This window comes from Homalodisca vitripennis, chromosome 4, assembly GCF_021130785.1.
Source record: "Homalodisca vitripennis isolate AUS2020 chromosome 4, UT_GWSS_2.1, whole genome shotgun sequence".
Classification (NCBI taxonomy): domain Eukaryota; kingdom Metazoa; phylum Arthropoda; class Insecta; order Hemiptera; family Cicadellidae; genus Homalodisca; species Homalodisca vitripennis.
In genome coordinates, this window is record NC_060210.1 from 35,787,838 (window position 1) to 35,859,926 (window position 72,089).

Below are 72,089 nucleotides of genomic sequence, written 5' to 3' on the forward strand. Positions count from 1 at the left end.
TACTCGCATATGCAAAACATTGTATTACTAGTGGATCCGTTATTCCAATTTGTGATATCAAACTGTCCATACATAGTTGGAATGAGAAAAAAAGCATTATGTTATACGGTTAAAAACTATATTTTAGGGATAGGATGACAGGAAAGTCATCTTTGAGTTATATGAAACCAGTACTAAATTTTACAAAAGCCTTAAATCTCTGTGCATAACATTATTACACAAACTATGTTATAAGCAAAGAGTTATTCATTTTTGTAGTTGTCTTAGTTCGAGAAAACCCAGGTACTTCACAGGAACCTACGGTTTAATTCTTATGGAAGAGACCCTTCTTATTATTTTCTTGCAGCACTGACTTTATACAATGTTTTGCATTTTAGCCTTCGAACTCTTGCATCAAAACTGTGAGTTACTTACAATACCAAACATTCTATACAGCGTCATTATATTGAGATTCCGGAAAATATACTTCCGTCTATGGGTAGATGATGTTTTTATAGTATAAAGTTCATATTGTATCATCTAAAAATGCTTAAAGCTAAAAAGCACCACCATGATGGAGAAATCTGAAAAAGAATTTTGAGGTGTTATTTTGTTTGTAAGACCTGAACTATTATTGCAGTAAGCTGAATTTTAATCTCTTGATGCTGTAATGCTGGATATGATATATCGATTTTTGCTGTTAAGTGCTTGTTTCGAGGTTAACATTTTTAAATACAAGTATTCAAAGGTACAACAATTCTGTTTTCCCTTTTGCTTTAGATTAAAACACAGAGACTCTGAATTCCTATATATCAATGTTACTTAAACAGTCTCAGAACGTTTGTCTCGTGGATAAATGAACCTTTAAGACAATTAGTATTACTCTCCTGTTTCGATCACTGAACCAGTTCCGTAGGACAACGTTTATCACACCTACCAAGTCTAGTAGTTCTTTAAGCGTTCCTTACTTTCCGAATCTTTGACGTATAGTTAACTAAGCTCTTGTTAGTTATTATACTGATACTGTTACTCTAACACGTAGAACAGTTTCCTTGACTGTGCAACCGGAACCAATTTCTTTCGGAAAAAACTAAAACTATTCTTTAGTTATAGGTATAAAGATTACCGCTCAGGTTTTCTATAGTAGTGTGGTAACTAATGTAATCACTGTGGTATAGGTTATAGAGTAAGCAATACGATAGTGTTCTGTGTCCGTATCATTGGGAATGCGATGGACAACAGTATTTGTTCCCTATTTAAATTCGAAATAGTCGATTCAAACTATTGGACTAGAAGAACACACATTTTAAGTTCTCCAACTGCTTACTATTATTATTACAAAATATAAATCTAAGTTAACTGTAATGTTAAACTCAAATTTTTACTTTTCATCATACATCGTTTCATAATTTGTGATAGACACGTATGAATTAGTTGGGAACATTCTTTAGACTTGTTGCAAAGAAAAAAAAAGTATTGGTAAACTAATGTTACCAAACGATAAGTTGTAAGCTAAACTTTTGTTACCTAAAATATTCTTTAAAATAGTTCCTTTATCCCAGCATTCCTCAAATCTCATGTGCTTACTTTTGATCGTATTAGCTATATAAGAGATATATCGATTATACCTATGGTATAAATTGAGGGGCGGAAAAATTAGTTCCCGGCCTACAGTTTGGTAGGCCCAAAGTTATTGGCTCAGGTAGTAAATATTTGAACAGTAACAATCCAGGCAGTGATGCAGCCCTAGCGTTAGATCTAAGAACTGAAATAATCCCAACCCCGGCCATGCGAATGATTTATCCACTGCGCAAATAATCCAATAAAAGGAAATATCTACAATTTTGTAACTCCTTTCCTAAACGAGTAGATTCCTAGACAATAGGTCCACATTTATTCGTACATTAAACATTTATTTCTATGAGAAAATTTATGCTGCAAATGATTACTATTAATTAATTGGTTCAAATTTACTTAAATTACGAGTTTACCTATTCAACATTAATATATTAATTTTATTTCTTCTAATTTATTGTTAATATTCTTATCTCACTCATTTTTAAAAGTAATCTTTATAAAATTAAATTTAAATTTACCATGGTAGTTTAAACGTTTAGCTTAACTCCATCTGTAGTTATAGTGTGTAATTTATCAATACTTTGAATTCTTAATTTAAAGGTTTCATATAGTTCAAGTCTGTAAAGGCCGCTAAATTTGATTTTGTAAATAAATAAAAAAATATTTATATTTAATCCAATATATTATATTTTAATATCATAGAGGCTGTTAGTAAATTACTGTGACAAAACATATATCTAGATATCAAATAATAAAAAAATTATGTAAACAAATGATAAAATAATGACCGGTCATCATCCGTTCATTTAGCACCAGAAATAGCTCAAGGTGAGCCATCCATTAGACATTCCAACTCATCAGCTATGATACAGAACCGATCATGATTGTAGAGCGAGCAGGAACAGGATAATTCACGTTAGGCGATAACGAGGACTGTCCGCATTGGTGTAACGGGATAAGATAACTAGTGAATAATAACGTCTATAAAGCTGCGCGATATATCTTACCCGTTAAATCAAATAATTATACTTCCTGATCACGTAGGTAAATTGTATCCATTTTAACATTTCTGCCTTAATCCATATTGGCGTTTTATATAGTACGTACCCACAACTTCTATGTTTGTATGAATATATATATACATACATATATGTGTGTGTGTGTATATGTATATCATGCTTTTAACAAGACACACATGTATATATTTATTTCTGACTTTGTTTTAATATTGTATTCTTTCCTATCTCATTTTACATTTCCTGTGCTTATTCAAGACCACAAAGATTAGTTCCTTTGACAGTCTTTTTTGAACTATTTGTTAATCGAAAATGTGTCTCATTAAGTATTTTTATGATGTATTTCCATACTACATATACATTTTTGCATACTATATCACTTTTGATTCAGGAATTTCAATAGGAAATACAGTGCTTTCTAAGTAAGTTTGCCTAACGATGAAGCCAAAGTTAGCATGGACTAGACAGGGATTATGCAACGGAAATATGCCATACATGTAACTTATTTTCTGAACCATCTCAACCATCTATGCCCTAGATGTAGTTCTAAACGTAGTAAACATTCTCTGAATATAGGCTAAGCCCGTCAGAGCTCATAATTTATTAAATTATATTGCCTCTGTTGGTGTCGCTGCTGTCCCTGGTCTCGATATGTAAGTTGGTATCACAACGAATCGCATAGCCACTTCCTCCTGACATAGTTTACGACTAAATGGTGGATTATCCGTGACTTAATCCAAAAAGATATTATGATAGGAGCAACAGAGAAGGCTTTATGCGTCTGTCACAATCGGTTTGGTAGTGGTGAAATCTCTGGAACAATGGTCAGAGCCAAATAATGGTGTTCAGAAGCCTTATCAAGCGATACAACACAATGCCGATGGTACAGATGACCCGTGCTACGATACCGAAGAGTATAACAAACCTGCTCTATAAAAACTCAGATCCAAAGTTCGACGTGTTCGATTGCTCAGCCATCGGCTTTCAAATGTACCCATTAGGTTTCTTTTGGTAGAGATTACTGAAGAGTATGTAACTGAAATAATAAATAAAAAGTAAAAATCTTCCTCAAGTATTTAGTTGTCAAATAGTTAATATGGTTCAGGCGAATATTTTTTATTATATAGGAATGGTCACTTATCGCGTTAATTTATCATTCTTCCGAATCGGTTATTTCCCTTCATTTTGGAGAAATAATGAGGTCATTCCTAAACAAACTACAAAATTTCCTTTCTGTCTCAAATTTTAAGACAGCCTCTTTCTTATCAGTTCTTTTTAACATAGTAAACACAGGCATTGTCTCTGAAATTTCATAGCACTAGTTTTGCACAACGAAATCCGATGTCTTTCAGGCTGAAGACAAATGTTTAAAAAGCATGAAGGAATAATTTTTTGAACCTCATTTTTAGAACTGTTCATAAAACTATTATGTCCGAGAAATTCAGGAAATGCCCCGCTGAGCCTAAAGTAATGAGGACCCCTCAATTTATCTTTGACCAATCATGTTTACTTTATACATCAGGTATTGAAAAGGTATTCTTTTAATGCAGTTTACTCTCATTTGCCGATGAATCGCTCATATTACCTTATTTTTTTATTAAACATGCTGCTAAAATCATATAAATGAACAATTTGCCATTAAAAACAAGTTGTATAAATAACTCAAGCTGAAACCTTCGAAATGCTCGGTTACGCTCTTGTCTTGTTTGGAAAACTTACATATATAAAAAGAATACTAGATTTCAAACTTCGGAATATAAAAATACTTGATCTTGAAATCGATACTAAGTCGAAATTTATTGATTAGACGAAGTCCATTTTGCGCATATTTGTGTGTTTTGTGTGTTAATATAACATAAAACATATTACTGTAGCGTCAATGTGCAACATTTTAAATTATCGTATCGTTTATTTACGTGTAATTAGTTCTACGTGTCAAGTTTGTAGGTTAACTCACAAAATCTGAACAGTTCCTCAAAGGAAGGATACAAAATATTTGATTTAGATCTTTAATCAAATTTTGTCATTATTCAATTTATTAGTGGTTTTGTCTCAGTTTTGTAGTATGTTCTTTGTAGCTTGAATTCCATCAATTATTGAACGATAATATTATTTCATAAACCTATGTTAGTGTCATGTGTAACGTTATAAGTTTAAAGCAAGTATGTGGTGTTAATGAATTTTGAGGTCAATCCTAACACAAGCTGTCTGTGTTTCTATTAATATTTTAAACATATCTTCCTGTCTTTGTTTTTCCTGTTAACAAATTATGTAAATAATGAGTTGATCAATCTCTCCATGAATTAAATATAAAACCAGTATATAAGGATTAAACTATTTGTAAGGATACTCTAATTTCTCCTTTTTTAATTTTTGGCATTATATTCATTATTGGAGTAATACAAGGCTATTTTAATGAAATAATTTTGTAATGAGTGATAGATCTTATTAAAATCTGTATTCAATCCATGAAATGGATATATATATATATATATTATGAATTCAATATGGTTAACTTTCTTTTACCTTTTCTTCTGCATTTTTCAAACTTTACAATGCCTTTATCATATTCAAGAAGTAATCATAATCTATTCATCCAATACCCAAGCAATCAAAATCCTATTCCACGTATAATGCCAAATTCCAATAACGTTCGGCACAATCGCTGTACTTGACAGGTCTAAATAATTGAATAGCCTGTAACTGTGTTTTGTCATGCACTTTCAAGATGTTGAGTATCTGAGATATTGTACTGTAATATAAATTTAGTTGTGATCGGTAAAAGGCTGACAAGTACATAACATAAAAAGCTCGCATCTTAATCCAATAAAAGTATGAATCAAATTAAACACAGGAATTAATCCATCGGACTTAGTTCTTACAGCATGTAATTAATTATGTATTCAGTTTAAATCCTAATAATATTGTAAATGCTAAAGTGTCTCTGGAACGCCTAAGCTATTCAGTCTACTGTATTAAAATTGTAAATGAACATTTTTAGGGTCCTTAGGATGAACTTAGTCTTTTTATTATTTCTAAAACCCCTGTGGGTTTCCCTTCTCGTCTTTAAAACAGTTAAAAATTCTATCAGGGTCTTCAGAGTTTTTAAATAGTGACATTTTAATTGAAAGACCTTGTTTAATGTATTAAACTATTCTGTAAACAGATTTTTATATGACAGAACGATATTATGTTATTATGTAAAATAATTTATCAATTTTTTCAATTGGTTTACATTTATAAAGTAAAAGCGTTGAGTAAACTTGATAGTAACAGCTCTTATTCAATATCTTGGCAACAAGGCAAACAAATTAATTTATTCTAGATTTAACTTAATGAACAAAATTGTAAATGCGTACATGCAAGGTATTGAACTTTGTATTCTTACACGTTGTAATCTATATTTACAATAGATGATGAAACAAAACGGAGGGTCTGAGCAATGACATGATTAAAAACAAACCATTCGCTCCGTGACTACAATTTGAAGTAACAATCGGTCACAGTGAGTCCGTGATTATGGCAAGTAGAATACAAAACCGATGCACGATACACTAAATGCAGTTTTTACGACAGATAATCGTACAGAGGACGCCGCAATAGTTTGTAAATTACTAATGAAGTATATGATACTCATTAGATATGCAGTTACTGATATAACTCATAGACCAAGGAGATAATATGATAAAGCAAACATGGGTTGGGAAGCAAGGCCACACACACACACACACACACACACACACACACACACACACACACACACACACACACACACACACACACACACACACACACACACACACACACACACACACACACACACACACACACACACACACACACACACACACACACACACACACACACACACACACACACACACACACACACACACACACACACATATATATATATATATATATATATATATATAAAATGGCTATCGTCATAATACTGTTTAGAATCAAACCTAACTAAGTAATTATTAATACAAAGTATAAATTAAGTTCTGATACGCCTAGATTTATTCCAAAGGGATTGAGATATCGATTTACAATCTCCACCTTACTTATTAAAATACTTTTTTGGATTTTCATGAAGAAAGAACAGTTTCCCCTCCCTTTAAAGGGTGGTAGAAGGGAATAACTTTCGATTTTCAAATTGCAACCACTATCTTGTGAGGTTATAATTTGAAAACTTAAAATTACCTCTTCTACCCCTTTCTTAAAAAGGGGGAGCATTTTGCTACTCTCCTAAAAATACACATAAGTATTGTAATAAGTATGGTGAAGGTTGAACATCGCTATCTCAATCCGATGAGGTATGCCATATGAGATAAGGTAATCCACAACAGATATTATCTTAGTCTGAACCGACAAGAGTTCCCACAACAGAATACCTAACGATTTCTTTCGAGTAAATCTGTATTCTACACTACAGAAAGATAAACGTATTTTAGCAGAAATTTTGGGATACCAGAATGAATAAAAAATTAATATATGACTCTGGAAAATGTGGTTGTAAAAATATTTATTGATTATTATGTAGAAGAAGTATTATATCACAGCATTTTTTTAAAGAGTACCTAAAGCAGCACCTAGAGCACCTAAAGACCTATATATCATAAATGCCATAATGTAGAAACTTCCCGAAACCAGAACAACCTTACAAGAAGTAATGTAAGCTATGGTTCCCTTTACACGCTGCTGGTCGGTGGATTACACAATCTTTAATATTATGCACAGATTTTCGCAAAAGTTTTTGACCTAATTGTTTTATCTAGAGGTCTGCTTTGTTTTAAAACATTCAAGTTCAAATACGAGTAAAATATTTCTAAAGTACTCTTTTCTTATTAGAAATAATTAAATGTATTCATTCGACATTTATTCTCTGGTTTATAAGTTGCTCTGACTAGTTGTATTTGCAAAATATTTGTAATTTTCAAATAAAAATTTTTATAAAAGTGAAAATGACATGTAGGCTCTTGTCACGTCACTAAATCTCTCACTGAACTTCTTTTAAGATATCCGTAGGTTCTATAATAGTGTGGTATATGCTTAGATGTTTTGAAAACTATATTACTATTGTTTATAGTATATTTTATAATACTATTGACATTACGCCATTAACCATTGAAAGTATGAGTGACGTGTAGCCATGGGGGAGGGTCTAATTGAAATAAATGTGTATGTAAAAGATCCTAAGCTAATACCAGCTTCAATGTTTTCCTTTATTAATACTCCTTGAGTAAAAATGTTGTGTAAATGAGTTTTTATAAGAATATTATTAACGTTAAAATTGTTCAAATCTTTTTTTCCAGTGTAGAAAATGCATGTCTTGTTGGATTTGGACCATCAGTCATCATTGAACACCACCAACACTTCTTTGGACGTTGACTATCCCAGTCTAGAGGCTGTAGACGTGCCGTTCCAGGTCACTTTGGTGACCCTCTTCTCTCTCACTGCTTGCCTTAGTCTCGGCGGCAACCTTACTGTCATCGCGATCCTTACTTTCGGGAAAAGGTAGGTATAGAACAATATAATTGGCAAGAATATTTACTACACGATACAATAATGTAAAAGGCCATCGACAATATTTCTACTTCCACATTAAATTTATTCAAAAAGCGCTTTCGCCGGTTAAGGCATCATCAGTTTGATATTGTTTACAGAAAAAACATATGTGTGAAATAGAATAAACATATGATAGAATAAAATTTAAAACTAACTGTAAAGACCAAAAACTAATAAATTACAAAAGAATTACGTAGAAAAATATGGTTTGCAATTCATAATTTTGGAATGGATTTCTTTATTCACTAATGGTATAAATATATCACTGAAATTTACGGAAGGCTGGGAAATACAATTATCTTTTAAAACTGTCATACACGCACTTTCAATTTTATTTATTTTACTCCAGGAAGATTCTTTAAACACTACACTAGACGATAAAAAATTTATATGATGATTTTCCTTTACTGCATGTTCAAGTAATTTAGATTTTAAAATTTTTTCTTTTTTATAATTATAAATATGTTCTTTTACACTAATTTCTACAGGTCTTGATGTTTGGCCGATATACGTCTTGTTGCAACCACAGTCAATTTTATATATCACATTCTTGGTTTCCTGTTGTTTGTTATTCGGTTTTAATTTTGTTAAGTACCTTCTTATATTATTTTGTGACTTAAAAACAGGGCAGATGTTAAATAAAAAAATGTCTTTTCCATTAAAACCTACTCACTTCTACCAAGAATACAAAGCAGAATATTTCTACTGTTCAAAGTTATAAATGTGTCCTACAGTACTGATTCAGAGTACTTCTTCAAGTTTAATACCTGCGTATTTAGTATTCTTAGCGTGTACAGTACTGAGAGAAGTAATTGCATCACAAATTTAAATCTTGTAACTGTGGTTATCTTCCATCTGAATAGTACTCACTATCTGGTTAAACTCGCCCTCAGAGTATCCTTTGTGGCTCCTTGTACTGTTCAACTTTGTCCAACTCTAGATTAGAAACTTGGAGCTTAAGTTCAAAGCTAACTGAGAGGCCAAGAACATTGCTTCCTCTTTCATACTTTGTTTATAATTTATAACATTCACCCTACGATTGTGGCATCTAAGTATAAGTAGCACAAGAAGGTAATCTCTTTAACCTTTTAAAAATTGTAAGACGTCGATGACAAATATTTTAACACGTTGGATTTTTAAGGAAAACTTCTAAAAATGACAAATATACATGAGAAAGATACTAAAATAACAAACCTTATCTAAAGTAGCGTAGGAACTAATGATTTATTCTAACATTTAAGAAAAACATAGTTGTAATATATATTATTTAATATATTACCTTAGTTGATATTGTTTATAAATGTTTTATGAATTTTAATTACATGCAACCATGTACATTATTCATAACTTAACTATCATACAAATTTAAATATTAAAAATACGTTTATAGTGAATCACTATACGTGGGACTTTAAATAACAATAATGGTTACTAATAAAGTACTCGTATACATTGGAAAGCCTTTTATAACTTCTGTAATAAGTTTTCTAAGATATTTTACATCTGTTCAATGAAATTATATTAACGCATATCTATTAAAATGGCCTTAAAATTAGTAAAATTTGTATTAGTGATTTTATTTACATTATTATCTTTTTAATTTCAACCAAAAGTGTATAATCTTTTATATACTGTAAGCGAATGAACAGGATTAAAATACATATAGTTCCTATATGTATTATGTTGCATTTACGTTTATAAAAATAAACTGCCTGTCCTATCGACTGGGCGGATACATTTTTAATTATGTAGATTTTGTATAGGTCTGTTCAACGTGATTACTTAGTATGAAACTTGACATTGTTTGCAAAGTGCCCGTAACAGGCAAAAGTACAATCGTTGAAAGTCAAATGAAGATAGAAAAACCTGTTACAGCTTCATTATTTTGTTTGAATCCAATTGCCTAACCAACGTTAAAAGTAGCAACTCATTAAGAGTCGTAGCATTTTGAATTTGTTTTAGTGCATAGCGTTTGTAGAGTTCGATAGGAATATATAAGTCTTCGGAGTCAGATATAATGCTTTAAAAAAGCCAAATATGGAATTTAGATGATCTCGGTGTGATGGTGTGACATTGGGGTTGTTATTTTGTCGATCATAATAAGAGATGAAACGCTGGCTTTATTTAGATTGTGCTAGCGATATTTTCTCGTTTGTGGAATCAAAGATTTCCTTTCCATCGTTTGCATTCAAATTATTTCGTCCAATAAACAGGCGAAGGTAGCTCTGAGGTGCCTCTATATTCTGGTTTAGTGCAGACAATACAGACAATACACATGTGTCTAATCTCCGTCGGAACATTGATAATTGGTGTTTATCCATTCGTGGAAAAAATGTTTTACTCCCATGATGTGAGCTTCTGGAAAATGGCGTTAACGTAGTGTACAATTCATGTTAGTAATGAAATCTAATAAGATGGAGGCATTGTTTCTATTCCAACCGGACATTTTCACTCTTTTTTGAAAGTCAAGTAGCTTATATATTTGCAAAATTATTGAATATTATGACATAACTAGAACGCTCTCTCTGTACTTTGTTATGTTCAAGGGGTATATACCACTTAGCAAAACAAGCTAACAATGAATTATTAACCTGTAGCGTGCGACAGTAGAATATACGATTGTTATAACTTTTATTTCGCTTGCTGCTTGCTATACTGCATAGTGTATCATAATCCGTTTCTTTAAGGAAGCTCCATTTCCTTAGAGTTATAGAAGTAAATCAGTTAGGCTCCGACAATCCCTATTGCTAACCGTAGCTGGATTAGCAATGTAAGGTAGGTGATGAGCGGGAAATTGAAAAATTACATTTTTATTTTCTACTACCCTCGGTCCTAGAAGTGAACTTCACTAAAACATAAAAACAAAAGCCTTTTCATGAATATCATAGACTCATAGGGATTGAAATAGTTGCAAAATCTAGAGAAAATTAGTTTTTTACTCCATTTCCTGATGTTTCAGGAAGATAAACCACACACGGGTCTTGTGCTTGCAACAGAAAAATAGGAAAAGTTAGTGAATATTAATTAATCACATGGGTTCAAGTAGGTTTAGAAAACTGTAAGAACTATATAAATCTTTTTAACTATGAACCCTCTATAGCCTGTTAGTGTGCATGAAAATTGTGTTCTTTTCTGCTGAAAACATAAGGTAAATGTCTGTAAAATGTTATCTTTGTAGAACATTGAAAATTTGAAACAGTAGATATAATTTTCTTGGCGTGTACACCCTATTTTAAAACAGCCCCTTTCGGTGTTTTATCTTCCTGAAAATATTTTTGACTCTTTTTCCGTCGTAGGCACGTGTGTTTCAAATTTCATCTCTATACGATATTGAAAATAGACTGAAAAACAAAGTTGTTCTATGTATGTTACCCTATTTCAACTCCAATGAGTGGTTAACATTCATGAAATTGTTTTATTTGTCTATAGAGAACTCAAACTACGTGTGTATCAAGTATTATATTCGAGAAAAATCGAAGGTTTGGAAAACAAAATATAGATCTTTTAAGATTGCTACTGATTTCAAATCCCATGGAGGGTTAATCTGTATAAAAATAATTAAGTTTTTATATTTAAGTCATAGGAGATAAGTGTTCCAAATTGCAACTATCAGTGATATTGGTTGTAGAATTCGTTACGAGTGAATGAGGGGTTTGCTTTTTTATACCTATATAGAATTCTCTCAGGCCGACATGAACTTCTCTGGTTGAAATAGAATGACCACTAGAGCAGTAGAATCCGAGCAAGATTACGTTAGTACATACAGTTGCTACAGAACCCAGGAAGGTTGAAATAACCGGCATTAAGTGGCATACAACACAATGTGAAGGTGGTATTATCGTGGCAGGATTAATTCCCAAGGATAGAGGAAGTTAATTATTTTAAAGTGGGTGGTTGCGGGAATTTACATAGGCTAAATATATTTTTTTAATGAGTGTCCTCCATTCCAAACATATTTATCATCTATTTCTCCGATTATTTTCGTGTATGCTACCAAAAATATAATAAAGAAGTATAAATACTATATTAAAGGAACTTAAATACTTATTTGGTTCGAATGAAGCTATTGATACAATTAAGCATATTAACATAAATACAAGTTTTAATTGATTATTCTTTAAATTACGTTTTTAATACATATTATTAAACTGAATGTTCTATTCTGTGCAATGCTTAGTGAATTTGTGAATTACTAAACTGTGTGGTTTTATAAGTAGGAACACGTTGAGAATACTTGATGTTCTTTAGATCATACATAAGTTATGAAACACTCGTTTTTTCTGTGACAGATCCTCAGGGGACCTCCGAGCGTTCCTAATAAACTTGGCAGTGTCTGACGTCACGATGGCTGTCTTCTCCATTCCTTTTACTTACACTCTGTGAGTATCATTCATAAATAAGTTATAAATTTATTCATGAAATACATTTTTATACAGTTATGTAATACTCTTAGTTGTCTGAGTTTAATACTCAGAATTCAAGATCAGTTAGGGCTCCTAATAACTGGGTAAAATGGCATGAAATGTATTGCAGTAATAAAGTCGGTTGACTTAATTGAGTTTAGATAATAATAATATATGATTGGTTACATTATAAATGTAGGCTACTTTATTTATTAATACAAATAAAACTGTAACTGTTTTGACTTATTTTTTTTTATAAATGTTTATTATAGTTTAGCATCTGATGTGAAAAAATCTTTTACCATTGTTTATTCCGTTTTTAATGACTTCACATGCTTTTTGATGCTTTTTGATGGATTAAAAGCATTCAAGTAATTACTTACGTATCCTAAACGTATGTTTAAATTATCAAAATGTGATGAATATTAACTATATATCTGTTTAAAATAGAGTTTGGTTCTGTTTCAAAAGGTTATTGTACATTGTACTATCCTATAATACAATTTTGGAATTGTAAAAAAAACGGAGTATTAGATAGACCTGTAATTTAATAAGTATCAAAAATGCAATGTTTACTATCCAACATTATACTGACACACAGTTAGCATATTCTTTTCAAAGTGGTTAGAGTTATATAAATTAAACAATTTTGAAATAAATATGTATTTATTCTCTCTCTCTCTCTCTCTCTCTCTCTCTCTCTCTCTCTCTCTCTCTCTCTCTCTCTCTCTCTCTCTCTCTCCTCTCTCTCTCTCTCTCCCTCTCTCTCCCCCTCTCTCTCTCTCTCTCTCTCTCTCTCACTCCCTCTCTCTCTCTCACTCTCTCTCCACTCTCTCTCTCTCTCTCTCTCTCCTCTCTCTCTCTCTCTCTCTCTCTCTTCTCTCTCTCTCTCTCACTCTCTCACTCTCTCTCTCTCTCTCGGTCGAATGTAGAAGATATAACTGAATATTGAAACTACTGAACATGTGTAGTATAATTTTAAAAGCGGTTATTATGTTGCTATATTCTTAATAAAGTTATTCAATACATGTATCATTGTTTTATTGAGCACCCACTTTTTAACAAAGACAGGAGATAATTTACACAATAATCTCTTGTATTCTTTCATTACCTGTGTCAAGGAATATATTGTCAGACAATAAGCTCAGCTGATTCCCTATACCACCAGATGTTACACGACTGCTACGTTCATAGCAGGACATTGTGTGAATCTCTGCACTTCGGTGTTTTTCTCGATATTTTCTTCTCTAGAGACAATGGCTGGCATATCTCTTCTTCCCACTAACCGCCTTGCACACAGAAACAATTTATCTTCCCTAAAACTAACAATACTCGCCTTTTACCTTATTGATATCATTCATCTTTTATGATTAAACTCCTTCAATAACAACATAACGCTACCAAGAAAAGATTTTAATTTATTGATAAAAATAGTCTCATTTTTTTAGTAAGATATAATTTGATGCGTGCATTTATATAGTACTCGTAATTTATTTTGTTCCGATTAAAATTATGTACTTTAAACAGAGTCGAGTCATAGTGCCCGTACCGCGTTTTATTTAATTAACATATTAAATTATACGCACCAACATATAACGTAAACACAATTGTTTATACATAATTGATTATTCCGTTCCTCAGAAGTTGGGCATACAACCAGAAAGTAGAACATGTGGCTGTAAAACAAGTTGCATATTATTTCAAAGGCCTTAACTAGACAAAAATAAGCATGAAAACACAACAAAATTTGAAAACTCGACAAAGTGACTTCAAATTATACATAAAACTTAATGAATACATTTTATTAAGAAGTGAAAGTAAAATAATGAGGACTTAAAAATATATGTAGGGATGCTTTTGCAGTAATTTTATACATTTATAGTCTGTCTTCAGAGGCTTCTTGTTTGATGAACTAAAATGTAAGTTACTTAAGTTATTTAATACCGTATTATTTTATAATAATATAATTATTTGTTGACTTATATATGTTACATGTTATTTGTTGTTATATTTAATATGTTTCAATGCGTCTTATTAATGTCTTAAATCTCAATAAACTTTTATCACATTACATAAAACACAAGGGAATAAATTTTAACTATAAATATTAACCATGCTACATAACGATACAATCATACTATGTTTTTGCATATTCTTAAACTCTTGGTAAGTATTATTTCTCTCTCCAGGTTCATGCTCGGTCGCTGGATATTCCCGCCCTGGTTCTGTCCCATAGCAATGGCCATGCAACACACCTCTGTTATTGTCTCAGTGTATACACTGATGGCCATAGGGATTGACAGGTACGATTACATTGCCTCAATTGTTAACAATTTTCTTTTTCAAATTTTTTTTCAATGATTAATTATTTATTGTGTAACAAGTTGGTAAAAAGTTTAAGTAACTTTGTGTATGGAAAACAAATTGGAAATTTCATGTATTTTATTAATGACACATGTTGAAAAATGGTTGTAAAATAACTATACAATATTAAATAAATTATCCATGACGTTTTAAATCAAAACCATAGAGGTTTTATGACTAGTAACGCAGAAAAGGTGTCAGGTTATGTTGAAAAATTGAAAAAGTTAATTTCTACGCTTAATAAAGGAGAAAAGACTCATCAACTCCAGATTTTCCAGAGATTATTTTATAAATAGCATTTTTAAAATGGCATTTTATATTCCATTAGATTATTAATCATGCGTAATAAAGTTGGTCAAGTACGCTTTGTCAGCTTCAAACTTTTATCTTGTGTGTATATAGTGAACAAAACAAAGTAGTATATAGTGAAGGATAATTTTAAAAGTAAATCAATATATGAAAACTTTATAAAATAAACAAAATACTGAAGTGTGTATGTGTGTGTGTGTGATGTAAAAATACAGTATAAGATGCTTTTCCTTAGAATAGTAGTTTTTTTACTAGCAGTTACCCACCACTTCATACAGAATTTTTTACGCACGATGCAGAATTATGCAAGAATATTTTAAACAGGAGAAAGCAAAATTCAAAAAGTTTATTCAATTTAACTGACGAAGAATATCTAAAAATACCTTATAACCATCAAAATTATTTTAAGTATTTGAAAATATCACGTGAAAGATATAAGAAGTAGTTCTTATCTGTACATAGTTCAAGATGTTATATTCCTTGCAAAAATATTTGAACATTTAGATCAATTTGCTCAAATTTATCCAGATCATAATTTATAAATCCTATATCTTGGGTTAGTTTGTGGAACTGAAACAATATACTCACAAAATCATTGAAGTAAATTTGAATGAGTGCGATTCAAATTAATATATAAAATTACCCGTGTTTAACCACTAAAACAAGAAATTTATAAGAAAATGAAAAAGATGAAAAAAGTGGTGACATTTTAGAAGCATGTTGTGGACTCGGATAAAAATATATTCATACAAATATTAAAATTCAAATCCAGTTAGATGTAAAGGAGTCAAGTTTAGTGTTGTAAATAAAACAATAAAATTAGAACATTTAAGAATAAAGAATTTGAAGATAAATATCTTTAAGATAAATATACTTTAGAGAAACGACTTGCTATGGTATACAGCACGATAAGCTGTAATCACAATGGTATACAGTAGCTATAAACAAATTAGCATTTTCTTCAAAAGGTGATAAGACAATGGTATTAGTAATAGAATTTGGATTCATTAGGATGCATAGATTTCTCTATATAAATCGCATTGGAAGATTACTCACAGCGTTTTTGGCTGAAAATTAACGAAGGAACTGGAAAAGTTGCATTTCTGTATATTTGAACGATACATCAAAAACGAATTGACGTATAAACCTTAAATTTGCTTGGTGCTTCCCAATATAAGCATAGTATATAGGCGGCATTGAGTTCGTATTTCAGAACTTTTTACCGAAATAAAATTGTGAAGTTTTTAATACTATATAAATCTTATTATATGAATTTAAAATTGTTTTTATAATTGAAACATTTCAAATCCATGCAAAACAATTTTCGAACTCTATTAATCATTTTATAAACATGAGACTTTTTAATGACACATATATTTTTATTTTTAATTAAGTTTATATAAAGTATATGTATAGATTTGTAGGGCAGTAAGAAAACAATTCTCTAGATTAGTTTCTCAGACGTAAAGAGTTAATCTGATTTCTTACAGTATTTCACAAGTATAAAATGGTGATAAAATGCCTGAACCAACGGAAGAGTGAAGGGGCAAGCTTGGTAGAAGAGTGGCTAGATTATTAAGACAGTATGCATGGAGGTTACATTTCAAAGAGAATGTAAAACAAACAATATCCCTTAGGGAATTAGAGTAATGGAATATTAGTCATAGTATTCACATGGTATGGTTGGATGATAACGCTCTAGAAATCAAGGCTTCCAAAATATGTTAAATAGAACATTAAAAAAGTTTATACCATGTAGTTGTGGCAGTAGAGTTGTATTTAGACTGCTAAGATGGTGATTCACAATATCTGAATGCAGAAACTAGTGCATAAGTGATAGAAACTTTTCCACCAGGTAATTGTGGCAGTAGAGTGGTGATTATTCAACGTTGCACCAAAACTTAAACTCAATAACTACGTACTAAATTTTCTAAACAAACTAAAAAACCTTGGTCTTACTATGAGCTCAAGTCTTAAGTATAATGACCAGGTTACGGTAACGTTTAATAGAATATTTGCTGGCATTCTCAGTTTAAAGCGTTTTGTTTTATATCTACCGTTCAGAGTCAAGGTTATGCTGGTTAAAACTCTCATACTGCCACACTTCAACTACTGTGACGCTGTGATCAATGACGTGACTGTTGAGCTTTCGGACAGGTTTCAACGTGCTCAAAACTATTGTATCAGATTTATTTTCAATCTCAGACGTTATAAGTATGTGACTCCATTTTTCAAACAGCTATCGCTTTTGAAACTTCAACAACTTCGCCAACTTCACATTCTTTCAACTCTACATTCAGTTATCAAAAACAAGTCACCTGTTTACCTGTCCGAACATTTCAAATTTATTTCCGATAGAAGTGAGCGACCTACGAGAAGGGGATCCACCTTATTGTAAATTTCTGTTCATCGATCGAACTTCTTCAGTAAGTCGTTCACTGCTCACGCATGTCGCCTCTGGAACTCTCTTCCTGATGATATACGTATTATAGAAGGTAGAGCTCGTTTTGGGGCAAAGGTCAAGGACTTGTTGCTGGCCGGTCTGTAGGGGTGACGGGTGTCGGTGCTCGTGGCGTGCTTGTGGTCAGGCTGTGTGTTTGAGAGAATGAATGTAGTAATAACGAGAAATTCTTTAAAAGTAATCTGTTAATTTAAGTTTTAATTTAACTTTGTTTGAATTTTTCTACATATTAAGCTGACAAATTTTATTTTTAATTATTAAATAGTATGTATATATTTAGGTTAATTTTTTACATATATATATATATATATATATATATATGTATATTATGTGAGGTTGAGTGGTGGAGAGGGCTAAATAGGCCTAACTCCGCCTCTTAAATAAAGGCATATGTTTCATTATTTCATTATAGTGCTATGATGGTATGGTTGGATAATCACGACAACGATGAAACAAATAACATAAGTGATAATAACATTTCCACCAGGGAATGGTGGCAGTCGAGTGTTGCTAGAGGGTTCAAATATAGGTGGAGGATCACGCTCTAAAGAACACGGGAGCGTGGTGGGGAAGCGATGCACAAGCGGTAAAACATTTTCACCGAGAGAACTTGACAATCGATTCAATGGTACTTTTTACATCAGACTCAATATTTTCCGCTTTCAAACAGATTGATATTAAATAATTGTTAGTTCAATTATTAAGATATTGTATTGGAAACAACTTAGATCTTAATATTTTAAAATTATTAATGATATTTTTATTTTCTGTAGAAATTAAACGTCAACTTTTACATTTTTGTTACATTATTTGTAATTAGTTAAGTTAATTAAGAATCGAATGTAGATAGAATAATGAATCTCGTCGTGACCAATAGGAGCTTCGTTTCAATGACTTCAATGACGATATCCATATTTATCGCACACAATTACAAACCAGTATAATTTCCTTTAGTATACAGTTGAAATAATTTACGTTTTAGATGTACTTACTATCCAATGTGATTTTGGTAGTGAATCTCTAATAGTGTTTACAATATCAAATAATAATCTTGCATGTTGTAAGTATTGACGTTACTAACTCAATTTCTCAAATATTTCGTAATAAGCAATTTTTTAATAGAGTTTATTAAATACGGGTATAAACCGACTTCAAAAATAAGCTAATATATAACCTTATTAGTGGGCGCTAAGACCGATCGGCTGATCTTAATTTGTTTGGTGGATAGTGAATAACTGCCTAAGCAACACATCGGCTGATTGAAAAAAAAATAGTTTGTTGTATTTAAAATCCAAAAAAGACACAAATAAATTTTAAGTGCTGGTGGTGGAAAAAAATATTTATTTAAAATAATAGTTTTAATTACTTACAGGTAATGAACGTAACAGGTAACCTTTAAATAAATTTATTTACAAATGTATATACAGCAGAAGAATATATTAATATAGGATTGAAGGGTACGCTAAAGTTTGTGTCAATTTATATCAACTCAACCTGACCACGATGAAGCGCCCTGCAAACCTCCAAGTGAACTTTGAATTTCTTCAAAACTTTTATCGTTGTTAAACGATCCAATAATATTTCTTATTTGTTGCTTTAATTGTCAAATATTTTGTATATATTCAGTATAAGCTTAACTTTTGATGCAAACTCATAAACAAAAATTTTAAGTGATAAGGTCGGTAGAGTGTGGTGATCAAGCCATTCCCCCACATCAACTTATCCACTCTCTAGTCAAAGCCTCTTTAATAAAATCACTAACAGTTCTTCTGCAGTGGGGAGATGCACCTTCGAGTTAAAAATATCAGATTTTTATGTTCAATTTATGTAAAGCTATATTTTTCTAGCATATTAATATAGGCAATAATGTTAATAGTGTTTTCAGGACAGAAGCATTGACCAATAATGAGTTCTCGGGATAGAGCACACCAAAGGTATATTTTACGAATTCACACTGATATTCTACAAACCCATAAGGTTCTATTCCCCCAGATACGAACGTTATTTCCAGATAAGTAAAACACAACCTGGAAATCAATTACTAATTGTTTCCTTCATCACTAAAAAACATGGTTTATAATATTTTGATCAAGTTCATTTTTATATACAATATTATGAGCTAAAGTCATACCTTTTTAATCTGTCATCTTATTTCAAGATATGCAATAGTTGAGGTTTAAGCCATTAAATTTAAGTACTTCTTTCATATCTTTGCGAATCTTGTAAAACAAGCTGCTTGTTGCCTTACTCGTTTCACGAAACACCCCATGATACTTAAGTTGCACTTAAATTAGAGAACTAAACCTTGCTAGCCTCAGTGAACGTTTCTTTAATAATGTACCATGATGACTGTTTACGTGAAAACCGTAGTTAAACACTACTAGATGACAACAATGGTTAATTGAATTATTGAAAGAAAATTTATAAATAGCTTTTATAATTTCATATGTTTAATAAACCATCGATCAAAAATAGAGTGGACACGTAAATATCGTAATATATATTACCATGTCTTTCTTTGCGTCTGGGAGATAAGTTGTGGTTATTCAAAGAAAAATAGAGGAGTATTATCTAGAAGCCTTATAAAGAATAAGAAGCTTGTAGAAGCAACTCTTGTGTAACTTATAATTATTGGGGAGATTTACATCTGTACACACAATCCTGGCTCTTCACTTCAGGGTGAATTTTGAAAATTGCCTCCAATAGGGATGCCACTCGCACCATTATTGTGAACAATCGTATGTTCCTAAGCATATGTGATATAAAGTGTGGACGTTTTTGCTCCCATCTCCCATAGGTAACTAAAATTTTCAATCAGTCCACTAGAGAAGGGCGGCCTCGACGAGATCCAGAGAACAATAATGAATTTTTCTAAATTTAAGGGCTCCACCTCATTTGCAGAATCTGGTAGAGTGAGAATGAGGAAACATACCCACTACAGAAGTATGTAGGCAGGTTATTAGAAAGCATAATATCGTTGAATTTATTTACCACACTCAGACTATAAGACTTTACCAAATCGGTTGTTACAAACATATACATAAAACTAGATATAATAAGGCTGAAAATCACACAGAAATTTAGTAAGTTAGGCTCGTAGCCGTATTAAACAATGATAAAATATATCGGATTTACGTGACTGTTTATGTAAATTTTAAGAATTATATTCTCTAAAAAACCAAACCTGACAGAATTTAAACTATGAGCCTTAGTAATTAGGTTACCAGGTACTAAATCAAAATCAAGTAATCAATCAATACGTTTAGTGTACAAGTGTAATAATTTAAAGGGCTTATAGAGAGTGCAACTTAATATTAATAAGGTAATACAAGTCTTTATTTTCAGACAAAAGCAAATAAGTTATGTTCATAGAAAATAGAACCGTGTATCAGTAAGCTTCACCTATAAATGTCGTAGCCAGCATGCAGAATAAACAATGTATGAAATATATCCTTAATTAAAAGCCTTTTTCCAATTATTTATAAAAACATTGTGATAGTCATTGTAATATTTTATAAGATGAAATATGAGGGATTATGCAACCAACGTACAGTATACGAAAGTATTCAGCATTTTTGAATAGCCATTCAATAAATAGTTACACCATAACACTAATGATTATCCTAGTTTTATTTATGGAAACATTGACCCTTATATAAAGTAAATGAGTAAACAAAGCAATATGAATTTGTACTTTTTAAAAAAGTACTTTAATTTAGACCAATAAATATACAAGCATAAATAATTTACTCTTATTTAAGGAAAAGCTTAAATTAAAAGGTGTCACACTGAAGATGAATATTTGAAACTGATGAATATTGCATGCAGTGATCAAACTCGTTCTCGGGTTTGTAAATAAAATGAGAATTTATAACGTCTCAATTGTAAGAAAACTACATCTCGGCATCTTATTTCGTCTCGTTGATCACTGTCATGTTTTAAAATACTCCTACAGGATCGTTTTCAGAAACTCTGATGTAGAAAATGAACATCCCGCAGTAAATTACAGGTAACTTTAGTAATTCAGAAAATTGGAACTCCGCATTTAACTCTGTCCCGTTACTTCAGGACGGGTTTTATATATTGCTTTTATTAGCGACGTCATTCCGAACTGAAACTTGAAAAACGATTTTTACTAGCTATTTTGGGAAAGTAGTAGTAAGAGTATGAACATTTTGTTCGTACCTTGCTTTTTATGGTTTCTCCATATGGTTTTTATGTGTCTTTTAAAGTGATTTACTAGTCATATACTTATTCAATGCATGCAAAAACTTAAGTGGGACCAATAAGTGGCAGCCTTTTTTTTGTTTTATCAAATCAGATGAGTAGGTTTAGACACATTAGAGTACATATATAATAACAAGAATTTAGAATCAGGTCCTGTTATAAATCATTTAAATATAAAACACTGGTCAAAGTACGGAATTGTTAAAGTATAAATGTTGATAAAAATGTGTATTGCTCTAAAGGGTAATAACAAAAATTGACACAGTTCATACACGACATAAAAAATTACAGAATTAAAACCGAAGTACCAACTAAACATAAAAATTACATTCACAACTTGCGTCTGTAGTAATATAAACACAAATGAAACACGTCTAACCTTACTGTATGGATGCTTAAACGCAGGCAAATGTTAAACAAAATTTCGGGACTAACAAAGTAATTAATGCAATATTTACCCGCTTTTAATGTAATTAAATATAACCATTAAATAAAAACAGCATCAAATGCGATTGTTGCGGGTTTAGTACCAAATTGTGTATCATGCCTGCTACAGCGTGGGAAGCAACTGGGCCAACAATTGAAATGCCAATAGCTTTTTCCCTGTTGGTGGATATGTGATTACAATGAGAAAGAAATAAACACAATTTGTATTTGGAATTTCATGGAAACGTTCTATTCATCAGGATGTTGCAGATTCATTATCATGCAACAGGTTGAGGCATTAATATTCCGATTCTCAAAGTTTAAAAACGACCAGAGAACTGTTAAATACCAAAACTCACTTGCTCTTCTTCAATTTCGTTTAAAAGGGAAAAAAGTATTTAATCCCTGTTTGTGTCGAAAGGTGTTCGTATCCAATGAGGGGTATATATAACTCTTTTATTAATAATTATCAAAGATCATGTATCAAGATAAATTTGTTATGCCTATTCCAATATAACGATTTTTATCAAAAACTGACATCGGAAGAATCAACGAAATGTCTCTCGAGAAAGCATAAGACCGATATCTTTCCAGAACTATACATATGACAAATTACAACTCCGTATCACTTCCCACCATGCAAAAGGTAGTGTAACGGAAAGGGTAAGGGGGTGGCTATGTCATCGTAGCTGATCAGACAATCATTCAGGAAGGACGTTTGATGTCAAGTTCAATAATAAACGAATACGTTTGTGAGATGACGCGAAATATTCGTATGCTGATCTGGACACGAGCAAACTTATGTCAACCTGTACGATGCAAACAACCCATCTAGGATTAACAAGAGACGTAGTGTAACATTCAGCTGTCGAAAGGTTCATTAAAACCTTTTCGTTTACTTTATCAGTCTTAAAATTAATATTATTCTATAAACATTGTTTTAAGTTATTATATAGATAAGTAAAAATTTAAAAGAATGAATTGGATTAAGTGGAATAGTATTGTTTAGAATATGACGTAAATGTGTAATAAATAACCCACACTGTCTCACCTTTGCAAGTGTAATCTTGCTTTGACGTGTTCCTGATTAATCGCGATTGTCTAATCCTCGCTTTCAACAAGACCCTATTGTATATTTTGACAAGCAATGTTAATAAGACATGAGCGATATATTCTCTGAGCAACACAAAAGTTTTCCGATACAATTGCATAGGAAAACATATAATAATTTTAAATAATAAGAAAACATTATTTTATTTTCAAGCAGTCTTAGTATATTAAGCTGTAAAATGTATTTTGATGAAAACCATGCCAAGATAAGAAATTTAAGGAAAGGAAATAAAAAAATATTCTCAACGTATAAATAATGGTAAATATCAAGAATAATGTCAACTTTTGCTCATGCATAAACAAAATTGCCCTGGAAGTGCTAAAAGTATTAATAACTGTAAGTTTGAAATCGATGGATGAATTTCATTTTTCCATACCATTGCATTTCAGAATTCCAGTATGTAGATAAGATTACGCTGTGAGCAGAGTTAATAATGTTGCTATTGCTTTTAGTAACATTTAGAAGAATTATTTTCACCAAAAAACAGTACTTAGCATGACACAAACTCATACAATTATTAACCTCACACCCGGCGTTGCATCATGTAAGATAATAAATTGCATTGTTACTGCTTAATTTTAAGTAACTACTTAACTGATTTACAATTTTTGTTTTTATATAGAACACCCCAATCTGATTCCGAGTTGTTACTGAAAGCTAAATAATTTATGCATTGGCTCTCAAATGTTACTGGCATGTATAATTTGACCAGTTTTTAAGGTATGTTTTCAATTTTTTGTCATATTACTAAGCTAATTTAGAGTACCAATTTTTAAACAAAATAGGGCTGCTCAGAGTGGTCCCACATAAATTTTAATTCTTTAAAGAAGTACTTTAAAATCATGTAGAGAAGTTAGAAGGTGCAAATTGTAGGATGCGGTTTACTAATAAATAAAACAACTTAACATAAATTTCTATAAAATATAACTTTTTGTGTTTGGCTTTTGAATTACAACCCATTTGAGGCAATACATAAAAACCATCCTGTAGTAATAAGGCAAGATTGATTGTGGAGATTTAAATTTTAAAAATCTCTATATGTTATAACAAATATGTTGTGGGAAGTATAGTCTACATCAAGGTTCCAGATAATGGCATTACACGTGAACTTTTAAACATGACATAGAGCTTCAGGCAGGAATTCGATGCTAAGATGTGGTTTTTATTACATGCTCATGACTTAATTCATGTAGAATAGGAAAAATATTATTGTTCATGGTAACTATCGGAGTGACCTATGAATTCGAGGTAAGGAGCTAATCTCAACATTCGCAATGATCAGCTCTTCCCACCATAGCTTCGTTATGTATAGAAATGTTACTTTTTGAGTGCTTAAAGCGCTGATCATTTAGATACTCAGTAAGGAATAAATCAAGTTACATCACCTTGATTAAACGAATGCACCAACTACTACGCTTATCTACACTACGAGTCTGTGCTAAAGTGGAATACAGGTGCTTCATAATGCTCTTGACAGAAACCCCAGCGTGGGATAAGAGGTAACCTGCAAAATGGTAACCAACCGTTTTGGCCATTTGTGTGATCTGGTGTATTATTTATTTGACCTTGACGACTTTAATATTGCCTTATTCTGTTCCATAAAGTGACGCTGAAAAACACCTATAAGCCTTTTCACTTTTCTGATGCAGGTTTAAAGCTGTACTCTGTACGTACAATCATTTACGGCTGGTTGATAGGAAGCCAATACACTGTATCTCCCTATACAGCCTTCTCTCAGTTTATTTGTTACAAACGCAATACTCAATGGCCCTTGATGGTGAAACGCATCAAATCGCTTGCACTTGCAAAGGTTATCTGGGCTCTTTCCCGTATAAAGTTATCAGAAGTTTTGCATATAATTGCATATACAGTAGTTCACCCAGCAGGGATCACTTCTGGCTGGTTTATACCTACCAGTTGAACCCACCACTGGGCACAGCAAAAACCGATGTGCCACTTCAATCTGGGTAACCTTATGGATGTCCAGTAGCGGCACATCACTAACCGCAAATGTTGAGATTCTGGGATTCATGGCCAATTCGATAGGTCTAGCCTACTGTGGAGGATGGCTGTTGGTGGGGTTTGTTCCCTTACCTCAGAGGCTTTTGTTAACCTCAACAAGGGTGTGCTACCCCCTGCCTACTTTGACTGGAGAGGCTGGTTCACAGCTGGCCTCCCTTCTTCCGGGATGACTTTGAGATGTAGTGCCCTAATTCTTCCTCATGGATCTCGATAGGAGACGGCCCCTACTCCCTAACCTTACCCATCCTGAATATCCTATCACTCCTGAAGCAGCGCAAAGGTCCTTACAGGACTAAGTGCAATTTATAAGCTTCTTGTCCTAAGAAAAAAAATATATACAGTAGTTATATTTATGCCGACTATGAACACCGGTCATTTGAATAAATCAGTCAAAAAAGAACTTTCAAGGAGTCATGAGATTATTTCTACCCCTTCAACTGAAATGCCGGTTTACTGTAAACATGTCCAGGAAGAATTTACTGTAAGCTAAACAAACTGAGGGACATTCACAATTCTTTATTAAATCAATGATTTTTCCTTTTATGGAAAAAAATCTGTAATATGAAATCTAATTTAGTTGTACACGTCTGTAATGAGTGTTTTTAAACATAAAACTAATTTACATTTTGCTGATTTTAAAACAGAAATTTTATTAATTATTTCGTGTTACCTACGAAATAATTAATTTCGTAATTTCGTGTGTAATATTTTCTGTGAAAAACAGTAGAGTCACTTCAAACTAAAATTGAGGCTGATCCATTATGTAAGTAAGATTTATATTGATGATGAAATCTGATACTGAGGCCACCAGCTGTCGTGATGAAATATAGCGTAGATATGTGGTCCATTAACACACGATCGCGGTTATTATCCCAAATACATTAAGTCAGGCACCGAACCCTGAGCGTACCCTCTCTTGTCTACAACACTATTCTGATTCAATTACTGGCTCACCTGTATATAATGATAATGACCATATTATGTAATGCACGTACTAGGTACACAGATCAGTTATTCTGTTTTTGTATGTTTAATATTAACATATAAAACATAGTCAGTTATTGAAGTTTTTATATGAAAGGCGAAATAGATCACGGATACTAGAAAATTTAATATGCTCAAAGTCAATAAATTCCATTTAATACAGTTGGGAAATGGATTATTTCTATTTAATAGTTACATTTATTTTGCATAAATAAACTTTTTATTGGCTGAGCATTAGTGAAGTCTGAGTATCTCAAAATTGAACTCAACTATAAACTTGAAAGGCAGCTTAATTCACATATGAATATCACTATTTTATGATGGTGTATGTCACTCCATGATATTTGTCTGAGCGTTGGCGAGTATTATTAGTCTCATGACGACAACGGGAAAATAATAAAACAAATACATTTATAAACAAACTTGCAATACACAAATAAAATATATTAATATATATCTTAACTATCGTTATACATTTTATATAATGCTACAGTGATGCGTATCGAGAAATATTGATTTATAGTAAGATATTTCGAGAAAGATTGTATGTGAAGACTGTAAAAATTAATGAGGCTTCATTTATAGAATGCAAGTTCTGCGATACGTCAATAATTTGTTAACGCCTTTTTGGCATAATTGTCTGTCTGTCTGTATATTTGTAATTGTTAATATAATTGTAATTGTTTATAACTGTGTTAATATAATTAAAACCACATATCACTTTGATCCTCATGACCTAGTGGCTCGTATAATTTAACAAAATATAAACGTGTATTATAGAAAATACACTGTTGCTCATAAAGTATTCCCACATGTAATTTTGATGTACAAATGTATGCTTTTTCTTTTAAAGATACAGAGCCATCTGGTACCCATTCGAGCGTCACAGTCGGAACCTGCGCAACAAAGTCGTGATACTCGGTATATGGCTGATGGCGGGCCTTGTGTCAGCTATACAACTGAAGGTGGTTGAAGCCTACCAGTTTAAGTACGACGGCAGGTGAGACAGAGATATTTATTGGTATTCAAATAGTATGTACGTTGCATGAAATACGTGTACTATAATAATATAGTCGTTGTACTCGTTATATGGCTGATGGCGGACCTTGTGTCACCTATAATACTGAAAGTGGTTAAGGCCTACCAGTTTAAGTACGACGGTAGGTGAGACAAAGATATTTTATATGTATTCATATAGTGTGTACGTTGCATGAGATACGTGTACTATAATAATATAGTCGTGGTACTCGTTATACGGCTGATGGCGGACCTTGTGTCACCTGTAATACTGAACGTGGTTAAGGCCTACCAGTTTAAGTACGACGGCAGGTGAGACAGAGAATTTATTGGTATTCAAGTAGTATGTACGTAGCATGAAATACGTGTACTATAATAATATAGTCGTGGTAAAAATATGGCTGATGGCGGACCTTGTGTCACCTATAATACTGAACGTGGTTAAGGCCTACCAGTTTAAGTACGACGGTAGGTGAGACAAAGATATTTTATATGTATTCAAATAGTGTGTACGTTGCATGAGATACGTGTAATATAATAATATAGTTGTGATACTCAGTATATGGCTGATGACGGGCTTTGTGTCAGCTATACAACTCAAGGCGGTCGAAACCTACCAGTTTAAATACGGCAAAATATAAAGGAAGAAATATTAGTGATGCATACAAGCAGTCTGCAGGATGCTTGGGGTACGAGTAAGACAATAACTTAGTTGTGGTATTGGGTGTATAGCTGAAGGAAGGCTTTGCGTTTGGAATGTAGCTGAAGGTGGTTCAGTCCTAACCGCTTAAGCACGATCTCATGTGAGACAGAAGATAAGTACACAAATGGTATATAAATGTGATACATGTACGTTAGTTACGTAGTGGTGATAAATAAAATAAAATAATAATTTGTTATAATGGTAACAAAACAGTTTTCTGTTCACGTTACAATACATTAAAAAAATACACTGCAAGCGATTATTAAAAATTTTAGCGTTAAACAAATGAGTATTGACAGAGAGTTCACACAATGAGGGGCAGCCTCATCAAGACTGTAGTAAGTCTCTCTGATCAGATGAAACCTCAAACGTGCCTTGAAAAACTGTATTACATAGAGATTTTTTTTAATCTCTTTACGCATAGAGTAAATATATTTGGACCGTACAAATATAGGGACAGTTTAAACAAACATAGTCTGAATTTTTATATCCAGAGCTCAGATTTGTTTCGGGCATTGCAGTTAAGTTTAAAAGTACAAACATAATTTTGGTATCGAAAGACAAATATAAGAGTGTGATAAATAAGTATTGAGTGCAACGTTAAGACGCCACCAGATCGGAAACGCTCCCTGCTACTACCCCTCTCTTACCCAGTTCCCAGAAAATCTTAAGAACCTTCCCTTGCAGAATAACGACTCACGTACACACAAATTCATGTTGGAAACAAAACACCAGAAATATATACCTTACACTACTCTCGATTAAAATTCCAAATAATGCAGTTTTTAGAACTTTTTCGGAGACAAAAAAGGACAGGCAAGAATTGCAAAGAAAATATTGTAGAGTTCATTCATTGCGTAAAGAATTTATGGGACCTTACCACCACAGATCCTGATCTTGAAATACACCTACAGTTTAATTGAGACATTTTGACGGTTTTAATCCAAAAATTTGAGAAAATTATCTTGTTTTATTTAGGACACTTTGCTTTGGTTAAGTTAATAATTTATTTTATGAAACATTTTTACTGAGAATTGTTGGAATTAAGTGGTGGAGCATTGGTGGAGCTTACTAATATTGAATATTGAAGAATTCCTGTTCTTAAAATAGAAACATCTGTTCGATAATTCTTATTCGTATAACAGTTGAGCACATTATACTTGCCCCACCAGAAAAAATAATACCACTGATACCAAACCGTTCCAGTTATTTGTCATATGGCTGATGGTGGGCTCTGTGTCAGCTATTTATCTAAAGGTGGTTGAGGTTTACCGGTTTAAGAATGCAGGTTAAACAGAGATATTTGAGGTATATACAAATACTATGTAAGATCCTTGGGATATGCTTTCGATGATAACACAATTGTGGAAATCGGTATATAGTTGATAATAGGCCTTGTATAATTTGGAAAACATAACATGGTTGAGGCCTATCAGTTTAACCACAAAAGCAGATGAGAAAAAAAGTTACTTAAGATTAATTACGACGGCATGTGAGAGAAAATATAGCAAAGTTGTATGCAAATAGTATTTAGTACATGTACTATAGTAAAATAGTCGTGGCAATCTTTATATAGCTGTTAGTGGGTCTTCTAATAGTTTAAGGGGGGGGTATACGAAATATATATCGTATTTTAATATTATATTTCAATTAATATATATTTCAAGACATATTTTCCACGTATACAATACATAAACATTATTTACAATTATGTTTGCTTAGAGTAAGAATACATTTTATTACTTAAAATTCTTCGGCGAATTAATTTTTTCTAAAATAATCTACAACCGTGTTTGACTTTCAGCGCTGACGACAGGTCAGGAGACATACTAAAGGTCACCTCCTATTGACTGGTTGAAATGGCGTGGTTTGTCCGTCTTGAAAAGAGTGAGGTGGTCACTGATCTGGTCAGGGTGGATTTGCTGGTGGAATGACTTAGCATACGCGGTTACTCTTTCAACACAATGTGTGCGTTGTTTCGATTGCCCCTTTGTATAGTTTTGTGGAATTTATTTTGGTGGTCCGAGACGAGTGACTTTCTTTTGTACCACTTGTCATTAACCGATGCCAGTGACTTTTGTGGAGGAACAGCGGTGACTCCAACTTCCAGTCTACCCATGGACATCGCTCGACTTATGAGAGCTGGCGTGCTTGAAACGAAGCGAGAACGACGTGAGAACGACGTGAGAGAGTTCTGTAACTTCTCCTGAATCACTTGTCTCCTTTAGCGGATAACAAATTATTTTTTGGTCCTTCATACAGGATGTAAATATTTTTACTTTGTTCTATGATCTATCAATAAAATTAGTTAATGAGAGAAACATGGTATACCTGTAAGAAAATAACATATTAGTGGTATTCGGTATATCGCTCGGCGTTCCTTGTGTCAGCTATACAACTGATTTCCGTTGTTGACTACCAGTTTAAATACACCAGAAAATTAGAGTATTTATTTATTTACATACGGTATACACAATTTTACATTTGATATAGGTATTATGAAAATACAAGAGGCTTGATAAAAACAACTTACATAAATAGTTTACATGCATACATGCTAAACTATTGATATTATTGATATGCTATTATTGATATTTAACATGAACGCAAATACTATTTAAGATGTATTGTGCTACATCTTAAATAGTTTTTGTGTGTATTGTATTAAGGCGGCGCCAGACATGCGTCATTCGTCAAGCACCGAGCAGCGACTCGCCGAATCGCGAGCAGTGTGGATGTCTGTTTGTCTATTCGGCAAGCAGCAAACATTAGTGCTCGTTGTTTCCCGTTCCAGTGTCGGTCTTTTGCACACATCAAAGTGGACGAATATTTGGGAAAAGGCAAACTTTGCTTCATCCACACATTCGGCTTTGTGGTTGGGAGATAAGAACTGTTCACGGTTTCCAATTTTGTCATCAGAGCCTCATTGACTATTGGGTAAGACGAATTTTATTTTCTTAAATTGAGGTTAAGTGGTTCTTATTTGGCTGAAAACTAGTGAATGACCAGGCTACTGAATTTATAAACTGAATTCTTTAAATGTTTTAAAAATTCCTACAAATATTAATATTTAATATTTTGTCATGATTAAGTTACAATTTTAAGGGGTTTTCATGTCCTATACAGTTATTGACCGGGGTTCCCCATTAACTCATTAACATTTTAATGAACTTAAGAAAAATAACATAAACAATAATTTTATTCTTATTTTAAGGTATGGAGTGGCCTAATGAGTTGGTGTTGGATTTCTTACAATACTATGAGAATGAACCAGTTATTTGGAACCCTTCTCATCCCAATCACAAAATTAGAAATGAAATATACGATGCATGGAAAAGAATCGAAAGCAAGATGGGTAACAAGTTTTCTGTCACCGAATTGAAAAAGAAAAAAGACTCTCTGATGCTTCATTTAGAACGTGTTTGAAAAAGGTTAAGGAAAGCTGTAAAAGTGGAGCCGGATCTGATGATATATACAAACCCAAATTGTTTGCTTATGAAATCATGGAAAGATTTCTCAAAGATAAGAACCTGCCAAGAGAGACACTTAGTTCAGAGGTAAAATATTTATATTTATTTATTAAAAATCAATGGTACAGGGTACACATGTATTTAACTGTAGTCATTTTGCCAGGGGATTTTTCCATTGTTCATAAAGTATTCAGCAAACTCTTCTCTGTATTCCTTTGCTGCGGTACCTGGCTTCCTAGGCACTTTCTGTAGAGGTAACATAGATGTCATATCAGCGGTATCTTTCCCTCCACGACCCTCCTGTAACCATACCATTATCTTCAGAATCAAAGGTTCCCGCTGGAGTGTACATCGATCGTGATGTCCTGCTTCTTCTTAAAAAATTATGCAGAATAACACAGGTCATAGTAAACTAGTGCCACTTTGTCAGGTTGTAGTAGCATTGGCTTCCTAGTACACGGAAAAACACTAGCCATTATTCCGAACGTATTCTCTACTATTCTTCGGGCTCGTGATAGACGGTAATTAAAAATGCGGGGTTTGCTACCTTGTTCATGGCTACCTGGAAATGGCTTCATGAGTCGCTTACTTAAAGCACATGCATCATCACCAAGAAATACATACGGCATCAGTTTTTGTCTCCCTGGTAGCGGCTCATCGTTAGGTAAATTCAAACTCTTACTTTTTATTTTGTTGTAGAGTACAGTGTTTTTAAAAACTGCACCATCACTCAGTCTTCCTTGACAGCCACAATCAGCGAACATAAAACAATACTCAGCGTCAACCAGCGCCATGAGTACAATACTGAAGTATTTCTTATAATTGAAGAATTCGGATCCACTGTTGATTGGTGACTGAATTGTTACGTGTTTCCCATCAATAGTACCAATGCAGTGTGGGAAATTCCACAGTTCCTCGAAATGCCGACTAATTATTCACCACTCAGTCGCAGTAGCAGGAAGCTGAAAATGTTATTTAAAATTAGTGTCATTGTAATACTTTACATTATACAAAGTTACTACATTTGTGATTTCAGGTGGCTCCACCTCCAAATGAAGAGCAATTCCAAGCCGAAAGGAACATAGATTTGCCAAATTTATCAGATAATGTACCATCTGCCAGCAGGGAAGAGCCTGAACAAAGAAACGAAGGTAATGTGTTTTTTTCTATTGACTATCCATCACCGTAATTCGTGTGGGAGTCCCATAATTTGCACCGTTGTAGTACTGGAGTTATTAAAGATACTTAATGAATTTGTCTTTAATTATTTTTGTAACTTTACAACATGACATACAAAAATTGTGCTTTGCATATATATTTTATTCCATTATATTGTAATGTTTCTTTTCAGCTATTGTGTTCTACCTGCTTGTGCCACAACTTCGCCTAACTATGCCTCATCTTCCTTTAAAACCTCCACCACGAAAAAAGTCCAGAACAGCTGAAGAAATTGAGATAAAAAAGAAGATGGATGCTGCGTTTACTACTTTACAATCACTTCAACCAAAAAAAGAAAAACACTTATGTGACATATACGGCGAATTAGTTGCGGCAAAATTAAAATCGATGGACGAGTCTACAAGGGAAATATGTATGCACCGGATTGACAACGTTCTTTTTGAAATGAGAATGGTGAAAGGACCTGCAACATCGGGCAACACCTACTTCATGCAACCATCACCTTCCTCGTCAGCTTTCTGTAAATTCATCCCCATGTCCTGATGAATACTTTAACATTGTACACAGTTCCAAGTGATTCCAACGAATTACATGCTCTCTCTGGAACTGTTGTAGTATGTTCTGATGCTGAAAATAGTGAACATCCTCCAAATGTTGGACTTGAAAACTACTTTTCCAAATTTAAATAATTGGTTACTTAATATGTTACTAAATAATATATACTTATTGTTTAAATTCTAAACCTAATAACAATAATACGTAAATGATGTAAATGTTCTTGTACAACGTGACGAATAAAATGAGTTTGAAAATTTTATTATGCTTACCTTAATAACATCCTTCAGTACTTCAATTTATTGAGCTGCATACTTCTGGAATTATCTCTGATATTATTTGGGGTGATACTTTAAACAAGTAATGCAGGCTTTTAAAACTATCTCCTGTTGCTAGGAATCGTAAGGTTATGGCTAAACGTTCATTCGGTGGTATTGCTTTCCTCCACTTTGTAATCTTTCTTAGCAATCAAAGGTGTTACTTTTGCTAGTAGTGAACTAAAATCTTCATTAGACATTCTACAGAAGTTTTGGAACTGGTCCAGAAGGCTCTTTTAACAAATCTGCTAATAAGTTTGTACCGCTGTACCTGAAATCAGAAACATGCAATAAAGTGTTAATTATTACTGTAGGTGGCATGGTAAGACTTAAGCCCAAGATCATGATAAACTTATATATATATATATATATATAAGTTATCATAACATGGTGTATATATATATAATATATATAAAACCATGTATAAATACTATGTGTGTGTATGTGTGTGTGTCATCGAAAATATTAAATATGCTTAGTACGTAAGTTGCGACGGGGGTATTTTTTTTTATTTAAACGTATTAGCTGAAAACTGTATAACCTAACTAAATATACAAAAACATTGGGTAAGCTGTTCTACAATATATTATAGCTTAATCTTAGTGCAATTACTATATATATTGAGAAGTGTCCCAACATTCCCAGGGATAACAAACAAAAATTCAGTTATTATTTACAAAGGTACTTACTGGCTTCTATTACGATTTACGGATACCGCCCACCATCTCCTTCTTCTAGGTTTCCTTTTCATTTTTAGCAGTAAATATCCTCCAGTTAAAATTATAAAAGCGTGATAAGCAAGAAGAGCATCATCAACATCGACATCCATGTTGACGATTATTTGCTATTCCCAGAACGAACACGTGCTCGGAAAACCTCACATGTGTGTAGACGTCTGCTCGTTAATCGGCAAATAGCAAGACAACTAGTTCGCCGAACGTCAAACAATCGGTGCTTGCCGAATGACGCATATCTGGCGCCGCCTTTACGCTAATACTATAGTTGTGTTAATCGATATATGGTTCATGGTGGGCCTTGTATCAACTAAACAACTGAAGGAGGTTAAGAGAGCAATGGCAAGTAAGACAAGTGGTATTTAAGATATATAGTAATAGTATATTAAGTTTATAGGTTGCACGTAGGGTAATATTATAGTCATTTACTTGGTACGTAATTAGCATTGTGTCAGCTACACGTATGTTTATAGCCTGTTAATTTCACTAAGACAATAGTTGACACAAAAGTTATTTTAGTTATATAAAAATAGTATGCAACATGCAAGAAATACAAGTGTGAGATTAACATAATCGTAATACTTGCTGTGTAGCTGATAGTAGGACTGTATAAACTATACAATTGAGGTTGGTTAAAGTCTACAAGTTTAACTACAACGCAGTATGTATCCGAGATGTATAGAAATTGTATTTAAGATGCATAGAGTATATGTACAATAATAACATAGCTGTGGCTAAGAGTGGGCTGATATCAGCTACACAATTGAAAGTAGTTAGGTCCCACCAGTTTACGCTAGAAGATAAGTGAGACAAGAGGTAACAACTCATTTTATACAAACAATAATAATATCGTTCATGCGATACGTGTACGGTAATAACATAGAAATAGTAGTCGCTATGTGAATATTAGTGGCCTTCTATGAGCTATACATTTAAGGGTGGTTAAGGCCTACATGTTTAAGTACGAGGGAAGGTGAGATAAGAAATATTTGACATGTATATTACTAGTATATACAATCCGCGTGAGACATATACGAAAATGTATCAACCATACAATTAAAGATGCTTGAGGTATTTCAGTACAAGATATCAGTCAGTTACACATAAATATATGTGGTTAATAATTGTATTATATAAAATGATAGTGATATAGGTTTTAAAAAACCTAATCAACACAGGTATTCTACAGGTGTTCTCATGAATGAAATAGTGTAATGATTCATTACATCTTTTATCTAGTATGTAAGTAACGTGTTGATATGTGCAATATGATGATGCCACCTAACAAAATAATGTGATACTAGAACAGACAATCTGAAATGGAGTTATTGTTTTACAAATACTTTAAGCTTTATTTTTTAAACAATTTTTAAATATTTTACTATTCAAGATTGGTACAAAAATAAAAAAAAAACATATTTTTTGGATTACCAGTAACGTATTTGAGAAGCGTCCTGTTCAAATTGCAAAAATAACTGTTTGGAATAATAGAGAAAGTTATTAATGTTATCTTTATCGTGGTAATTAACTTAATATTACGGTCTTGTGAAATATAAACTAAGGATCAAGAACGACTTTAAACTTGTCTTACAAAATACCTTCATTACGGCCAGAAGGGACGCATAAAGGGCTTTCTTGCTTTTAAATGTTTGCCTCTGCCCATTCTTTATAGCATCACTGTCGTCTATTTCTTAAGTTTACTTTCAGCGTATTACGATACTCACGCAATTAAATTTAAAGATACCTCATTTTTTATATTCTATAGAAAAGTATACACTATAATATTCAAAGAAATGTAATTATTGCGAATCATCTATTATCCGTAACATTACGAAACTAAAAAGTTTTAATTTATTCAAATAACGCTTATTAAAAAATCTGTGGTTATAATTTCCAAAGTTCCTTGGCGTTCAGAAGTTTTACCTGGTAGTTTGTTTCTGTAATTAATTGACTTATACTTTTCCAACATTATTCTCTTTCATGACTTAAAAAACAACGAGTTAAATTAAGTATGGCTTTTATACCAATACATAGATTTTAAAACCGTTATCACTGGCAATATAATACTAAAAGAATATGAGATCTTTAGAATTGTTCTAGTGAAAAGTGTTTGTTGAGAAAAGACTTAGGTACATGGTACTTATAGTACTCGTACAGTAATTCGGAGATTTACTACTGTTTTACTCTTAATTTGGAATACTTATTGGGCCTACATAAGTAATTATATAGGTATGAGCCCCTTTTATGAAATCAATGTACGGCAATCAAAGAATTTAGGAATTCACTCTATAAAATCTGAAACACAGAAAAGATAGACCATAAATATCATAACTACAAACTAAAACAGTATCTAAAAGTTTCCAGAAACCAAGATATCTTCCAGAACTGACTATCGATACGACCAGCCGTAGCTAAGATCAGAAAGATGCCTTGGGCCTGCTACCAGATCTACCAACGGCAAAAAAATAAAAGTGGCAGAAGCCAAAGTAATGCATTCGAAATAATTTCCATTGTTCTCTCACATGAATCTCCAACTTGCCGGCCAAAGCTAACTTATGATTGAATTATATCTATATTTGTTGTTTTCATTGAAAACGTGTAGACATTCTAATCCACTAACTAATTTGCATTTCGTTCTTACGCAGCAAAAAGAGGACATAAGTAAGAAATTAACTATCGATCACACTATATTTGGCAGCTGTATATGTAGAGGGCTGTGAAACAGCTACAAATAATAAATGTTTATTTTTTACGTGGCCGTTATTTTAGGTTAGCACACTTAACATGAACCGACAAACATGCAAGTATACTACAACCAACACGATAGGCCAGATATAACAGGGATGCAGCATTAGAGTGCTAATGGCTATGTACTATAATAGGATTAACACTTAATTATGCATTGTATGATTGTACATTTGGCTCAAACATTATTTAACTCCTAAATTTAAAGGAAACTGTTAAATAAATTTTATGTCAAGCACTCATCAGTGCATAGGATACCATATTGGAATTATATCCATCCTGACCATATAAAATGAAAGGAAAACTTATTTATTTTTAGAATATATTCTTCAATATATAGTATGAAAATATATTATGCAGTTTTTAGATAAGTATATATTTACAGTTTTTCTATTATATAATATTTTTACATTAGTTTTTTCCCTCCTGGTTTATATAAACGATCCCTACTTTTTACAGCTGTAAAGCAAATAAACATTGATGAAAAATGGATAGAAAGAGAAACATGAGAGTATCACGATCAAAATTAGGATTGTAGGAAAAATTTTCCAAATTATCCATATTAGGCATGTTATTCGGTAAGAATAAAATCACTTTACTTGGACGGACGTAATATCTTAAATGTTTTACTGTACCCGAATGGTCCTCGTTACATTGTATTTTATATGATTGTTGTACAGAATCATAATCATCATTCTAAAAAATCGAATGTTTGAGATTCATTAACACGTATACTTTTATAAATATCAAGCCTTGTCAATTAATACACTTTTATCCACTTCGTGTTCTACCAATTTGGGGCTTAAAGCCTTTCATTAATATTCATACAGCATCAGATTAAAGAGAGCCGCCGTATGTTTTATAATGTAATGAATATTAACTCGAAGTTTATTAGTATCGTAAAACACAAAATATTGTAGCAATATAATACTGCTCAATAACAGTTTTTTAATATTTTTTTCCAACAGTAAATTACAAAAATCTTCTAATTGCAACAATTACAATTGTTGTCAAAAACTGATCTATGGATGATCTTTTGTTGTATATGTACGTCTGTACTATTCTCATGGTGTACATGCAGCATAAACATGTGTCTATATATTCATCCTAAATGTTAGATACTTATCTATAACAGGAAATGCACTTGTTCCAGTGCAACACAGAATCACACTAAAACCTTAATAATTAACTTCACAGAACTGCCTCTTTTCTTTGAAATAATTAAGTTATACTATAACTCGGATCTGCCTTCTAAGTAGCCATACATAACTCCACCAGCTGCTTTTCAACCGTGGTCATCCCAGTTCGTTTCCGTCCATATTCCAATTGAACCTCGGTTTTCGTAGTTCTGTAATCAAGGATCAAATTGAATGTGCAGGTACATGACCGAATTTTACGTGAAACATATACATGAATGTTCTTAATAAATACATTGATTGCCGGCTGAGCTATTTTTCATAGAAGTTGAAACACAAACAATTAAAAGTACCAAATTATTTGTAGGTCACACTACTGCTCTGTAACTAAGTATAAAGACTTATAATAGTTATCGTATATAAATCAAATGAGATAATGACATTAAAAGTTCAGAAACCATATTGATATGTCTTCCTACATATGGCAAGCTTATAAACCACTATTTTCACGGGTGTTACAGTCTATTGTATGTTGCACGTGCTTTGTGAACCTGTTTACTTTTATACCCCTTGAATGCATCGAATTGTATCTAGATTAAACCTACGTATGCAAAAAGGTGTATTTTAGGTAAATAATAACATTTATACAAACTACATAGATTGTCTGATTTATAGTTATATTATATTTCGGTACTAGCTGAAATTCATTTGTTTTGTCAGCATCTTTTAATAATGTACAGTATTTATTATTGTTAAAGAAATCAAAGTATTTTTGAATGTATATTGAATAGTTGGATAATGTAAAAGCATAAACAAATTTTAAGTGAATATATTTATTCTCATTGGGATTTTGTTTTGATTAAATCCTAAAATGTAATTAGAGCTTGCTACAGAAAACTGAAGCACGGATTTTCAAATATTTTAACTGGAATATAAGTAATAAATGATACACTTCTTGAAATAAAAATATATACATGTTATTCCTGGTTTAAAAGCAAACAGTTTGGTTGTCCACGTTGTCCAATTAAAAAGCGTTATATTCTTCACTGCAATTTTTTTTACTAGTGTAGTCTCGACCTGGACCAAAGCATGCCCTTATCATAACTAATAAGTTTCTTGCTTACATTGCTATAGTCTAAAGTTCTAATTACTTTCAAAAAGCTTCGTTATACTAAATTAAAAGGTTATTTAAAATATGTAACAATCCGGAGAATCGTTATAACAAAAGCAACTTAAGATAGAAACGTTTTCTAAATATTAGAATGTTATTTTAGTATGGTTTGTATGCTTACTATTCAAAATAAATTGGTGAGTAATTGTGTTAATTAATAAGTTAATCCATTTTTCCATACGAAAAAGCTTTGTTTGTATTCTCTTGTATATACTAATTATGTAGAATAAAGTGAATTGATATAGTGCGATTGATGATTGATTTGAAAAAAAATTATATTAATACTTAAATTATACATCAAATCATAATCATACTATAATTATACATAAATCATAAATAATTATAAATTATACTTAAACACATGAAGTGTTTAGCTCCGATACACCTGATAAATCAAACTGCTTCTACTTAAATAATGTCCGTCTGACCTAGCAGAGATAATAGACCTTACTGTCACTGACCCTCATCTTTGGACGGAAACAGACATAGGTCCCGGACATTGAATATCCGATGTTCATGGACATCGTGAGCAGTAGCTCTCCACCATATTTAAAACATATATGTATTTTACATGCGTATAATAATTCCCTCTTGTAAATCTCCTAATACGACATAACCTCTGGTTTTCACAGAGTATATACATATAAATTGAATAAACTATATCATTTGAAATTTACACATAATTATGTTTGAATGGAATTATAAAACATGTTTAGAATCTTTGCATTATACTCCTAACACTAACACTGAAGCTTACCACAAGATTTAGGTATAAATCCGTTATTACTTCAAGAACCAATATTTTATAATTTTTGGGTATATTAAAAACTACTACTACTAAACCACTTGTTTCCAAAAGCCTCCATATGTACATTTCACTACCTCTAAAATACCCTAAACTTCCGGTCTCTGGATACTACCAATCTCTGGAAACCACTGATCTCTGGCAGTTACCGGTTCACGGCCTCTGACAATTTCTGGTTTCTGGGCCTCTTAAATCTCTCGGCCTAATGTAGCAATCTGCCCCTAAGAGCCCTGGTCTCTATAATCTGTGATCAACTGGGATTGCCTTGCCTCTGGCAACTCTTGGCCCATGCGTTCTCATTGTACAAATCTTTTATAGTTTAATACATTTTACAGCCTATTTAAATCAACTTAAAGTTGAAATTACCAGAAAATTCGATATATTTGAAGTAAAATAGTGGAGTTGGAGACTGAATAGAAAATTGGCACAAGAGTGACGAGATGGAATCCTCTATTACGTAATAAACAGTGGTATCTGTATTTTTTCAATTTTAAATCGTTCGAGGTGGTATAGTCTGTATGGTATGGTATGGTTATATCGCGGGTGACGCTCTAATCACCACGTGTACATAGAAAAGTTGAGTGAGAGAATTTTATTTTGCTTTAACTAATTTTTTCATGTATTATTGATTCTTTCCCTTCATCCTTGTATTGAAGCAGGGTAGTTTAATTATTTTTTACTTTTCAATTGATATTTTTTATTTCATACGTTTACTACTGTTACTGGTACTTTGAAAATTATATTACATGGTGTTGAATTGTTGCAGTATATTATTATTCGTTGTTCCTTTTTTTCTACCGTTAATTGTTATTCATACTGTTATTTATGTTTTTTTTTATTTTCCTTTACAGTAATCTTTGTCTTTGTTTCTTATTTAGATTTGGACTATACTGGTTTATTCAGTTATAAATAGTGCCATTACTAATGTTTATGTCATAGTTGAATAATCTAAATATTGTACGTAAAGCTTATTTCTAAATGGATTACTTTTAAAATTATTAAATAAATTCTAATTTTTGTCTAAATTTTGACTCTGAAAAAAGAAAGATGGGGATATAATTACGTTAGGTCATATTGGTTGTATTGATTTTAAGTTCTCAATAACAATAAAATATGAAAACATTGGGAACTTCCGTACGAAGTTTTTGAGTCCTCAAACGTGATTTGTAGTCTTTGCTAGGCATTTTAGTCAATTCACACACATTAACATCTAAAGTTTTCGGTATAGATGATGTCAAATTTGAGTTTTGGGAATATTTTCCACATTAGACATGGAAATTCCTCCGTGTTTGCTTCTATTCCTTCCTTTTGCTTGAGTAGAATGTTTATTTTCATTTTACCTTAAATACATAATATGGTAATATCATACTTTTAGGTGGCATTACGACTGCGCAGAGCGCTGGCTGGAACCACAACACGGTCGTATGTACACCGTCTTCATCTTCCTCTTCACCTTCGTAATCCCGTTATTTGGGATGGCTCTTACTTATTCGTCCATTGCTTGGAAGATGTGGCGACGATCTTCTCCGGGCAACGCTGACCCGGATCGTGATCTGGTGCAGCTGAGAGCCAAGAGAAAGGTCAGTTTTGTAAGTGTCACCAAAAATGTTCCGAAAGCCATTACTTATCTACGTGTGATACATAAGTAATGATTGCTTAACCTAACACACCAAAATAATTAGCGTAATATTATTAGTAGTGCCTTTAAATGGATAATATTCAATTTGTATCTGAATACCCCTAAAAATATAGTTATATTTGTACTGCAGAGGTGAGCGTTTATATGCAAATTATTGAACCCTATTTTTATGTTGAATTTAATGTGTGTTAGAAGTAAACCAAAGGTAGATGCACGGCAAAACTTTGAATGTTATGTCCTAGAAAAATATTAGATGGGCTGAAAACTCCAATTGGTATTTTTAAGATAATATAATACAACATACTCCAATTACAAAATATGTTAAACTAATAACTTACATGAACCACGATTAAAAAAAGTTACCTTGTATAATATTTCAAATATTCTGAAAAAGATTAACTATATGAAGAATACTCGCTTTAAAAATAATGAGCTTTTCTGATAAAGGTTTGTAAAGAGTTCTTTTCCATGATGATCTTTAATAAGGTATTAAGACACGAGATATTCTGACCAATGCACATAGGGAAATTTGTTGAGAGAGTTATTGGAGGAATACTAAAACATCCAATATCAAACTTCTTGAACAGTAACTCCGTTAATTCATACAACTTACAAGTGACCTAGTAACAGCGCCTAGTTGCTATGTTATGGCTATCGTTACGTGTCAGTAATTCCGTAAGATATTGGACAGAATCCATTAAAGAAATTCTGATGGTCAATTTTAAATAGTTGTATACAAAAATATTACCCTTTATATAATTATTACCAATGAGTAATAATAATAGGATAGTATAATTAAACACCGATTCAATAACTGTAGGGAGATAACATTCATATAGCATAATTATTTTAACATGGTACCAACTTAAAACTGTAATATAAATCTACTTATTTATTTATAAAAAAATGCAATGTCTGTATTATACTTAAATAAAATACTATTCAAAACTGGTCTACATTTTTTAATTCTAGTACTTGAAAAGCTATGAAAATTATCAAGAATTATTCAGTTTTATACACTAAGCAATAATAATTCATTTGTTTTTATATTGTAGAGTTATATTAATAATCCATTGCATGTATTTCATAGCTTGAAATACAAATATCTAAGCAAAATAACCTTTAAAAGCAAAACTCATTTATGAAAATTGATTTTGTAAAACAAGATATAGTAGTATCAAAAATCTAATTAACATTCACAGCATGGAAAGGCTTCGTTAGCGCCTGCCCTTAGCAACTGTGCTAAATTGTTGAAACGTTAAGTGAGGTAAATTAGAAACTTGCAGATTACAGCTAATTAGTCCATTTATACGTCAGGAGTGCCATTAAGGCCGTTATTTAATAATTGTGACCCACAAGCCTATAAGGAAAGTGTAATAATAGAATCTCCAGGCAATTGTCTTTAACAAACTATCCGACAATTAGTGTGCTTACTTTGATGTAATAACTTAGGAAGTGAATTTCATATTATAAGTTTTCCAATTAAGTTTAACAAAGTTTAACCATTACTTGTACAGGTGATCAAGATGTTGGTGACGATAGTAGTTTTGTTCTCGTTCTGTTGGCTGCCTCTCCAGATATTCAATGCCGTCTACAACTTCTTCCCCGCCTTCGCTAACACTACTACCGACACCTCGCGCACCCTCTATGCCCTCTCCTATTTCGGCTGTCTATGGCTCGCCAACGCCAACAGTTTTGTCAACCCTCTCATTTACTGCTTCATGAGTGAAAACTTTCGGGTATGAAACAATAAATATTTATTATTTCTTGTATTTATTTTATATCATCAGTTATTATAGTAGCATGTAATTGCGTATTTATTAAAGATATCTTACAAGTATAGTATAGTATAGTATATGTATAACAAAAATACATGTCGAGGTTTTCTTTCAAGAAGAAATTATGGAGGCTTTGTATTGAAATATTAGGCAAAATTTACTAGCTGCCCTGAAAGCTATGGAAATTCCAATTTCCATTTAAATTAGTATTGTGTTGGCATATTATATCTATGCCATAAAACTAGTATAAATAGTAAATGTAACTGGTTTAAATTTAACAAAAATGAAATATATGAATAAGCCAGGAGAGCGATTTTTCGAAAATCTATCGCAGGACGATTGAGAGTTAATATATTGATTGTTTTCCTTAGTTTTGCACTTTAAAGCAGGAGCACCAAATAAAGGATCTATTAGTGGTAATATAAAAAGTAAAAACTTAAAGTAATGTTTTATTTTACCAGACGAACTTATAGCTAAGAAATCCTCTCTATCACTTAACGCTGGAACCAATGGATTAAAGGTAACTTACGAATCGTGAATAATAGCCGGGAAAGCGGACCGCTTACAAAGACATGACTCATCACAGTCACTCATCCAAGCAGCAGCCACACTCGACGTTGATTGATTTGATTATCTTGCGCCACTTGGCGCCGTTGGCAGTTTTTACATATACATAGACTGTAAGAATATAAAGTGTTAAAAAATCAGATAAGAAATAACTGATTTATTACAAGATTAATTTCTCTTTGCATGCTAAATCTCCACAGGTCTTACTCCAAACCACATGAAATATGATTTTAGTGCTAAATTTTAGTTACCTCAATTAACATTCCACAAGCATCTTAAACAAATTGCGCAAACTTCAATAAGAGAATCACATGCTGAAAGTAAATTCATAAAGCAGGCAAGCAGGAATAGGTTACAGCCAGTATAAGAAGTGTTATAGTTACAGATAATGAAATAAAACATAAATTACAAGTAATTTACAGGTACAATAATTTAATACAGCCGGTAATATTTTCTAGAGCATATATTACCCACTAACAAGTAAATTTCATGGTTAATGGTATAATGCGCGAAGGCAATATAAATGAGAAGTCAAAAATTGAAGATAATATCACAGTCATATAAGTAACAGCAACCCAATGCTTAACTCAGAATAATAATTAAGTCAGAACAATACATTTGTCTTTTTTGTGTGGGTCCGATAATAGTAACGATAGGTAGCACAATCAATAAATTTGTAAACAAACCAAGTACAATCATATGAGGTTTTAACATGTGAAATTTGTATTCATAGAAGGAAAAAGCAACAAAGTGGTAAGTCAATGCTATACATTGGTGACAAGATTTGATTTCAGGGTATTCTAGCGTTGTAGTACTCATGTGGTAAGGTATTTCGAGAAAGCTATAATCTATAAACGTAGTTTCAAGTTTACTTTGTATGAAATGTCATATCTACATAGAGGTAAATGAGTTCTCTGATGGTGCATGTCTAACCATATTTTGATGTTATTGAATCCTATTATTCAGGAGGATGACAAAATTGTTTCCGTCTGCAGGGCTTGTATAAAAATTAATTTTCCTTATTATTGTATGTATGTCCATCTTGTACCTGTCGGCAGGCCATCTCAAAATGTTAAAAACTATATATTTAAAATTGTTTACGTGATCTCAGCGAAGCTCGTTACGGGACAACTGCTGTGTTTTACTCCAACCTTATCATAGAAAAAATATAACAGTAAATATGTACAATACAGAATAAATAACGACGCTAGGTTACAATTGGTAAACTATCGTATTTTTTCACCTAATCAGACTAATCAGACCTGCCACAGAGACAGTACAGGGTTTTCATAAATGAATGGTGCAATTTTGAATGCTTATAAACAATTTGCTATGCAAGGTAGAAAAATATGGTTGACACCTCTGAATTCTTCAGCTCAATTAGTTTTATTGCTCTGTGTTAGAAAACAGCTGTTTCATTGTTGTTGGTTAAATTGTGCAATAACTTCAAACATTTGATTCTGATCTAGAAACATGTTTTCTGATCAAGAAAAAGCCAAGTGTGTGCTGTTGTTTAGTGAATTAAGGTCTTCTGTTTTAGTGCAAAGGGCTTTTAGAAGATTATTTAACAAAGATCCACCTCATAGAAACAACATTACGCGTTGGAGTAAACAATTCGAAGAAACTGGATTGTTACAAAAACGGAAGTCTTCTGGGAGACCGACTGTATCAGAGGTAACAATTCAAAACGTTAGAGAATCTTGTCTTAGATGTCCACAAAAATGTCTTCCACGTCGGAGTCTGGAGCTTGGAATCCCAGTGACAACTCTGCATAAAATTTTGCATAAAAGGCTGCATTTTCATGCCTATAAAGTTCAACTGTTGCATGGGATGAAACCGAATGATAAAAATAAACGTGTGGAGTATGCAACTTACATCTTAAATCAGATTGCAGAAAATGAATCATTTTTAAATGATGTTATGTTTACAGATGAGGCAACGTTTCATGTTAACGGGTGTGTTAATAGACACAACGTTCGAATTTGGGGTTCTGAACATCCTCATGAGATCATAGAAATAATCCGAGACACACCAAAAGTAAACGTCTGGTGTGGACTGACTAAAAACAAAGTAATTGGACCTTTTTTCTTTGCCGAGAAAAGTCTTAATGGTAATGTGTATCTGGACATGCTAGAGAATTTTTTTTTTCCTCAAATTGACTAGTTTTATAATGTCAATATGGTGTATTTTCAACAAGATGGTGCGCCACCCCATTATAAGGACTTTGTTCGTGATGCTTTGAATGACAAGTTTGGACAAAGATAGATAGGTCGAGGTGGCAATAGCCTCCTAGAAGCCCGGATTTGACTCCATGCGATTTTTTTGTGGGGATAAGTGAAAAACATTGTTTATTCTTAGAAGATCCGTGATTTAGCTCATTTAAAGGAAAGGATTTATGAGGCAGTATCATCGGTTACAAGAGACATGCTGCACAGTGTATGGGCCGAGATCGACCATAGATTAGATGTCTGCAGAGCTATCGGTGGTGGACACATTGAAATGTACTAAATGTCTCAGTATAAAATTGTTTTTTAACGAGGATTATAAGGAAATAAATATTTTTAATGTACTTCCTACGGTTTCTCTTTTTATTTTATTTTTAAATTGCACCATTCATTTATGAAAACCCTGTATTTACAAATTGTTTGGTTGTGTTTTCGTTAGCTTGGCTTAACTAATAAAGTTTTACATGATGGCAGTGATTTAAATTTAAAACTTTTTTAATTTTAAATTTACACTTATTGTTAAATTTTAAATTTAACACTTTTTGTTAAATTTTAAACGAATTTAAGCAAAGTTTTTTCTTATGATTAGTTTTGATAACCCTTAAGGTTTAAATCTTATAGTTTACATTCATAGAAATATAAATTTAATCTGTATTAAGTGAATATGTTCACAAAAAATTTCAGATTAATTGCAACGAAATCAAGCCTGCGTATTTACAAAGAAGTTTATTTAGGATACTTATTAGGATTACTTAAAACAATTGTTGTCTCCTAAGGTTTCAAGTTTACGGAGTTTCTAAACATTGAAAAGTTTTACGATCATATTACATGCCGACATTGAGGGTCATTGTTCCATGTGTATTTTCATAATTAAACATCTAAACTAATAATTCATCTTCAATTTGTCCTTTCGAGACAATGGACTCGTATGAAGTGTACCTTTATTTGGCTGATCCGACAGGAATATTTCTTGTTGGTTTCTGCATTATATATTTCCTTTTCGCATTAAAATTCCGTTAAAACATTATTATAGGTTAATAACTATGAGATATTGTATCAGAGATTTGTATTGTATTTAAATTTACAGGGAAAATATTTTTTTATTGGCTACTAATTATTGTAAAGAAAGACACAATATGGATTAATGAAATCATTAATCTTTCTTAAATATATTGCCTGTCTTAAATACTAGCTCTGTAAGGCTAAAAAACGCTATTTTATGATGACGCTTTACAAGTAAACAATGTTTTACTAGTTTATGTTTTGCTACTGTGTTGATCTTATTTCAATGTCACGGAAGTTCGGCTTGTGTATCTCACGTGATCGCTAATGTACTGGAAAAATTGGCGACAACGGCGTTCGCCAAGGTTATGCTCTCTACTATCGGTAACAAAAGTGACTGAATAACGAGGAAAGATAATATGGAGATTTATTCAACTGTAGAATTCCAGATCCTATAATCCATAGTACTTTTTTTTATTTGTAATTAGAATTATAATGTTTGGATAAGTTTGCTATTGTGAAGTACATTGAAGTGTTAGTATGGTTATTTAAATTATATTTTATCGTTAATATTTTAGATTATAACACTTTTAATTATACAATTTTGTACTTATTTCCCTTAGAAAATCTAACTTTCAAGTCAAATCTCTTCGAAATTTGAAAGCCTTGTGATCTTCAAAAAATAATTTAGTTATGATATTTAATGCATTATTGTAATAGTGGCTTTTAAATATCAATAAAAGACTAAAACTTATCCGTTTTAAATTTTCACCGTCACACTGTATTCACATAAATGTCAACAAGGTTCACGGTAACTTTGCAAACATATAAGTTATTTCGTACAATTAAAACCCTGAGGCAACACTGTCTGTACAGATGTCGATTAAAACAATCTGTTTTATGCTTGCCTCGTAGGAAGTATAACTTTTCTGGAATCTCAATGTACTGATATTGCAAATTAATCGTAAAAGTTACAAGATAGCTTCAGAATTAGACATTACTTGCGCACAAAACAATATATAGGATGTTTAAGAACTGTACGGAAACATTTAGGGAAATTGATTTTTGTGTCGCGAAAAACAAAACATTTATCATAAAAACGAATTAGAAATGCTTAGTTTTTATTCTTATTTCATAAATCAGTAAAGATCAAATATGTAGTTATGTGTGTGGTAACATATTTCTTCAATTACTTCTGCAAAGTCGTATTACAACATCCTATATAAAACTATTAGATGTATCATAACGATATGTAGTCGCATTATGATGCTTTATATGGTTCATTACTGTGGGTATACCCTGTATTACTTATATTGCAGCAAGGTGGTGTATGTTGTTCGATAATGTGAGGTACACCGTTGTACGGGAATTCGAAATTAAAATTTGGGTGGCAACTTCTCCATGGGGTTTGGAGTTAACCAACACTCCAAATCTAGCGTTGACTGAAAAATACATTCTCAAAAAACCAAATAAAATATGGCTTAAAACAAATTTGTTATCACTTTTGAAATAAAGTTTTGTTTTAGATATGATTTCAACCCTTTAATGTTACTTATGGGAAACAACAACACTCAATCTAAAATAAAGCTTTGTTACTGTAGGTTCACTTTATAGAGGAACTTTATTAGAAGTAAACTTATGCTTTAAAAACCTGGACTTTTCTTTTTTTGATCTTACAGATCCATAATATAATCAATTCTATTCCGTAATTAAAATATTGACTAATTACTATTTAAGTATGCTTTTTTAAAGAATACAACATTTGATTTCCATATTATTAAAAACTTTCAGAATGAGTGAGAGTTCTAAGTGGAGAGACTAAAATGCATAATGAACCCAAAAAACATAACGTATATAGAAATAATATATATATATATATATATATAATTTATCGTTAGTATTTTAGATTATAACACTTATAATTATACAATTTTGTACTTATTTCCCTTAGAAAAATCTAACTTTCAAGTCAAATCTCTTCGAAATTTGAAAGTCTTGTGATTTTTCAAAAAATACTTTAGTTATGATATTTAATGCATTATTGTAATAGTGGCTTTTAAATATCAATAAAAGACTAAAACTTATCCGTTTTAAATTTTCACCGTCACACTGTATGCACATAAATGTCAACAAGGTATTTATTTTATATAAAATAAAATATATATATTTTATTTTATATACATATATATATATATATATATAAATATAAAAGCACATAAAAGTATAGGGTAAAACTTGAAAAAAACATAACTTTTTTATATTTTATGAGTAAAATAAAATAACATATGTCAAATATTTATAGCTGCTGCCGGATAATAACTTATATTGCTTTACTTAAATAATTTGTGTAGTCAAATTTTTACATCTATACACCTTGGCATTATTTCTCGCTTACTACCTTCTCACTTCTTCATGCATCTGAAGTAGGGTAACAAATAGACAAACAAAACTTGGACATAAACCAATATCAGCCATACTATAGCTTATGCAATTTAAAAAGATATATTGTTTACTAAGTGCTATAAAATTAAGCCTTTAAAATATAAATTGTTAAATAGAATAATAAAACAAAACCATACTACTCATTACAAAAAAATCTGTTTAGTTATTCTAAAATTAAAAGCGAATACAAACACGTACAAAATAACTAGTTTTGAAAACAATGTTAATAAATGCAGTCAGACGAATAATCCACTTAAGCAATTCACATTTGTTAATACCACTAAACTATTAAACTAATACTGTATCATTTCCATCTCAAAAATCATTTAATCTTTCTAAATATTCTATGTTTAAGGATTTCAATTAACTGTACCGTATAAATTTAGAATAAATAGTTATGATTTAAAGGTTTGTTTGAAATAATTATGATACGTTTAAAAAACGTATTCAGCGATAAAATATTTCAAACGTTATCATACAATTATTAAATCAAACATAAAATCTTTACTAAACATAATTGTACAAACTGTATAATTTTGAAGCTTCGACACATTTTGATCAATGCTTTTCATACATTTTGCTCTCCATTATAATACTGAACATGCTGGAATATTTGTTAAATAATGACAGATTTTATATTGATTGTGCCATGTGTACGCCATTACTACTTTCACGAAAAGATTACAAATAAACTGGGATAACTATATTTAACTGTAAATAAATATTATTGTAATCTAGAGGTGGAAATATGTTAAACGTTTTAGTGTTCTTGTCATCAATTTAAGTCCATAAAACATTTACTCCTTTATAAATAAATAAACGCTTCAATCGATTCCATATTTTTGCATTAAACTATACTTTTATTTATTGGCTGAGCGGTAGTGAAGCGAGTTTTATTTTATAACTCGTAGGGTTAGATAATTATCTGCCTGTATGTCTTGTTGTATGTTTGTTTGTCTGTAGAATGGTTATAGAACAATTGTGCATGTAGTTTCATTTATAAATGAGCAACAATGAAATCTATGACGGTACATGTATATTCAATGGATTTGGCAGTGAGTTAGCAAAACAATTAACGTTAGGAGTTAAGATGCAGTTCAAAGTCAGTTATAAAAGTCGGTGAAAATATTTTATTTCAGAACAATTCTTGCGTTGTAGTACTCTCCCTACTTCACCGGAACTTTTATTATTAGATTAGTATTATGATAACTAACTCTATAAAAAGTTCTTTAATATTATATGGCAAGATATCTCGAGCAAAATCGTATATAGGTTTAAAATTTTGCACTGTAATAACTTTTTACACAGATAAAAATCATGGAGTTCGCTGAGTGTCAATGAATTATATCACTCTGTACATTGAAACAATATTTAGTGTGTACTGATAGGATGAAAAAAATGTATTTTCTACATAATGTTTCTCTGCCTATCTGTCCTCAGAACACATAAAGTCTTAAATGAGTTATAAACCTGTAATTTTGCATGCAACAAATTAAGTTAAGCTATACTGCATGCCTAACTATAAACTGATACGTGGGGGGGGGGTGGCCTACTCCTACCTTGTAAATAACAGATTTGTGAACGTAAATATATATATATATATATATATATACACTGTGTGTGTGTGTGTGTGTGTGTGTGTGTGTGTGTGTGTGTGTGTGTGTGTGTGTGTGTGTGTGTGTGTGTGTGTGTGTGTGTGTGTGTGTGTGTGTGTGTGTGTGTGTGTGTGTGTGTGTGTGATGACTGGCCACATCTGTTTGTTGGTGATATTTCACTAATTCACACGTTATCTAGTAGATTCAGATGTGTGAATGTATAGCATAATATAAGTTAGTGCCCAAAAATATTCAATTTTTTTCTCGAGACTTAACCAAACAATCTGGTAGATTCTGGTTGGTTAATTTATACCATATGATGGTGAGTGACCGGCGACTTTCGTCTTATTTGTTTTGTTTCATTGATAATTAATGTGTTTATAATGAGACAGTAATTTATTTATGTATGAAAATGTAAAAATATGTTACAGGCAGATTTGCGTGACTTGTTTTGGCGGGTCTGGAGGCGAGAGAATAACCGGCAACATCATGGCGGTTCTCTCCGCAGCTCTACGCGCACTACCATAAGCTTAGCTCACCATTCAGGTACTTTGTTTTTTCAATTAAATACATATTAAATGAATTTTATAATGTATAATCCATCACAATTTAATTTTGTATCTTATTTTACAATTTAGTCAAGTTAACTTCATTCTAATTTCATTCTGAGCCTTAGTATTGTTAATGCATTTTAAAACGGAGTATTATGAATTTCAGGTCTGTAGTTCATTATTACATAATGTAATAATATATTTTGAATAATTTTAGGGTTCACAAAATAGCGAACTAATGTTATTGAAAATATCGTTCACTTTATGCTTAAAAATACATCTCTCAAAGGCCTTTATAATCAGAAGAAAACTTGTTTCGCAGACTTATTTAGGTCTCTGTATTTTGTCTAAACATAATTCAGAAAATCTCAAAATATTTACAAGATAAAAAGAGGTGCAATAAGGAAGTTTTTTGGCAATAACTAATTATAAAAATATGAAAGATTCAAAAGATTTTTCTCTTTTTATATTTGTAATTGTAGATTAACGCAGACATAGTTTTTAAGAAATACTAAATATGTTTTGCATAAATTGCTATTTGTTGTAGGTTCCAGTAAAATATAAATAGTTTTTATTATTAGCATGTTGATTTTTAAACAAATGTGTTCATAAGCTGTAGGTATCAAATAATTTAAATAATAGTATATTAAACAGGTAAATTAATAATTAAGTTTATAATCTGTTATAATGTTAAGTGAAACATTTTTTCAATGAATTTAAATATTGTATCGTTAATGCATAGAATTGGAGTTCCAAATTTATATGTCCAGTATTTGTAAGAGAATTTTCATCAATATGTTGTAGATAGCGTTCCATATTAGTTAAATTTTTTATACATGTTAAATCATTCATACATTTTAAACATTGAATAATCTCCTTGTGGCAATACTTTTTACATATTATGTTATATGCAATTAGAAAGGTCTCAATCTTAGCTTAGCAGCGACCAATCTAGAACGTGGATCCAGCTTTCCCACTCCAAACCATTGAAGAGCTACTCTCAAGGTTTCATTACTCACCAAGAATGCACAACTATCCTTGGCACTTATTAGTTGTTTAGGAGCATGAAGTTAGTCTGCTTCATTTGCCTTTTCCTTTGTTCCAGTTTATAGAACATAAAGAGCGAATTTTAAATTGGACAAAGAAAATAATTTTCGTACAAATGTTTCCTATTACATTTGCATGTGATAGAGTTATCACTTATGTATGACTCGTTTTTTTTAATAAATCATTATAATGTTCATTTTTTTCGATAGTTCATTATAGCCATTTGAAATATTTAATAGAAGTCTCTTCTTGAAATTGTATTAATAAATAAATTTCTCTTTAACATTTAGTCACCATCTTGGTTTTGTGTCTAATTCTTCAGAAATAAATAAGAATATATATATATATATATATAACTATATAGTGCATAATAAGTATATTTTTTATATTATGGGCGAACTGCACTTAAATTGTATAGATTCACTTAGTACTGTATCAAAAGCCAGTGTAACCGAAATACCATAAAAAAACTTCACGCTACTTATAAATTTGTAGTAATTATTAAGAAATGTGATAAAAGAACGCCAATATCTGAACACACCTAATCGTCCCAAATAGACCCAAAAATGTATATACCAAATAGATCTATACCCCAAAATTATAACGAGACTAAAATTCTAGAGGCTAGAATATTTAAACTTGCAAGAACTTACCTAAAGTAAGGATGTAAAATACGATTAGTACAGGAGAATAAGGGATTAAATAATAAAAGCAAGGGAATTCTTAAATATATACGTTGGAACTCCGAGATCAAAAATATTCAAGTGTTGCAAGAGTAAGAGGCCATAACATTCTTAATTTATCTTGATACTTTGAGAGGTGATAAGACATAAAAGCGATTATCAGCAAAAAATATGTATAATACATTGTTTATTTATATATGCAGTGTATTTGGTGTTCATATAGTGGTATGATGTATGACAGTCATTCTCAAAGTGGTGTATTCCTCTTTATATTATATAATAAAAAAATTGTTTGCTACAAATCGTTCATTTATTATCTAATTATAGAGCATGACCATTTTAATATCTATATTTCTGAGGAGATAAATTTATTTCAGTAACAGCTCACCAATTTTAGGAAGTATCTGAAAGTTTTTAAAACCTGCGAATTTTTTGCATTGACATTTTTTTCAAATTTCTTAGCATTGTTATATTTTATGCAATATTAATTCTCTCAAAAGTGCTTTATTATTAGTAGTGATTTTGAGGAGCAATTCAGTGTATTGATTTTGTTTTGAATGTATTATTGCAATTTTTATTTTCTTAAATATCATTATGAATAAAAATTACTGATTTTTTACAGATTATCCCAGATCGTTTCGAAGATCAAAATACGAAAGATCATTCAAAAGCACATCATTCGAAAAACATCCTGACAACAGAAAATACAACGCTGTTCACTCCTACCTTTAGAGAAATGTCTACTTCAATCCAGGAAGATATGAAGTCAGAAAGACATTTCACTATAAATCAGCTAATGAAAGAAAGATGAGGCGTCATCAAATTCAGAAAAAGGCGTTGACTGCAGAAAAGGAAGACACCTTTCCGAGTTCTTGTGTAATTACTTCCATTTCATTTTAGGTTAGGTTTAGGTGGCCTAATCATTTTATCGACACAATGCATAAAACATTGAACTCAAGGAGGTTTTAAAAAGAATTTATAAGGAATGTAAATACATGCGGTAAACATCAAAATTAAAATAATGTTAAAACTTAGAAAATACAACATTGTAATTTATATAAATTATAGTATATTTTGTTGTTTTACAATATTGCAACAAGTTTTATAAATTTACGTTCAAGTTATTATTGTTTTAAACGTTATAATTGTCAAGTTATAATACAAGCATTCAATAAATATTTAATTCTTTTTACATGTTGTAAGCTATTGTAAAATAGTAATATCTAATATGTGCCTCTATCATTTTTAAACTAATCGAACATATTAAAAGCATTTAGTACAAAGATTACTTATAAAGCAAGACCAAATATAACGTGAGCATTTACCGAAAATGTAAGATAGAATAATTATAGTTTTGTTTTCACAATTTTGAACAATAAATCAAACTAAATAATTAAAAGTGGACTAACTGTTTATTGCACAAACTGGAAAGTTATTATATTTTATATATTGTACTCATACGTATAAAGATACTAATTACTCAAACACTTACAATCGCAACAAAACACTACTAAGGTTTCATTATGTATACGCATTTAAAATTCAACGTTTTCTTTGAAAGATTGTAGACGCTAAATATTAATGGATCCCATAATGAATAATGGAACTGAATATGTGATGTTGATTTTAACTGTGATGTTTAGTGGTTGTACCTTTTAGCTGTGAATGAATGTATTTTTGTACATTTCTTTTAAATGTAAATATATATTTACTGTGAAAGTTAGTACTATTTTAATAACAATCCTGAAAAAATGCAAATAGATAATAGGGCGTAACATGAAGTTTCCAAAATAAAACAATGGAATATGAGGCAAGTGAAATAGTTTAATAACTTAATAATAAATTCATAAAAACACATAAATAATTTTTAATAGTTGGTATTATGCTCTCTTTGTAAACTTCGGATTAAAATAGAATATAACACCGTTTTCTAACTACAGAATGATCATCCTATTATGCCTACTCTATTATTGTCTAGGCACACAATTTTCACTATTTAATTCTTGTAGTATGTATTAACTATTTACTTTTACATCTATGAGAGAAACGATTATATCATCATATAAGAACAATCAGTTTCAAGATAATATTCGTGAGGGTCTTTTTATATCTTATTATTAAAAATCTAATAAAAACTACAGATTAATTTAATAAGTACTATTCATGAGCATTATATTAATCATTCTCAGTACCGCAAACACATCGCAGGGGTATTGGAGAACCAATTGCATCCACTGCTTTGGCTCCTCAGGGTGAAGAAGGGGTAGTACTAGCTATACTATGCTGTTCGAATTAATTGGGACAAATGAAAAAAAACCAATTTTTTTTCCTAAAACATTAGTTTTTTAATCATTAGATACCTTATTTAGATTGAACAATCAATACATTAGTATGAAGTATGTCCTCCTTTAGCAGAAATGACCTCACCTACACGTCTTGGCATTGACTCCACTAGTTTAGCACACATGTTCTTGACTTCATCATCGTGAAACCAAACTTGTATAGCACTTGTTATCATTTTTTCTTTTGTAGTGCAATCCATCTTAGCTAAACGTTTCTTGAGAATATGCCATAAGTTCTCAATCGGATTTAGGTCGGGTGAGTTACCAGGCCAATCAAGCACTTTTACTTTGTTTTCCCGCATAAAAGTCTTGACCAATTTTGAATTGTGGCAAGGGGCTAAGTCATGTTGAAATGTTCCATCAAATGTTTCCATAAATGGAACTATCCGACTGCGTAGTATGTCGATGTATTTGGCTGAATTCATCATCCCATTGATGGGAACTAAGCTCCCAGTACCATTTGTGGTAAAAAAACCCCAAAACATCTGTTTAGAAGGATGTTTAACAGTCTGTTGGATATGACCTTCTCGCAAAGGTTCACCTTCACTCCGCCTAACAACACTTGATAGATATCCCTGCACAAATAAATGTGATTCATCACTGAAAATAACTTTTTTCCAGTCATCTACAGTCCATGATCGGTATTTCTTAGCCCATACTAAACGTTTTTGCATCATTTTTCTTAGTAAGAAATTGTTTTTTTTCTTCGGTTTTCTTGCCTTTCGACCAACTTCCAGAAGTCTTTTCCTTACAGTTGAAGTACTCACTTCAATACCAGAATCCAACAAATCCCTTCGAAGGTCTGTGCTTGTCTTTCTTGGATTTATTTTGCTATTTCTTATTAGAATTTTGTCAGTTCTTGGAGTTGTTTTACGTTTGCGCCCACATTTTCCTTTTCTTTTTGGAGACAATGATCCGGAATCTTGATATGTTTTTAAAATTCTGGAAACACTAGATTTTCCCACACCAACTGCTGTAGCTATATCTCTCACAGTCATAGACGTGTGTTCATTAAGAGCAACAACTTTAGCACGCTTCCTAGGTGTTATATCCATCTTTGAAGAAGCACGTAATAAACGGAACACAGTACCACAACCACCGACCGCCACAAAGAAAGGCTCACAACTGAAGGAATGACACTCCAAAACCAGTCAAACAAGTTTTTTACAGTCAAGGTCAACCCAGCACACTACTTCTATGCAGTTATAACCGGTTTGAAGCGGTCTGGGACATCACCAGTTATCACAAACTAACAAAGACCAGAAAAACATGTTTGTCCCAATTAATTCGAACAGCATAGTACTTAGAACTAACGCGAAAAATACATGTGATTCCAATGGAAGGTAAGTGTGAATCATTCTTTCCAAACTAAATTTCCAATCTCTCCTGAAGATATCAATTTTATCTTCATAAAAAACACATGCAACAAGAATTATTGTAGTATTTACCATTTTTACACTTGTTGTTGCTAAATTTTTAATGTTTTCAAGGACAATATTCTGTATCCGAAACAACTGAAACTGTAAAACTGTATGGTATTGGCAAAAACAAATCCACAATTGACGCGTTGAGCAGCGTTCTGAAAAATGAAATGAAATTAAATGAAAAATGTCTTTATTTACAGAGGCGAAGTTATGACTTAAAATTCCTCTCTACCACTTAACCTATAAACCTCCTCAGGTGTGTTCTGCACTACCTTGTAGATGAGTTGACAGCTATAAAGAAAACACATGTGCTAATCATATTCTTTAATGTTTCTAAGGCATTTGACTGTGTACCATGACAAAATTTTATAGAATTTCGGGAAATGTAGTATCTGTGGAATCCCTTACATATGGCTGGCCTCTTACCGCATCCAAAATTAAGATAATCATGACGTACCCCACAACTATGTTCTTTAGGCATCGATTAGTCCTGATGTATTTCTGTGGTTTGAGTTTAGTTATGCACCAAGGAAAACTAAGTCAATATACTACAAAACAATTTGTTTGAAAAGTAAAACATTAAAAGATCTGGAAATCATTTCATTAATTACTACATCACTGACTGAATTAGAAAAAAATCAGTTAAGAATGGCCCGCCTTAAATGTCATGTGATGCCAGTTTTTCGTGCTGAGTTTTGTGGTCAACAAAGTCGAATGCTTTTGATCAAGAAACGCACATCTAGAGGTATTTTGATATTCCAAACTCTCTTCGACGAAGTCGCCCAAACGCATAAGAGTTTTTATAGTAAATTTACCTTTTATGAACTCAGTTTTCATCTTGAAGTTGGTTGTGTTTATCCAAATATTATAGCATTCTTGTCAAAATATTTTTTTAATGCGTGTTAAAAAGTATCAAAACTTGGGACAGGCATGGAACTAGGATCGTCCTTTTTTGAAAATTTGACTCTCTTTAGCGATTCTAAGGATTAAAGGAAAATCTTTTTGTTGAAAATACAAGTTAATTTGTCTCAAAATGTGCTTACAGAAGTTTTCGTGGGTCACATTGACATCAAGTTGGAATCATTTGAGCTTTGAACTGAAAGCTAATAATTCGATCGAGCTGTTATTCAACGACAGGTGGCTGTGCTTATGGGTTTACTGGACTGTGCAATTGCGTGGGATTGACCTGAACCTGTATTTTTCGAGGATATAGCTCACAAGCTACATAAGCGAAGAATCGATTGAACTCATTTACCACCTTATTTGCATCACCCACAAGTTTGTATAATTTATGTAAAATTTTATTATTAGTTATGATGCCCCAAATATTTTTAGAAACATAGTTTTGAATAAATTATTAAAGTAGACACATCATATGTCTCTGGATCAATTATTTGTAGGTTTCTTATCTTTTTTTAGAAAGAACATATTTGAATCCTTTGACGATGAAGTATCACTGGGACAGCAAAGACAATGTCCAGCTTCTTCAAAAAAAAACAACCTTACTTTCATTGGATGTTAAATAGTAGGTGATGAGAGTGACCTCATCACTAGTCACCGAAACAACGCCCCGCCAGTTACCGTGGCTCGTAATGAACACGTTTGTATTCTGCATCCAGATTACGGCGATACCTACAGTATCACGGAACCTGCACGTCCCGTCACTGATACTGTTCCCTTGTTATGACTATGTTGGTTTTGTGTTCTCCAGCTGCGAGAGGATTGTCTGCAACTCTATTTTGATGGAGTTTTCTTTATATGATTTTTATCCTCTTACGTGTTTTGTTTGCTGGCTTGGGCCAGAGCCTGTTGAAAACAAAACAGGTTCTCGCTCTAGGAAGGTGTTTCAGTTTGTCAGTGGATAAGCTTAGCCATGGCAGAGACAACACTAAGCATCTGCTTTAAAGTCACTCTGGTGATTGCTACTTTGACCTTTTCGACCATGGTAAAGTTATAGCGGTTTTTGGATATACCGCAGAGTTTATACAAAACACCTCCAGTTCTTTTCTGTCTAGTGGCCCGAACTACAGTGTCCTTGTCATCTGGTTTTATTTTTATCTTATCTGATTTAGCAGGTCCATATAAGTCCTACCAGCAGCCAGTCATATTAGAAACGCTTCCGGACAGATCTCCTTTGGATTATTTTCTTGCTCGTGTCATCTTGGGCGATACAGAAGCAAGATTTCATACTTCTGCTTTCTCCATTTTAGCCAACCGCTTGTTCTTTCATAGAGCTCTCCTCGGTCAGATAATATAAGCTGCCAGGGACTCTCCTTGCTCAGGTCTGTAACTGTATCCGGTATCGGCGCACCCATGTGGTAAGCGCTCCCATCGATCCCCTTTATACCCGTGCCCATTCCCGTTGCTACACTAAGTTTACATTATATAGTAACGATATCCCTACCATTCAAATCAAATTAAATCAGTTTTATTGTCGTATGGCAGTTACATGCAGTGACAAAGGCAAATTTTAGTCTAATGCCTCGTCAAAGAGTTATTAATAAGTATTAATACCATATATTAAAATAATATTAAGAAGTGGCAATAACATAGCAGAAATGACATCCTAGTGGTTCTGTAGACTAGCTTGGTTAAAATAGTAACTTTAAAAACTTACATAAATATACCTAATATTATAAAATACTATATAAAAAATTAATTAATATAAAACAGTAATGAGAACTATATTAATGGCAGTATTTAACAATCAAATAAATTAAAACAAAATATAAATAACAACAATAAAAATTAACGAATACATTAATGTTAAAAGAGGCTAATGAATAAATATGGCTGATAGGAATCCTTATACGATCTGTGAAATCTTTCCTAAACTGGAATAATTTTCATTTAACAATAATTATTCCAACCAAACCTCTATTTCATAATATATCTTGTCTCCTTTCCTCAGACGCAATAGCTCAACACCCATAGGGTGTCATCAGACGTATTTATATAAATGGCAAGATACTCATAGGTATTTCCAAGACAATTTATAGAAATTGGATGAAATCAATTCACTGGATTAGGAATGAGAAATAAATACGTCGTTTTCTTTTATTTCAAAATTAGTTCTAAGTATAGAAAATACAATAGGAACAAAATTGAATGTGTTTATATTTTATTAAAAAATATTGTTCATTTTAATTGTCTCTATTTCCTGCATATTTTATTGTAAACAATATAGTTACTAAAACTTGAATAGAATACCCACATTTTAGTATGCCATGTCTATAACGTGACATTTTTTGTTCATCTCTTTGGAATGTTTTTTATTAAAAATTAAGCAATAAAATATCCTGCTATTTATGAAAACTCAGTTTAACTGTGTATTATGTGAGTCCAGACGGGAATTGCGATACAACATTAACTACATCTCCGTACAAGTTATGCATCCCAAGCGCAAGCATACAATTAGATAAACAAGTGTAAAACAAATGAAATTTTACAAAACGGTATAGAAAATAAAACACAATAAATGTGTTTCTAACGACCTCCCCCAGACACTCGAGCTCTATCTCGACTTCCATTTGTAACCTGTGACCATATAACTAAACTAACTTAAGCACCTAATTCACTTCTAAAGCAATCTGTGTCACAGCGTATTTTCGTCCGTGGCAAGAAACCTAAAACTTTATTTGAAAGGAAATAGGGGCTCGATTATAAATTAAGTTATTAGCTTACTTGCGTTATTTTATTCTCTTAAAAATATTAATAATAAGCATTTTTGTCAAACCTATGCATTGCGTAGTAATCCTAAATCTGTGTACATGCTACTATGAAAAATGTATAATGATAAATTTAAACCATCTCATTATATTCTCTGTGCACAAAGAATGCATAGCAATGATAACTGCTGAGAACATTAATATAATATGAAAATATAATTATTTCTTAAGAATTGTACGATTCTCAGTACAGAATAGTAATACAAAAAGGGTTGAAGTTGCGTTGATATATTTGCATGTAAAAATGAAAAAATATTTACAATTTGACAAACATTTGCTAAATAAAACTGTGGTACTCCAATGACGGTATAAAATAAATGTGGATTTTTAGTACAATATAAAATACCATGTTCAGGTTTGTCATTTTTTAGTAACCAATGGATTTAGTAACTATACTGTATTTTATACTTAATTTGGAGTAAATTCTTATCATTTTATTGAAATAATTATTGCACAAATCATTCCTCGCTAAGATTTGTAATAATATAAATAATTTAATCATAAGTTTTAAATAATTTATATGCAAACATTTTCGATTTTGATAACTTAAACCTTAAGTTATTGTATGATTTTATACCCTTGAATGGTAATAATGATTGAAAATCCAAATATAAATATTGGATGATATAATAGGATAACATTTTGTCGCATATTTTCGATCGTTAATTTTACAAAAATACAACACTAGCTTTCTTTCATTAAATCTATTCTCTCCATGTTATATCAAAGATCTATGTGTAGTGCAATGCATGAGGTTAAGTATACACAAACCAAAACAAAATAGTAAAATCAATCTTAGTTTTGATGTTTCTAACATTTTGTGTTGAGGTAAAGTTCTTTAAACTGAATAACTAGTTTTGTAATATTAGTGATGGAAAATGGCCTAATTCCTTTTGTTATACATTATTTTAATATTTAGTTTGAAATTATCCCAAATGATTGTAGCTTGATGATTTACTTGATTATATTTTCAATTTAAGTTACAATAAAAGAGCATAAAATAATTTAAAAAATCCTTTTGGGTTTTCAGGCATTTTATGATAAAACAAATATAATTAAATTATTCCTACTAACTCTTAATTAACCTTTTAATGCCAATATCTCGTGCTATTTGTTAGTGTCAAAATTTTCCTCAGAGTCTAAATGATACTCTTGAACTGGAAGTGTTAACATCATTCATTGGATAACTACAAGAATATTAACTTCTAGAAAAAAATTAAAACAATATTACAAGGGAAGTAAATTATCTAAAAACGAGGAAAATAAAAATTATTTTAAACAGTAAAAATGAATATGCCGGAGAGTTATTATAGCTGCAAAGTGCCACAATGTAAACAAAATCAAAGAAAGAAAAAAGATACAATAGACCGTGTGAAATGTTTTTTACAGCCTGAATGGAGAAAGGTTTCAAAAACCAATTCATTTATACCCAGCCTCTGGATGTGGCTGGAACACCTAATGAGTTTAATGAATTGCACGTTTCTGCCCCACGGGAACTGTTCTTAAATGTTTTGGTGGTCCTTTAGTATCGTTGGTGACGGAGGAGGTAACTTTAACTCTAAGTCAGAGATGTAACATTAACTCTAACTCCATGTCCTATAAGAGATCCATGGATATCAATGGCGTATCTACATGTCTTATAACAGTCCTATCAACATTAAAGTCCATTAACCATACTTATAAATGCTTCGTTCGAGGGGGGAATTTTTTCAGAATTCTTTGAAGAAAACATAGGTAATCCAGTTAAAAAAAGAATACCTCCTTGACACTAACAATTACCATCTCATATATGTATTGCCTGTTTTCAATAAAATCTTTGAAAAGCATTTCATGAGTTCTTCCTAAGTTTTCCTAAACTTATCTAAGGCCTTCGACTGGGTGGACCTCGAACTCCTGCTGGATAAGCAATACAGCTACGATGTTCGTGGTAAATCCCGTAGGTGGTTAAAGTCCTACAGAAGAACGCACTGGTACAGGTTTATAATCACTTGCCAGAACCAACACAGCCAAGGTATGCCTGAATCACGGTGAAAGCCTAACGGAAAACATGTCTTTCATCTCAAATTTTCCTAGGATTCGTGGCCATAGCTTAATAAACTTTTAAGAAACCTATTGATAGGTTTCACTGCATCTTTCTGAAAATGAACGAACTATTCATACATAAACACCAAGCTTAACATCTAGAATTGAATAACAGACTTAGTGGAGCGAGTAAATTAAAACAAAAATGTTACTTGTTTAAAAAATCTATTTCACTTTAATTTTCGTTTCAGCCTGTTTAGGATGAAGATTATTCTATCACGTAATAATAAACCGATAGAATGTAGTGGTGAATAATCTGAAAGAACGTAATGAAATTCTTTCCTATCAATAACGCAATGTGACTTCATCAAATTATTGTACTCAGTTTGTCTGTGAATTGGTTTATTCTGCGGTTTTCAATCAACATACACAATCCTCATAAATATTGTTACCCAAAACAATTTAAAATTTTAAGAATGTTTAATTTATCTTCGGTGTTGATAATAAAATCAATCAAATTCTGCCTTGAACCAAGATGAACCTATTTAATATGTTTAATGTCTCCAGGACCTTTACAAACACGTTACCAAATAGACGGACAGACATAATGAGAAATTAAAACGAAAATAAAAAGTCCATATTAAATTCTTAAAAATGGATATTCACGCTGCAAAGAGCTATTAAATGTCTGTTATGTACTAATTATTTTATTGAATTTGTACCCTCAGTTATAATTGTATTAAAATTAGGAAAAATGTATGAAAATAATGATTTGAAACATTTAAACATTATCAAATTTGGTTTCAAGGAACTGTTAATGATAACCTTGACATTTTTGTGAAGCAGTAGCCAGAATGCTAATTACAGAATTATCTATAATGAGTTTGAAAAAGTTCGTTGAGGCTGGGGCTTGTTAATGACATATCATTACATCAGCCTACAATATTCATGCAATGTTGCCAAGTCATCCATTCCTAAGTTTTATGATATTTGGCTGAAATCATTAAATATGTAACGCCTGAGTGTTCGGGAAGTGAGAAGTGTGACTGTACATATGCAATGAAAAACATATTTGTCTAGCTGGCTTTATCTTTGAATATATCGCATAATTCTGCTTTCAACATCTATTAAGTACCATCAATAAATGATTCACGAACAGTTAATTTAGCCTTCTTAACACCATAGAGGTTCGTGCCTTGCAGATCTCTTTTGAAGAGTTCGTGGGTTCGAATTATGAGAACGCTAAACAATTCACAGTTACAAAGTCTATATGAGATCAAATCAAGTGAAAACAGCAAATATGGAGGATTATTTTGAGTAGTAAAATAAAACAGGTTGCTTTAAAACTATGTGAGCAATAAAAAAACCAAATTTTACATTTTAAACAATAAACCAATAAAACGGATAATACAATAACCAGACAGACATTAATGAACATTTTGTAGCTGAGACGGACAGAGTGAGGCGGAAGAACTGACAAATGAACTTTTACTCCCAAATTGAATAGTTTTTACTTTGACTGAGAGGAACCTACCCATCAAGTTTCATATCTCTCGGATATTCAATCAAGAATTATCGTATAATGGACACATAGACAGAAGAACTGTGATAAAGTTTGATGATCATCCCAAAATCAGTAAGGGTTTTTTTTAACCAAGATGAACCTATGAACAATTTTTTATGTCTTAAAGCCGATTTTATCAGGGGTTTTAGATGCACAAACAATCAGATGGGTAGACTACGGTAGAAATATACCTATACAACTTTAATACAGTTTAAAGTTGCTTTGCTTAACCTTTGTAATGATTTTAAGTGTACTTATTTTAAGCTTTTATTGCCGTCTTAAGGAATTTTAAAGCAAGCTACGTCTCTATGTGGTTAAAAAAATGAAGGAAAATGAAGCATACTCCCAGAAAGGTATTTAAAACTGATCTCTTTTACAGAATATATTTTTTACTAAACTCCACAATATACCATGGCTTTTAGTTATCTTAATTATTATAATTGAACTAAACACGATTAGCTCATAAGTATTAGAGCTCAAAAATCAAAAAGTGTGATAGATCTTAATAGAACGGTTTCAAAGACTTGCAACTTAGTAGAGAGGGTTCTCATGGCTCAAGGAGGAAATGTATTGATCAGAGGTCATAATGTCAGAGAGTTACTCGGTGGATTCTGTCTGTCTGTATGATAATTCTTTATAAAAATGTCACAGAGACTAGCATCTTGGTAGAGAGGGTCCTCAAGGCTCAAGGAAGAACTTGAGAACTTGACGACCTATATATAGATTAGTGGTCACAGGGCTTAAATATTGATTAGAATTTAAATGGTCAAAAGGAATGTCTAGTGAACTCTGTCCGCCTGCGTGATAAATTTGTATAGAAAGGTATCAGTCTTGAATCTTAGTAGAGAGGGTCCTCATGGCTTAAGGAAGAACCTGGGGTCCTGAATATAGATTCGTGATCAAAAGACATGAATATTGATTAGAGGTCAAAAGTTAAAAATGGCTGCCTATATAACTCTGTGAGTCTGTGGGCTAAATCTTTATATAACGGTCTCAGAGTCTTGAAACTTGGTAGAGAGGGTCCTCATAGTTCAAGGACGAAGTATATTGGTTAGTGGTCAATGGGCCAAAGAGCTGTCCGGTGAATCTTATCTGGCTGTGTGGAAACTTTAATAACTTTTCGATATTCTGTTGAATTTAATTATTAAATTTATATACCATTAATGATTATAATACGGTATGATTCATCCATAATATATTAAACGCTATGCTTGACATAACTAAATTTGATCATATAATAAAAAAGCTATATTATTAGTATCTGTTTTACTACTTACCTTCTTTCAAAATAGCCATTAGTATTAACGTTGGTAATTTTGTGAATTACCAATGATCATACAATGGTTGGTAATCATATGAACCATACAATGACGTCACAATATCAATGTTGAATATTTAGCCCTTTTTTCTGAAAGTATTGTAATTGAAATAAGTATTGTATCTGAATTATTGGTTATGGATAAATATCGACAGTTGTTATACAATGTGACAACCACGCGCTACTCTAATATTGGGTTATTTCTCAACGGACGCTTTTACGCCGCCCATTATGGGGAATGCAGTCTTTTGTTACAACAATACCTTTTTATTCCTCTGTGGAACTCGAGCTATACAGAAAGAAAACACACAATCGGAACTGGCATCATCAATCATCTATTTCTATTACATTATTAATAATACAAAATTAAATATTATTTTTGTGGAAGAAATAATACCTAATAAAAGAATCTTGAATATAAATTGATAATTATCAAATGCATAACTTTAGATACTTAATAAATGTAAAAGTAACACAATGACCCGAATATTATTATATTATATAATAGTATATTATAGGCCGAAAAACTCTCGTATTATTTTTTGCTTATATGTATATTGTTTAGTTATCTTTACATTAGAAAAGTTTTTGGATTGTTTGAAAAACTACTGATGATGTAAACACACGTTTTGTTAGAAACTAAAGAGCATTCAGTGAAAAACTAAAATTAATTAATTTTGTGTTAAAATTAAAATAATATATTGAAACATGTCATTCAAATTACTCATTTCTATATACACGTATTTTCTAAAGGAAAACTATAAACGATACAAGAGTGTAACACTTTTTATTTTGGAGTACTATATAACATTTTATGTTTATACTAAATGGAAGGAAATCGTGTTTAAAACGCAATTTAAACCTTTATATTACACTGTTGGTATTTCTATACCAAAAAGTAGCCTAAGTGTTATACATCAAAAATATTAGTTTAAGTATTATCGTAACGATCACTCAGTACCACTTTAAAATGGTAATATGATGCTAACGGGAACAATATTTAAAAGATTTTGCCCAATACTGTATTACTATTGTATTATATACCCCGCAGTGAAGTATACTCGTAGCGACCGTCAAAAGAGAAATGAAAGTTAGGAAAAGAAACATTATGGAGGATTTAAGAACGGCCCTTCTACTCGATAGGAAACTGTGAACACTGAAAACAAGGAGAAATTAATATCTAACAACTAATTAACCAAATAATGTTCTTTATAATATATTAATTTGTTAAATAATCTGTTGAATAAAAATATGTCTCCGTATCTAAACTAATTCTAATAATTACGAAAATTCAGATTCTCATAATAAAAAGTTATGGCTTAATGAAGTTTATACGTCAGTATAATTCTACAGTTGTGGATGAGAGAATAAATATTTAAAGCGATAAAAATATTTAGTGCCTGTATATAACCTGTACCTATAATGCGAAACATGTAATTTTAAGTCTAGGTTACTTGAAAAAAAAAACAGTTTTTAATGAATTTAGGCCTAATATATATCGTTTAAACTTAACCATAAGTATAGAAGATTATTTTAAAATTAACATTGAATTATTAATTGACACCTCTTTATATTACCCATTATTAGATACTTAACGTTCCTGTAGAAATGTTATTTTTGTCTGCATAATAAAGGTTTGAGTATTAACTATTATTATTAGATAGTAAAGCCAAACGGCTAGGCTTGCAATGAAATGTCTAATACCATAATAACTAGAATGATGATCATATAAACGGCAATGCAAAAATTGTTAATAAAATGATGCCGTTAATAACAGTTATACAGATATGTGTTTATACAATACAGCCTACGCTGTCACAATTGCAGTTAGTATTTAAAAGAGTTCATTATGTCCACTTTACTGATATACTTTTTGGCAATTATATCTTTTAATTAATAAATCCATAGAAAATTAAATTATGAATTGGTATGTTGAGTATATAATTAGAGTATATACTTTGATTACGAAAATAGTAGTGATATTTACATTTTTTAAATTTTTTGTAAAATAATATTCTCAATAAAATTGCATTTCTCTTGTACAACAGGGAAAGTCATAGGTGGTTAGTACTGTAGAGGGGAAATATGCAAGGTAGGATTAATAAATATTAACCTCACTACATGTCACGTAGTAGAATATATTAAATTAAATTCAATCGTTAATTGCTCATCATACTGGGCTACATATGTTAATATGTCATATTTGTGCATAATATATAATTTTACTCATTTTGTTTACAAATTTGATTATATAGCGACTTTTGCTGAGTGACATTCTAATCATCGACAAATTACAAGACCTTCGAGACTATCACTCACTCATTCTGTTGCACGCTCTTTTAAATACAAATTGTCCTAATTATCTTTCAAACAACTTTCGATTTATGTCTGAAATAAGTGAACGAAGTACAAGGAGGGGTACATCCTTATTATGTATCCCAATTCATCGAACAACTACCTTTAGCAAATCGTTTACAGTTTCTGCCTGTCGATTGTGGAATGCTTTACCCGTGAACATCAGAGCCATCGATAAGCGCGCTCGCTTTGGGACGGAGGTCAGGGTCTTGATGCTGGGGGCTCAGGGGGGTATAGCGATTGGCGGCTTTGGTGTGCGGTACTTAGGGCAATTGCATGCAAGTTGAATGAATGCGAGTGTGTGTCTTGCGATATTATTGTAAATTTGTATAGTTACACTAATTATTGATGATTGTTTTTATTTTAAGATTCATTTAATATGTAGTGTAAATAAATATACTAAGTTTTAGATATAAATGTATACATATATATGTTAGTTTAATTTTTATGAGGTTAAGTGGTAGAGAGGACTTCATAGTCCTAACTTCGCCTCTAATAAAGTCATTTTTCATTTCATTTCATCGAACTCGATATTACTTACTAATATAGAAATATAGTTTTTGTGCAACATTTCAAGTATATGGAACAGTTGCTCTCGAATCATGCGGACAGGTAGACAGAAATGGAATTATACCTGGCCCACGAATATCAACAGTTGTGCCTATAGTAAAAATAATTCACTGTGGTATTGTTATAATTAGAATGGGCTGGCTTAACTCATAAAATTAAATTGGCTTATGATTTAATCAGTAAAGCATGTCTGAAAGCCATGACTGTGTAATGCATGATGTATATAGTTTGATTAGAGTTTTATAAAGTTTACCTGGAATCGAACATAAAAAAAATCTATTAATATGGACTACAATATAGATTGTCACGATGATTTGAGACCACGACCTACATTCGTTTCGTGCTTTAGTTTTTTATAGTGTCTGAGAGTGCTTTAATAGTTTCTGCTAGTCGTAGCATACGCCATTATAATAAGAATAGTAACTAAACTGCACGCCTTGCGTGCGAGCTTAACGTTTACATTTTTCCTTCTGCAATAGAGATTGCTTTGATTATCCATAGTGCACACATTCCTACGTACTTAATCTCTACCTGAGATGCACGACAGATAGTGTTGAAACCATAAATTCTCACACATGTAAAACAGCAACTGTAACAGGTAACTCTACCAAAAATGTAATATTTAAAATATGTGTTCAAACGACTATATTTTAGCTGGCATTAATATAAAAGTCTGCAAATTGATCTACCACAATGCACTGGCCTGCAAGAACCCTAGATCTTACAACAGCTGAAAATGCGCTGTGGGGTTTTATTAAGGAAGAGGTACAAAACAGCGTTATGTTACAAATGATGAACTAAGAGATGGAGCTAGTAGAGCGTTTGCACGAGTTACCCCAGAGATGCTGGAAAGAATTAGGGAACGAACATGGCGTAGAATAAAGCTCTGCCGTGGTATGGTGTCGGGGGTATGCATACCGATATTTTGGATTAAAGCTAATGTTAATTATGGTTTATTACTAAATTAATATGTAATTTAAAAAATTGATATAGCTTAGTTACAAAAACAATATTTCCTGTAAAGAAACTTTTCAGCCACCTTGTACATTGTAAAACGTATCGGTTTAATATTTTGTCTCTCAACAGACGGTAAACACATAAAAACCCGTGTAATTTTAAAGATCTTTTAATGCTTTTATCTGCTTTAGAAAATACCCTGAAATTATTTTATTATAATAATTGTAATACTCCGTTTTAAAGGATAATGATTTGTTGTTTATATTAAAGATTTTATTGCTTCGGTAAAATTTTTAGGATGTTACTGAAGTAAACTTATAAATTTGTATATTATATTATGTTTCAAATTTAGATTAGATCCCTTTTGTTAATCTATTGTTTAAAATAATTTGCCTTTAAATCACTTTCGTGTTTATAAAAAACTTTGAGAGTCATTAACATGCGTAAACATAATAATTAATGGTCATACCGAGAGTAAATGCTGATTGAAACAAAACAATCAAACATACTTTTAGTGTAATCCAAACAGTTTTCAACAAGACTGTGGATATGTAATAAATTATGCCACAAGTTCAAACATACAAAATTGGATAAACGTAATATTGAGTATCTCCGTCGAGTCCAAATATCGTGTATGGTAGAAAGGCGAACAATTGGAATATTACTACTTTAGAGCCTGCAATTTGACTACGTTTATTTAGTTAATGTTCAATCGGGAATCATAATAAAGATTATCATTATAATTATAGTGTCTATTTCGCAACTGCATTTACCAATAAGACAGAGTGTGTTAAAAAAGAGGCAATTGCAATCTTTTAGAAAGGAAGTTAGATTTAAATCCCATAAGCCTACATTATACTGTATGTATATAATCTATATGGTATACTGTATAGAAATGGCTGTACTCGTTCCCGCATACATTACATTATTGCAATTAAATGAAATTTATACCTAGGAAACTAAGCATTTTTGACTGTATATAAAGTGACTAAAAAAAGTTAAAATGAGTTTAGTATATTGCATACTTTTATAAAACCATGGCACAGTTTAAGCTGTAGTGGGTTTTACTGTTTTCATTAAATAAATAATTTTAAATTTAAAGAGAGAAATATGTTTTCCTTGTAATATATCGTTTAGAAACATACATTTTTAATAAAATAATGCAATTCACATTAGGCATATCCTGTGTATCTTTCATTCATTTACTTTAATAATAAGGAAAGTTGTGTCAAATTACTCCACCTTGTTTTAGAAGTTCCTTTGCACATTTTAATGTTCCAATTTCCAGTTGTTTTAAACGGTACAACAGATCTCTGTTTTTTGTTGATGCAACATTGCTTTCAGAAACAATATAGTGCGATGTCTATTTAAAAGGTAAGGAAGGTTTTTGGAATTAATAAGAATTAATAACCCTAAGTACAAGAAAAATGTTTTATTATATACATGTAAAAGAGGGACTAAAATACTACTTTTCTACATAATAACTACAAAAATTCAGGCACATAAAATAGCATTAAACAAGATTTGAAATTCCTGTATCATAGAATTGTGCTCTCTGTGGTTTAAGCCACTGAATAATGCGTACCTGGAGCTCCTCATCATTGTTAAACGCTGTGTTAATAATCAGGTCTTTATTTTTGGATACAAGTGAAAATCGCTTGGAGCAAGATGAGGGCTTTAGGGGAAATGAGGAAAAACTTCGCAGTTGAACGAGTTCAAGAGTTTTTGCCTACGGTTTGCTATGTGAGGTCGGGTATTTCGGATGTCAATTTTCCTCGGCACTTTGCTCCACGATTGAGACAATCAATAATAAGGTCGGTTATTGCGAGATGGCGGTTTTCACGAATCTTTCATCAACTTTTGCTACAACATGGTCAGTCACAATGCTCGGACGTTGAGTCTTCTTTTAAACACGAATGCTTGTTCTTCCATTTTTAAAGTCAATGCACCACTTCCTGGTTTTAGCTTTTTTGCCAACCAAAAACGAATCGCAGA

The 72,089-nt window shown here is 31.7% G+C and overlaps 1 protein-coding gene and 1 long non-coding RNA gene across 2 annotated transcripts; both read left to right on the forward strand.

The window, feature by feature from the left end:
• The first annotated feature begins 7,899 nt into the window (after window positions 1-7,899).
• On the forward strand, window positions 7,900-54,807 carry LOC124359156 (RYamide receptor-like). Its single transcript, XM_046811661.1, has 8 exons — window positions 7,900-8,095; window positions 12,436-12,525; window positions 14,739-14,852; window positions 27,307-27,453; window positions 41,661-41,865; window positions 43,442-43,663; window positions 51,965-52,079; window positions 54,437-54,807. The coding sequence occupies exons 1-8, from the start codon at window positions 7,902-7,904 to the stop codon at window positions 54,544-54,546; spliced, it is 1,197 nt and encodes a 398-aa protein (XP_046667617.1). The 5' UTR covers window positions 7,900-7,901; the 3' UTR covers window positions 54,547-54,807.
• Window positions 30,971-31,466, forward strand: LOC124359157. The gene is made up of 2 exons (XR_006922123.1): window positions 30,971-31,110; window positions 31,388-31,466. It is a non-coding gene; the product is annotated as an uncharacterized LOC124359157 (long non-coding RNA).
• Window positions 54,808-72,089: the final 17,282 nt, after the last annotated feature.

What these genes read in the sequence shown, in the direction of transcription:
- LOC124359156 (XM_046811661.1), top strand. Translation starts at nt 7,902, where the DNA reads ATGCATGTCTTGTTGGATTTGGACCATCAGTCATCATTGAACACCACC. An exon ending in ATCCTTACTTTCGGGAAAAG is followed by an intron (nt 8,096 to 12,435) that starts GTAGGTATAGAA and finishes TTTCTGTGACAG; the next exon opens with ATCCTCAGGGGACCTCCGAG. An exon ending in AAGCTTAGCTCACCATTCAG is followed by an intron (nt 52,080 to 54,436) that starts GTACTTTGTTTT and finishes GATTTTTTACAG; the next exon opens with ATTATCCCAGATCGTTTCGA.